The sequence below is a fragment of the Balaenoptera physalus genome, assembly GCF_965194825.1.
Source record: "Balaenoptera physalus genome assembly, chromosome: 5".
Taxonomy (NCBI): domain Eukaryota; kingdom Metazoa; phylum Chordata; class Mammalia; order Artiodactyla; family Balaenopteridae; genus Balaenoptera; species Balaenoptera physalus.
In genome coordinates this window covers 127,783,031-127,855,119 of record NC_138884.1, presented here as the reverse complement: position 1 = coordinate 127,855,119, position 72,089 = coordinate 127,783,031, and the positions used below count along the sequence as shown (strand labels likewise).

At 36.6% G+C, this 72,089-nt stretch overlaps 1 pseudogene across 1 annotated transcript; it reads right to left on the bottom strand.

Annotated features, from left to right (window-relative positions):
- Window positions 1-46,561: 46,561 nt before the first annotated feature.
- On the bottom strand, window positions 46,562-47,562 carry LOC309661322 (SKA complex subunit 1 pseudogene; annotated as a pseudogene). The gene has a single exon. The product of its transcript is annotated as an SKA complex subunit 1 pseudogene (transcript).
- Window positions 47,563-72,089: the final 24,527 nt, after the last annotated feature.

Genomic DNA, 72,089 nt, shown 5'->3' with positions numbered 1-72,089 from the left:
TACATGTCTCTTTAAAGGATGGTTGGGTGTTTATCCTGTGGTTCTACTTTTCCTGTTGCCTTTTGATCATTTGTTTAGTTGGTCATTAACACTTATAGAACAGATAGCATGTCTCTTTACTATTTTATTCATTCCAAATTCTACTCAAGGACCTTTCCCATAAACCTGTTAAGATTAGAATAATAAAATCTGATGGAGGAGGCATTCAACTGTTTTCACATCTCTGTAAGGCTTTCTCTGACATCCTTGACTCTTTTGCTAAAATATTTAAAGTAGGCCTTTGCTTTATAAACTCAGTAATGAGAAGCTTTTTAAAATAGTCTATTGCTTTACTGAAAAACTCACTTTACTAGAAAGTCATTATTTTTGTTGTATAAAAGTCTGCCTCTCTCTTTAGCTTATACCTATTCATGCTTTCCATGAGAAAGCCCCTCAGACATTGGAAGGCATTATAGCATTCTTTTCTTAACTCAAGGTCAAATCCAGACTAGAACTCCTACTAAGTTTAGTTATTGCAAAGAATCTGTTTACACATAGGCACTCTCTTAGCCTCATAGTTGAAGTGCAACTTATATTTTTTAAACATTGAAAAAGTAAAAAGTATCTGTAAAACTTAAAAAAAGGTGGGGGAAGAGAGAGAAATTTAAATTGTATTCCCCCGTATGAATCTCTGTGTAATGCTACCTAAGCATATTTATAATTAAAGGTTCCAATATAAACATCCATATGCAAAATACATTTAAAAGTCTTTGGAAAGTTGAAACATGAAAGTGAATTTAAAATGCCAAGAAGTTAAAAAAAAAACTAGACTGTTGGCTTTGTGTAAAACTTTATTATTTATTTTCTAAAGATAAAATTTTGTTAACAAGATTTAACGACTATTTGTCTAGCTTTACTTTGTTTCTGCAGAATGATAAAATAGCATAGAATAGAGTCAGTTATACTTTTTACAATTCACACATCTGCTGTCTCTTTTCTTTCTACTTTCTGAGGCTTCAGAACTTTTGAATATTTTAATATCTTACAGTCTTTATATTTTTTCATGATATCTTCTACAGGAACTAAAACAATGATGTTTAAAAATGTTTTGTGATTAGTTAGTGATGAAACACTGCCCAGCAACCAAAACACAGGTTATATTTAGCAAATCATGACTGCATTACATTTTGATTTCTAACTTAAGAACAGCTACATTTGTTTTCAAAGGCAAAAGCTAGATTTAATGAAAAAAATTTCAAGAGGTCTAAATCTTTAACAAAAACATTCTTCAGTTTTGAAATGTGTTTTGGAAGAATTTTATCTTTACAATTTACAAAGGGTGTAGTTGAATAAAAAGAAGATTTAACGAAACCCAGGCTTTTCTTTTTCTTCTCTTTCTTACTCTTTTTTTTTTTTTAGTTAAAGAGGGAATCTTAAACTACCTCTTAAAGTCGAGATGTGGTTCAAAGGGCTAAGAACTTTACAAAACTTGAAAAATAATGTTATCTCAATCTACCATTATCTTTCTAATTTCTGTACAATCAGGAAATGATTTAATGTGTTCTTGTCATTAAATATAACAGGTTGTAACTAGAATATACTGAACCACAGTCAATTCATTTTGTTTTCTTACAAAATAGGAAGGAGAGTGAAAAATAGAGCTCTCCACCTTGCCTGGTAAAATAACTATCTTTCCAACTAGCAGCTTCAATTAATTCAGTACACTGGCCCCGTGGAATTGTGGTGACATTTACTAGTCCATTACCTTTCTTGGAAATCAGCTTATTTGGAATACAAAAGAGAAAAAGAAGAAAAAATAGTGAAGTTGTGTTTGTGTTCTTTTTCACTTGGTAAGCAAGATATTTTTCAGTGTAAATTCTTTGTAATAGAAGTACATCTCTCTCACCTTCATTTACTTTTGTACACATATTGTTTATTTTTATACATTTTCTTAAAATCTTGGCAGATATTTGCTTTCTAGACCAGGTTTATCAAATTTAGGAATTCAGCACTTCATCTTCTTTTAAAGTATTCATAGTTTTAAAACCTAGGAGGAAAGATAATTGATGCTGGGTCAGAGTGATTAACAATCTCTAATTTTTAAAGAAAATTTCATGACTATTTGTCTATATTTTGTCTCTGGGCAGAACTATAAAATGGCATAAGATGAAGTCAGTGACCATTTATCTCTTACAACTTGACCGTATATGTCTTGAGATTTTTCCCATTCTAAGGGAGACTGCTTTTTTCATTACACTACACAGTGCAGAGTGTTTAACAGTATTCATAGTGTAGTATAATAAAATGTTTTCGTCAAGCAAGTGATAAAAGCATTGTATACGTATATTTCATTTACAAAGAAACTGGGGTCCTAGAAGGAGAAAAACAGAATAGGAATTCCTCCGTAGAGCTCATGCTTTCAAAACATTAGTTATGGCTTCCAGTGATGTGTTCAGTGGTTCCTCAGTCAGATAAAGTGTTCCGTCGTCAGTGAAGACAAGGACTGATTGAGTAGTTTTATGTAACAACAGTCTTCTTAAGTTACCTTTTCATAAACCGGGGCTATGAATAGTTTAAGTTCCTCAGTGGATCACAGTAACTCCTTAACAATAAACGATGCCTCACATATCACTCACGCACATACATCTGCAAGGAAATACTAAGAGGAATGTGTTTTTCAAACTCTTTGTTTTATAGAGTCAACTTGTATTCAACTTGGAAAACTTTAATTATACCAAATCTTACATATAACTTCTGAAAAATGAAAATGTTCTAGCTTTATATCTAGAGAGAATCATCTTCCTATATAGATTTTTCTTAAAGCTATTCCACGAGCTGTCTCAATATGTTTTTTAAAATATGTCAACTTTATTGCATTGTAGTAAAAGTAGCTTTAAATGTATTTAAACGTGACTACAATGGGAGAGGTTTTCATAGATGTTGCTTGCACCACTAGGTAAAGATATAGGTTAAAATTTCAGAGTTTTAAATGTTAATGTTTAAAACTAAGTCAATTAAATGAATCAAGATAAATGAAATAAACACATTTCTCAAAGATATTAAATCAATATTTTTCTCATAACATTTTGTCTCTACTTGCCAAAAGATTTCCAGGGAATTTATTTTCTTTTCCATATAACTCATCTTACTAATTTTTGAATTCTTTTCCAATGTTTGAATAGAGTATGCTGATTCTGCATGCTGAGCTTAAAAATAATATTTTTGATAAATTGTGCTGGATGATGTAGATATCTACAATCTCTACTCCATTATTTCACTTGCCTCTTTTCAACAAAGGTAGCTCTCTCTCTACAAAGGAAAGTTTGTATCAGCTGTTGAAAAGATAATATGTTCTCCATGATATTTTCTAATATTTTAAACTATTAATGCATCAGTAGTATTCATCTATCATATGCATCTTCAAATATGTCTCTGATTCGATTCAAAATTCTAGAATTTGAATTAGCAGGTTAATGGCATGCAAAAATATGAGTAAGCCTCTTCGGAAAAGTTGAATCAATTTACATCACCAGTAGCAGAGGTGGAGCAGAGGTGGTAATACACTGATATTATTAACACATTAATACCATTGTTAATCAGGGTGGAGCTCACACCCTGATTAACACTGGTTAATATTCATTTAAACATTTTCCGACTGGTGGATTAGAAATGATATTTACTTATTTAGAATTTATATTTTGAGCTCATTTATATTTGCAAATTGCTCTTTTATGGTATTTTTCCATTTTTCTCTTGAACATCTATGTCTTACTGACTTGAAATTTATACACACACACACACACATATTCACACTCACACATTCACATACATATTAAGGACATAAACTCTTTTGCCTGTCACATATGTTGCAAATACTTTTTCCAGATTTCCAGCTGGTTTTTGATTTGATCGTCTGTTATGTCCTAAAAAGTTTAAAATTTTATACATTATTAAACCTATAGGATATTTAGAGATCTTGACAACCACCCCAAAATTGATCTTTATGTTTTCTTTTAATGCCTGGAAAATTACATGCAAATCAAGTCACAGGAATTGGTATATCTCGATAGATTCCTCAGGAGACATTCCTAATATATCTATTTATGAATATGAGATATATACAGAAGTAAAGAGAATATTATACTAGCTTTTTAAAGTAAATTTTTATTGAAAATAATATACATATTGTTATGTGCACAAATAATTAGTGTACTAATTGGTAAATTTTCCTAAAATAAGGGTGTCATCCACATTAAGAAAAAGCACCTTTCACGTTTTTCTGAGTCTTAGAAGCCTCACTGGTGCCTCTTCCAGTCACTACCCCCAAGGAATCACTACTATCCTGGTTTATGACACTGAAAACTGGTTTTCCTGTTTTTGAGCTTTGTATAAATAGAATCAGTATGTAATCTTTTGTGTCAGGTTTCTTTCATTTTGTACTATGAATGCAAGATTCATCCATGTTCTTGCATAGAGTCGTAGTTCTTTTATTTTTTATCGTTGTATAGCACTCCACTGGGTTACTCTGACACATTTATTTATCCATTATGTAGAGTAGAGATAATTGGTAGGGTCCAGTTTGGGCTTTATGAGAATACTTTTAGGAACATTGTGGAACATGTTTTGTGGTGAAGCTGTGCATACATCTGAGTTTGATATATACTTTGGAGTTACATTGCTAAGTCCTAGCATGGGTATGTACGCTTGCCATTGGTGGATACTGCCAAATAGTTTTCCAAAGAGGTTGTATCAGTTTACAGTCCCTCAAACAATATATTAGAGATCCAGTTTTCCACATTTTTCTACTTACTTGGTGTATTCATTTTTAACCATATAACAAATTACTACAAAAGTAATGTTTTAAAACAACATACATTTATTATTAATACTTTGCAGTTTTTGTAGGTCAGAAATCAGGTTGTGGCTTAGCTGGATTCTCTGCTTAGGAGTTCATAGTTAGAAATCAAGGTGTTGGACAGGCTGTTTTCTTACCTGGAGGTCTGACTAGGGATGGATCCTCTTCCAAGACCCTCACATTTTTGACAGAATTCATTTCCTGGTGGCCGCATGACTGAGGGCCCTGGCATTTTGCTGGCTGCTGGCTGGAAGCTGCTCTCAAGTCCTAGAGACCACTTGCAGTTCGCTGCCATGTGGCCCTCTTGATTGGCAGTTCATAGTATGGGTGTCTGCTTCTGTCCTGGCAGGCAGGATAGTGTCTCTAGCTGGCTAAGATAGACTCCTACATAACAAAACGTCAGCGGAGTGGGAGTGCCATCCCATCACCTTTGCCATATTCTGTTGGCTAGAAGCAAATCACTGGTCCTCCCAGACTCAAGGGGAGGAGATTATACAGGGCATTACAGCAGGGAATGGAGATCATGGAACCATCTTAGAATTTGTCTACCACAGCTCCTTAAGTCATAAGTACTACATTAACTTCAGGGGAATCTACAATTAAATTTCACTTCTGTGTACAATAACTTTGAATGGAATGTGTACATCTAGTTTTAGTATTTATTTTCTCTTCTCAGCACCTTGCGGCCCCCATTAAACAGTGTGTTTATGAACTGCTTACTTGGACTTCATGCAAGATAGAACACTTCTTTTTTAAAAAATATTTCTGTATTATGCCTCTGAAGTAGATGTTATTTCATCCAGTCCCCTCAAGTGCACTCATCCCTCTGGCCCAATGAGAACTAATGTGCTTTGAGGGGAAGCATCAGTGACTGAATAACATGGGTGTACAAAGGGCTGGTTCCTTGTCTCAAACAAGAACCAACTCGGTGCAGAATGTGCTCCAGAGTGCCTCATGGTATCAGGCTGAACTGAGACTCCAGCCTAGACCCCATCCTTGCTGAGCTTTCTTTCCTTGGCCTGTTCTGCTTCACACATCCCAATTCTCCAGAAATACTCCTCAACAAGTAAACCTGGCTTTTGGGTACTTAGGGAAACTCCTGATTTTTCTTATCATATTGTTGCAGTTTGAATTACAGAAGTTATATGATTATCTTAAAAAAACTAATGAAATTAAATATCACAGGGCTGCAAATTAGGGACATTGCAATTCTACTTACCAGTTTTTCACAAACAGACGGGTGTTTCTTCAAAAACTGCATTTTTCTTTTTCTTTTCTTATAGGAAAACATTTAGATATGATATTATGTATACTTAATAAAAAAGACATTGTTCTGGTTTATTAGGAACTCATTTGCAGAGTGCTGTTTGATCCTTCAAAAGATTTTTGTTAAATTCAATTGCCGCATTAACTCACGTCAGCTCTTTCCTAGTTTCTGCAAAATGCAGTGGTGATATTCATGGTACCTACAACCAGGGCAGTGTGGCCACCAACCCATCACAACAGCCATGATCCGTGAACAGCCAGTGCTCCTGTTCTGGTGAAAAACAGCTATCTGTCTTAGTGCTAGATATATATATGTATGTGTGTATATCTATATCTATATCTATATCTATATCTATATCTATCTATCTATATCTATCTATCTATCTATCTATCTATCTATCTATCTATCTATCTCAATCTATGTTTTCCACCCCAGTGTAATCTTACTTTAAAATCATTAAGCAACGCTCTATTTAAGATAATGCTAAAGAAAATTTCTTGTTGAAGCAAGTAATTCATTCTTTAAAAAAGGAAATAGTAACATTATTCATTTATATAAATCCCAATTTTATTGTAAGAGGTTTGCTTAAAGCAAGGAAACTTTTTGTTAATATATATATATAACAACTAATGAAAGTAAAATTTAAACCATACCTTATGATCTGGAATCTGCCTTAATTTCTCTTTGCTTGCCAATACATGTATCCCCAGGGTAAGCCTGAATAAATGATTTAGACTTGGACACTTGATTTTCAGGTTGATAGCAGATATTTTATAGATTATGACCATGATGGATTCCCTGTTTCTATAAATAGACCCACCAAGCACTTGGTCACCCAAATCTGCCACCTGGAAACCAATTTTCACTTTACTTTCTTCTCCATCTCCTTCATCCTATACCATATTATTTGCCACTAAGTTCTGCTGATTTAATATTCAAACATTACTCTGTCCTTTTATTTATCCCCCTTGACTTCAGGAAGAATTCTTATCACTACTGAATAGACTATTCGGTCTATTTAGTATTATATATATATATATATATATATATATATATATATATATATATATATATATGTAAAATCTAATTTGCTGGTCTCTATTCCCTACATCTCTCCATGTCACAGCAAAAATTTTTTTGTCTAAATTATAAATGTGGATAGGCTACACACTCGCTTAAGGCACATGAAGATTTCCATTCTATTCAGAATATATTAAAGACCAAAATCCTTATGTGGCATGTAAAACCCTTCACAGTCTGGTCCCTGCCCCTCATCTATATTCATGCTTTGTTTCAGTTTAACGACCTTTTGTTCATAAAATATGTCATACTTTCGGATTCCTCTACGCCTTAGCACATGCAGTTACCTCTGGCTGCAATTTCTTTCTTCTATTCCTTTATCAGGTGAGGCACTGCTTATCCATCATGACGCTGTCTAAAGGTTAACTCCTGAGTGAGTTCTTCTTTGTCATCTGTGGGCAGAGTTAGGGGCTTCTTTCTGCTTTCCTTGCATGTTGCGAATGCATCTCTTATGGCACAGGATTACAAGTTCCTTTAGCAACTGGACTGAGTTTTCTTTATATTACCAGTTCCAGCCTAGCAAATTACTTGTCACACAACACTCAATAAGTCATTTGATTTTTGAATAGTGAATGATTATATATTCATAGTCTACTTTAAATCACTACGCTGTTTCATGGCTCTAATTTTTTAACTCTTCAAGAAATGGATGAACTTCTCAGTAATCTTTAATCTACTGTAGGTCCTTACAATATAATACCTGACAAACACTAAATAATAAATAAGTATTTTTTAAATGAATGAATTACTAAATGTGGTTTCAGAACCCTGCAAGCAAAAGAACCCTGTTAGATTTCTCCTTTTGTGACTATTTCTCTTGTACCATTCCTTGTGGATTTAATAACTTTTAAGAATCTTATACAATTTTTGTAAAATCATGTTTTACTGATTTAATTACTGTATCTTTTGAATAAGCAGCACTGACCTCAAACAAATATACTATTTTAATGTCAAAAGCTGTTACTATTCAGCTCTTGCTCTTTTCTAATTTTTACCTTTTGAAGAGTAACAGATTTAAAGTCAGGATATAAATTTTTTTTCCCAACTTGAAGTTATCATAAGTATTATCACAGTGAATATTACAATATGTAATTTGATTTAGAGATATATTCTCTACATGGGAAAACTCTACAAGACTATCAAAGACTACTAAATAATAATACCCCCCCCAAAAAAGACAAGAAAATATAACAATTTGTGTTCAAAAGGTCTCTGCTGAAAACATCATGACAATATTTGATGTTTCCTTACATATTTTAACATTTACCTATTGTTTGCAATGTTTTCCGATAGATGCCATGGTGAATTCGAAGATAAGTCTCTGACTTTCAAAAGTTACCAATGTGTTAGGAAAATTTGGATAGGATGGTGACTATTTTGAAAGGCTGTATGTTAAAAATGTATTAGAAGATAAATCAAGGATAACGGCCAGTGAGAGCAAAGAAACTAATTTTTGTGGTAGGAAATCATGGTGGCATTGAAATTTCATCATATCTTGAAAACTGAATAGGATTTCAATTTTTGGATATAAACAGGTTTTCATGGCTGAAGGTATATTGTGACTGCCCAGAGTATAGAAATGCTTTCTGTTAATGTATGAGGGTCTTGTGTCCATCACACCCAACCCCCCAACCCACCACAGAGATTATGTACATATTTCTCCTCTCTTCTGACTCACATCTCCTAATAGAAGTTCTGTTTTTTGGGGTTTTTTTTGTTTTTTAATAAGCCTGTGTAGTGCTTTTTAATTTTTATTATTATTATTATTTTTAAATTTATTTTTGGCTGCGTTGGGTCTTCGTTGCTGTGTGTGGGCTTTTTCTAGTTGCTGTGAGTGGGGGCTACTCTTCATTGCGGTGCGCAAGCTTCTCATTGCGGTGGCTTCTCTTGTTGCGGAGCATGGGATCTAGGCCCGCGGACTTTATTAGTTGAGGCATGCGGGCCCTAGAACGTGTGGGCTTCAGTAGTTGTGGTTCACGGGCTCTAGAGCGCAGGCTCAGTAGTTGTGGCGCATGGGCTTAGTTGCTCCGTGGCATGTGGGATCTTCCCGGACCAGGGATCGAGCCCGTGTGCCCTGCGTTGGCAGGCGGATTCTTAACCACTGTGCCACCAGGGAAGTCCTATCTTTTTGTGTTTTTTTTGTTTTTTTCTGAAGAAAATGCTGGACAACACCAGAAAAATATCTTGCTATTACATAGCTTATCTTATTTAGAGATGCTACATAATAAGAAGCTGAGGAACAATGGAGACTAGAGAGAGAAAGATATGCTTCATGGACTAAAGTGGAAAGGGTTGTTGGAGTTTGGCATATAGGAAATTCCAGAGCAGTTGTGAGTACAAGAAAACCGGGTATTAATGAGAGAAGTTGAGATGAGTTTGTATGGATTAGAAATTGGACCTCCTCTAATAATCCTAAAGACATGCAAGTAGAGTGGATTTCCATTAAGACTTATTTTTGGTTGTTGGAATGAGCTTCCATAAATATGACTATGTATATTTATTTTTATTATTTAGCTTTTTGCATGAGGGCCTGGCTTTTATTAGGCTTATACATTCATAGACCTATAGAGGCACTTGGTATATTTTAGATAATGACACATGGTTTAATTTTATTGGAATGATGAGATTATGAAAATGAAGAATGAAAGTTATGGCTGGAAAAATAATGTGTGTTTATGTGTGTTTGTTTGGAGAAGGGATCTGGTCAGCGTGTGGTTGACCCTGATTCCGCAATACCAAGACTACGTTTCATTGAGGAGGCAATAGAGAGCCACTGAAGAACTCTGTTCAGATAGTGAGGTGAACATTGTTAGGCCTAGGAAGCATTCATCTGGCAGTTGTGTGCTAATGAGGTGGAGGGTACACGCTGAAAATAGGAAAGCTAATTACCTTTTAGGGGGCTATTAAAATATTCTTCCAGAAGTATCCAAACTTTTTTTGATTGTTCATTCCTTTTGTTAAAAAATTGGAGCACATACTACCACATGTTTTTTAAAAATAAATTATATATATTAATATCTTATAGACATTATAAAATATTAACAAGAATAGAAATACAAATGCCCAAGTGTTTTGCCATGTTAACCCTTGAGTATACTCAGTGCATTTTGAATACTGCTGGTGTAGAGAGAAGACGACAAGGGTCTTCACTATAATTGCGGGGGTAGAAATGTCCAGGATGGGGACAATGTAAAGGTTTTGATATTTGACCAACTGGATTTTGGGCATAAAGGAGAAACGTGGAAAAGATAGCTCTCACATTTCAGACTTGTTAAACAGGTAGAATAGTAGTTTAAGTAATAGAAACATGTTGTTTGGTTTCATAAAATTATTTTGAGGAAAATGTGAAAAAACTGATTCTGATGACATTAATTCGGGCCGATGGTGAATAATAAAATAGAACAATCTGGCAGAAAATTAAAATTTTAGCATTGGAACCCCGAAGTGAAATTGTGGCTGGAAATGCAAATTTGTAAGTTCTTACAATAAACATAGTAGGTAAAGCTAGGATAGAGTTACGTAAAGAAAAAATAACTGAGGGAAGAAGGCAAATTTGTGAAGACCATTTCCATTTATGGAGCAGGTTTTGGTTTAAGGGTCTAAGTAAGGAGAAAAGTATAATAATGTAAAGAACCAAGGGAGAAGACGCATTCCTAGGGAAGACAGATTTTTTTTTTTTTTTTAATAGGGTTGGTGTGTTCGACAACATCAAGGATTGCAGGAAAATGTATACACGAGAAGAAAGAGAAGTTTACTGGATTAGGAATTAAAAGGTAGCTTTGGTGTGATTACAAAGCTGTAATCTCTTGTAAATCATGGAACAGAAGATATGTCAAAAATCTCAAGGTGGTACAGACTTAATTTTCTGAAAAGGAAAAGAATATTCTATTAAATGTGGAATTGAAAACGGACACACTTCTAGAAAACTATCATTAAATATCACCTTTTTTAAAAAATTAATTAATTAATTTGTTTATTTTTGGCTGCATTGGGTCTTCGTTGCTGTGCGCATGCTTTCTCTAGTTGCGGCGAGCGGGGGCTACTCTTCATTGTGGTGCACGGGCTTCTCATTGCGGTGGCTTCTCTTGCGGAACATGGGCTCTAGGCGCATGGGCTTCAGTAGTTGTGGCACAAGGGCTCAGTAGCTGTGGCTCGCAGAATCTAGAGCGCAAGCTCAGTAGTTGTGGCTCACAGGCTTAGCTGCTCCGCGGCATGTGGGATCTTCCCGGACCAGGGCTTGAACCCGTGTCCCCTGCATTGGCAGGTGGATTCGTAACCACTGCACCACCAGGGAAGTCCCTAAACATCACCTTTAATTATAGACAATGTTTATATATTAAGGCAATTTAAATAAAATTTAAGCTATACGTATGTCATTCTAACATAATTTTTAATTGTTCTCTTATTTGTATATTAAGTTGTTAAAAGAATATAAATCTGTATAAATTTATACATTCATTAGTATTTTATTATCTGATTTTATGTTTTTATGTTCATAATTCCCCATATTTTAATAGTCATTGTAATTACTGTTTTAATGGTTGTCTGAGAATTCATCTAGAAACATACTATATAATTCTTCCTGAGTCTTGAAGTGATTTTCTATGCATGAGAGTAAAGGACCATCTGTCAAGAGGGATTGCTGATGGGAAATGTTAATTTTGCTTATTTTCTTTGGATACATTGAGATTTGGTTTCTACCTCAAGCTTGCAGTATTTGTTTTCTCTGCTGGGACTTGTTTATTTTCTAGTTACATTGGATGAAATAACATTTTTCCCTAAAGTCCTTCATGATTTATTTCTGCACTTGATTGAAACACTGCATTTAGAACTTTATAATCACATACTAACATTTTGTTTAAAAGCAACAAAATGCATTTCAAAAACAAATTTTAACACATTTAAAGATGTTGTTTTTTTGATCCACCCTGTGTTTTTGCATATGTGGAAAATTTCCATATTAGTGCTCCTCATGCTGTTTGATTTTGAGATGGATATCAAATTATGTGCCTAGAAACAGAATTTCATAGACTCTTAAAACTGTGACAGAACTTGTAGGGTTATTTACTTTTTCTGACTTAAAAATCAGTCACATGAGAATCTAGTACCAATAAACATCAACAAAGGAGAGATTCTCTATCAAAATATTGATGTCTCCATTCAAGATACTAATAAATATGTATAAATATGTTTGCATTAAATTTTTTAGTTCATATTGATTCTGATTGCTGTAACATATCAAGTTGACCACACCGATGAAGGAAATCACCAGACTAATGGTGCATGATATAGTTTTTTAAGATCACGTAAGAATAACTTTACTCTTAAGAAACTGATGACAGAAATCTTTGTTATAATTCAGACTCATTTCCTCTTGTTTGATTTTCAAGGGGTAACTTCCCCAGTTTGTTCATGTGTGTTGTGTGTAATAGAGTCATAAACTGTACTAGTAAAAAAAAAAAAAAGAGATAAAATCTATCACTTCTTTTTGATCCATCAGTCCTGCCCCTTTGTTATAGTGGTAGAATGAATAGTCAAAATGCCACTCATCGATTAAGCATTGTGTATGGGTATATGTGTCTTTACGTGTGCATAAACAACTTAAAAATAGATGTTAAAGAAGGCATACATCTGTAGTTTCTGCCTTTAAAGGACTTACAAGTTAACTTAGAGATAACATACAAAGACAAGTACCTAGATACAAACTGGACAATCTGGTTCAAATCACATGAGTGCTTGAGGCACTGAGTAGGACATAGGGGCTTGGAGATCAAGGGAAGGCTTTGTAGAAGCAAGTGTGGTTCTAATTTTGGAAGGGATGCCATATGCATATAAACACATAGGAAACAGGAGCAGAGGGAGAGAGTGAAAAAGAAGAGAGAAGGAGAGAGGAGATCTTGAGGAAGAGATTACATGTCTACCATGTTCCATACCCTGTGTTCCATGATTTATAGAGTTTTCTTATCCAAATATGGGGCAAATAAGAGGTTAACGTGTTTTTATTTAACAAATTGTGCTGATTTTTTTCCTGGTCATTATATGTATTGTGTGTGTGTTTGTGTGTTTGTGTATTTGTGTGTGTTTTCTTCAAGTAGCTTACAGTTAACTTTTCTTCTGTTTTTTTTCTTTCTTTTTTTTCTTTTTTTAACAAACACAAGTAGGATCACAAGTTTACAACTCATGGTTTAAAATTCTGTGGCTCTCCTTTGGATTTCAGAATTTGGCAACTTAACAGAGATTCCTTAAATATTTAAAGGCCAATATTCCTTAAATATTTAAATCCCAATTCTTATTGCATAAGCAAACTTTTCTATAAATAAAATTTGTAAGATAATCATGTATGTAATAGCACGTCAATAATCTTCCCCCTTCACTTATGAAGGATAGAGATACCAGGAAGACATTGTCTAGGTTATTCAGTAAGGCAGTGGGAAAGCCTATAAGAATACCTTTTAATTTTTGAAGACTCTCCAAGTTTCTACCTAAAATATTTTTTTAAAGAGTTTTTAGATTCATGGTTGCTGTATTATTTTGTGTATTTTCAGGAGCAAAGGATCCTTGACTGTTAATTAGTATGATGTTTCATGATTGCCTTATAAAGTATGTTGAAGGCAATGTCAGTTAGCAATGCGATTTCTAACTCCCCCAGACTGTCTCTGATTATTGAAGAACATCAAGTGAGAGAGGCACAGATTGTAGTTGCCAATATGGTGCTGGAACTAGGCAGTCTGTTTTAAATAGACAATAGAATCATGAAAAAAAGAAAAACATTCTTCTTTGGCTGCTTGTTTGTTTTTATGAGTAGATAATATTTAAAAAGAGGTAAAAGAGAACTAGAATCACATGAGAGCTAAGGAGAGCATGAGAAGGTTGGATAGAATTTCAAAAAGTTTACTGAAGAGGTGAATGCTGTTCATTTTGCAGGGAATGATGGAGAATGTCTTTAAACATTCTTGCATTAATTGCCATTGAACATGGGAATCTCTGCTGGAATTTTTGCTATTTAAAGCTGAAGGGGGCTTCCCTGGTGGCGCAGTGGTTGAGAGTCTGCCTGCCAATGCAGGGGACACGGGTTCGAGCCCTGGTCTGGGAGGATCCCACGTGCCGCGGAGCGGCTAGGCCCGTGAGCCACAGCTGCTGAGCCTGCGCGTCTGGAGCCCGTGCTCCGCAACAAGAGAGGCCACGACACTGAAAGGCCCGCGCACCGCAATGAAGAGTGGCCCCCACTTGCCACAACTGGAGAAAGCCCTCGCACAGAAACGAAGACCCAACACAGCTAAAAATAAATAAATAAATAAAAAATTAAAAAAAAAAAAAAAAAAAAAAAAAAAAGCTGAAGGGAGGGGCTTTCCTGGTGGCACAGTGGTTGAGAGTCTGCCTGCCAGTGCGGGGGACACGGGTTCGAGCCCTGGTCTGGGAGGATCCCACATGCCGCGGAGCAACTGGGCCCGTGAGCCACAATTACTGAGCCTGCGCGTCTGGAGCCTGTGCTCCGCAACAAGAGAGGCCGCGATGGTGAGGGGCCCGCGCACTGCGATGAAGAGTGGTCCCCACTTGCCGTAACTGGAGAAAGCCCTCGCACAGAAACGAAGACTCAACACAGTCATAAATAAATAAATAAATAAATAAATAAAAGAACATGAATTTCTAAAAAAAAAAAGCAGAAGGGAGGAGCTTCAAGATGGAGGAAGAGTTAGACGCAGAGATCTCAACTTCCTCCTCACAAATACATCTACATGTGGAACAACCCCTACAGAACACCTACTGAATGCTGGCAGAAGACCTCAGACTTCCCAAAAGGCAAGAAACTCCCCACGACCTGGATAGGGTAAAAGAAAAAACAAAGAATAGGGACGGGACCTACACCAGTGGGAGGGAGCCGTGAAGGAGGAAAGGTTTCCACACACTAGGAAGCCCCTTCACGGGCGGAGACTGTGGGTGGCGGAGGGGGGAAGTTTCGGAGCCACGGAGGAGAGCGCAGCCACAGGGGTGCAGAGGGCAAAGCGGAGAGATTCCCGCACAGAGGATCAGTGCCGACCAGGACTCACCAGCCCGAGAGGCTTGTCTGCTCACCCGCCGGGGTGGGCGGGGGCTGGGAGCTGAGGCTTGGGCTTCGGTCGGATCCCAGGGAGAGGACTGGGGTTGGCTGCGTGAACACAGCCTGAAGGGGCTACTGCACCACAGCTAGACAGGAGGGAGTCCGGGAAAAGGTCTGGAGCTGCCGAACAGGCAAGAGACTTTTTCTGGCCTCTTTGTTTCCTGGTGCGCGAGGAGAGGGGATTAAGAGCGCCGCTTAAAGGAGCTCCAGAGACGGGCATGAGAAGCGGGTATCAGCGCGGACCCCAGAGACAGGCATGAGATGCTAAGGCTGCTGCTGCCACCACCAAGAAGCCTGTGTGCAAGCACAGGTCACTATCCACACGTCCCCTCCTGGGAGCCTGTGCAGACTGCCACTGCCAGGGTCCCGTGATCCAGGGACAACTTCCCCGGGAGAACGCACAGCGCACCTCAGGCTGCTGCAAAATCACGCTGGCCTCTGCTGCCGCAGGCTCGCCCTGCATCCGCAACCCTCACTCCCCCCGGCCTGAGTGAGCCAGAGCCCCCGAATCAGCTGCTCCTTTAATCCCCTCCTGTCTGAGCAAGAACAGATGCCCTCAGGTGACCTACATGCAGAGGCGGGTCCAAATCCAAAGCTGAACCCCGGGAGCTGTGCAAACAAAGAAGAGAAAGGGAAATCTCTCCCAGCAGCCTCAGGAGCAGCGGACTAAATCTCCACAGTCAACTTGATGTACCTGCATCTGTGGAATACCTGAATAGACAACGAATCATCCCAAATTGAGGAGGTGGACTTTGGGAGCAACAATATATATATTTTTCCCCCTTTTTCTCTTTTTCTGAGTGTGTATGTGTATGCTTCTGTGTGTGATTTTTTCTGTATAGCTTTGCTTTTTCCATTTGTCCTAGGGTTCTGTCTGTCCGTTTTTTTTTATTACTTAAAAAAATTATTTTTCTTAAAATTATTTTTTACTTTTTATTTTAATAACTTTCTTTTATTTTACTTTATTTTATTTTATTTTATTTTATCTTCTCCTTTCTTTCTTTCTTTCTTTTCTCCCTTTAATTCTGAGCCAGGTGGATGACAGGCTCTTGGTGCTCCAGCCAGGCATCAGGGCTATGCCTCTGAGGTGGGAGAGCCAAGTTCAGGACACTGGTCCACAAGAGACCTCCCAGCTCCACATAATATCAAACGGTGAAAATCTCCCAGAGATCTCCATCTCAATGCCAAGACCCAGCTCCACTCAATGACCAGCAAGCTACAGTGCAGGACACCCTATGCCAAACAACTAGCAAGACAGGAACACAACCCCATCCATTAGCACAGAGGCTGCCTAAAATCATAATAAGGCCACAGACATCCCAAAACACACCACCAGACGTGGACCTGCCCACCAGAAAGACAAGATCCAGCCTCATCCACCAGAACAAAGGCACTAGTCCCTTCCACCAGGAAGCCTCCACAACCCACTGAACCAACTTCAGCTACTGGGGACAGACACCCAAAACAACGGGAACTACGAACCTGCAGCCTGCAAAAAGGAGACCCCAAACACAGTAAGTTAAGCAAAATGAGAAGACAGAGAAACACACAGCAGACGAAGGAGCAAGGCAAAAACCCACCAGACCTAACAAATGAATAGGAAGTAGGCAGTCTACCTGAAAAAGAATTCATAATAATGATAGTAAAGATGATCCAAAATCTTGGAAATAGAATGGAGAAAATATAAGAAACGTTTAACGAGAACCTAGAAGAACTAAAGAGCAATCAAACACAGATGAACAACACAATAAATGAAATTAAAAATTCTCTAGAAGGGATCAATAGCAGAATAACTGAGGCAGAAGAACGGATAAGTGACCTGGAAGAGAAAATAGTGGAAATAGCTACTGCAGAGCAGAATAAAGAAAAAAGAATGAAAAGAATTGAGGACAGTCTCAGAGACCTCTGGGACAACATTAAACACACCAACATTCGAATTATAGGGGTCCCAGAAGAAGAAGAGAAAAAGAAAGGGACTGAGAAAATATTTGAAGAGATTATAGTTGCAAACTTACCTAATATGGGTAAGGAAATAGTTAATCAAGTCCAGGAAGCACAGAGAGTCCCATACAGGATAAATCCAAGGAGAAACACGCCAACACACATATTAATCAAACTATCAAAAATTAAATACAAAGAAAAAATATTAAAAGCAGCAAGGGAAAAACAACAAGTAACACATAAGGGAATCCCCATAAGGTTAACAGCTGATCTTTCAGCAGAAACTCTGCAAGCCAGAAGGGGGTGGCAGGACATATTTAAAGTGATGAAGGAGAAAAACCTACAATCAAGATTACTCGGGCTTCCCTGGTGGCGCAGTGGTTGAGAATCTGCCTGCCAATGCAGGGGACACGGGTTCGAGCCCTGGTCTGGGAAGATCCCACATGCCGCGGAGCAACTACGCCCGTGAGCCACAATCACTGAGCCTGCGCGTCTGGAGCCTGTGCTCCGCAACAAGAGAGGCCGCGACAGTGAGAGGCCTGCGCACCGCGATGAAGAGTGGCCCCCACTTGCCGCAACTAGAGAAAGCTCTCGCACAGAAACGAAGACCCAACACAGCCAAAAATAAATTAAAAAAAAAAAAATGTCTTTTAAAAAAAAAAAAAAAAATTACTCTACCCAGCAAGGATCTCATTCAGATTTGACAGAGAAATTAAAAGCTTTACAGACAAGCAAAAACTAAGAGAATTCAGCACCACCAAACCAGCTTTACAACAAATGCTAAAGGAACTTCTCTAGGCAGGAAACACAAGAGGAGGAAAAGACCTACAATAATAAACCCAAAACAATTAAGAAAATGGTAATAGGAACATACATATCTATAATTACCTTAAATGTAAATGGATTAAATGCTGCAACCAAAAGACACAGACTGGCTGAATGGATACAAAAACAAGATCCATCTATATGCTGTCTACAAGAGACCCACTTCAGACCTAGGGACACATACAGGATGAAAGTGAAGGGATGGAAAAAGATATTCCATGCAAATGGAAATCAAAAGAAAGCTGGAGTAGCAAATCTCATAACAGAAAAAATGACTTTAAAACAAAGACTATTACAAGAGACAAAGAAGGACAGTACATAATGTTCAAGGCATCAATCCAAGAAGAAGATATAACAATTGTAAATATTTATGCACCCAACATAGGAGCACCTCAATACATAAGGCAAGTACTAACAGCCATAAAAAGGTAAATTGACAGTAACACAATCATAGTAGGGGACTTTTAACACCCCACTTTCACCAATGGACAGACCATCCAAAATGAAAATAAATAAGGAAACACAAGCTTTAAATGATACATTAAACAAGATTGACTTAATTGATATTTATAGGACATTCCATCCAAAAACAACACAATACACATTCTTCTCAAGTGCTCATGGAACATTCTCCAGGATAGATCACATCTTGGGTCACAAATCAAGTCTTGGTAAATTTAAGAAAATTGAAATCATATCAAGTATCTTTTCCAACCACAATGCTATGAGACTAGACATCAATTACAGGAAAAAATCTGTAAGAAATACAAACACGTGGAGGCTGAACAACACACTACTTAATAACGAAGAGATCACTGAAGAAATCAAAGAGGAAATCAAAAAATACCTAGAAACAAATGACAATGAAACACAATGACCCAAAACCTATGGGATGCAACAAAAGCAGTTCTAAGAGGGAAGTTTATAGGTATACAAGCCTATCTTAAGAAACAAGAAACACCTCAAATAAACAACCTAACCTTACACCTAAAGCAATTAGAGAAAGAAGAACAAAAAAACCCCAAAGTTAGCAGAAGGAAAGAAATCACAAAGATCAGATCAGAAATAAATGAAAAAGAAATGAAGGAAACGATAACAAAGATCAATAAAACTAAAAGCTGGTTCTTTGAGAAGATAAACAAAATTGATAAACCATTAGCCAACTCATCAAGAAAAAAAGGGAGAAGACTCAAATCAATAGAATTAGAAATGAAAAAGGAGAAGTGACAACAGACAGTGCAGAAATACAAAGGATCATGAGAGATTACTTCAAGCAACTATATGCCAATAAAATGGACAAACTGGAAGAAATGGACAAATTCTTAGAAACGCACAACCTTCCAAGACTGAACCAGGAAGAAATAGAAAAAATGAACAGACCAATCACAAGCACTGAAATTGAAACTGTGATTAAAAATCTTCCAACAAACAAAAGCCCAGGACCAGATGGCTTCACAGGTGAATTCTATCAAACATTTAGAGAACAGCTAACACCTATCCTTCTCAAACTCTTCCAAAATGTAGCAGAGGGAGGACCGCTCCCAAACTCATTCTACGAGGCCACCATCACTCTGATACCAAAACCAGACAAAGATGTCACAACAAAAGAAAACTACAGGCCAATATCACTGATGACCATTGATGCAAAAATCCTCAACAAAATACTAGCAAACAGAATCCAACAGCACATTAAAAGGATCATACACCATGATCAATGGGTTTTATCCCAGGAATGCAAGGATTCTTCAATATATGCAAATCAATCAATGTCATACACCATATTAACAAATTGAAGGAGAAAAACCGTGTGATCATCTCAGTAGATGCAGAGAAAGCTTTTGACAAAATTCAACAACCATTTATGATAAAAACCCTCAGAAAGTAGGCATAGAGGGAACTTTCCTCAACATAATAAAGGCCATATATGACAAACCCACAGCCAACATTGTCCTCAATGGTGAAAAACTGAAACCATTTCCACTAAGATCAGGAACAAGACAAGGTTGCCCACTCTCACCACTATTATTCAACATAGTTTTGGAAGTGTTAGCCACAGCAATCAGAGAAGAAAAAGAAAAAAAAGGAATCCAAATTGGAAAAGAAGAAGTAAAGCTGTCACTGTTTGCAGATGACATGATACTATACATAGAGAATCCTAAAGATGCTACCAGAAAACTACTAGAGCTAATCAATGAGTTTGGTAAAGTAGCAGGATACAAAATTAATGTATAGAAATCTCTTGCATTCGTATACACTAATGACGAAAAGTCTGAAAGAGAAATTAAGGAAACACTCCTATATACCATTGCAACAAAAAGAATAAAATATCTAGGAATAAACTTACCTAAGGAGACAAAAGACCTGTATGCAGAAAATTATAAGACACTGATGAAAGAAATTAAAGATGATACCAACAGATGGAGAGATATACCATGTTCTTAGATTGGAAAAATCAACATTGTGAAAATGACTCTACTACCCAAAACAATCTACAGATTCAATGCAATCTCTATCAAACTTCCAATGGCATTTTTATAGAACTATAACAAGAAATTTCACAATTTGTATGGAAACACAAAAGACCCCGAATAGCCAAAGCAATCTTGAGAAAGAAAAACGGAGCTGGAGGAGTCAGGCTTCCTGACTTCAGACTATACTACAAAGCTACAGTAATCAAGACAGTTTGGTACTGGCACAAAAACAGAAATATAGATCAATGGAACAGGATAGAAAGCCCAGAGATAAACCCACGCACATATGGTCACCTTATCTTTGATAAAGGAGGCAAGAATATACAGTGGAGAAAAGACAGCCTCTTCAATAAGTGGTGCTGGGAAAACTGGACAGCTACATGTAAAAGAATGAAATTAGAACACTCCCTAACACCATACACAAAAATAAACTCAAAATGGATTAAAAACCTAAATGTAAGGGCAGAAACCATAAAACTCTTAGAGGAAAACATAGGCAGAACACTCTATGACATAAATCACAGCAAGATCTTTTTTGACCCAGCTCCTAGAGAAATGGAAATAAAAACAAAAATAAATAAATGGGACCTAATGAAACTTAAAAGCTCTTGCACAGCAAAGGAAACCACAAACAGGACGAAAAGATAACCCTCAGAATGGGAGAAAATATTTGCAAATGAAGCAACTGACAAAGGATTAATCTCCAAAAGATATAAGTAATTCATGCAGCTCAATATCAAGAAAACAAACAACCCAATCCAAAAATGGGCAGAAGACCTAAATAGACATTTCTCCAAAGAAGATATACAAATTGCCAACAAACACATGAAAGAATGCTCAACATCATTAATCATTAGAGAAATGCAAATCAAAACTACAATGAGATATCATCTCACACCGGTCAGAATGGCCATCATCAAAAAATCTACAAACAATAAATGCTGGAGAGGGTGTGGAGAAAAGGGAACACTCTTGCACTGTTTGTGGGAATGTAAATTGATACAGCCACTATGGAGAACAGTATGGAGGTTCCTTAAAAAACTAAAAATAGAACTACCATACGACCCAGTAATGCCACTACTGGGCATATACCCTGAGAAAACCATAATTCAAAAAGAGTCATGTACGAAAATGTTCATTGCAGCTGTATTTACAATAGCCAGGACATGGAAGCAACCAAAGTGTCCATCAACAGATGAATGGATAAGAAGATATGGCACATATATACAATGGAATATTACTCAGCCATAAGAAGAAACGAAACTGAGTTATTTGTAGTGAGGTGGATGGACCTAGAGACTGTCATAAAGAGTGAAGTAAGTCAGAAAGAGAAAAACAAATACTGTATGCTAACAGATATATATGGAATCTAAAAAAAAAAAAAAAGAAAAGGAAAATGGTCAGAAGAACCTAGTGGCAAGATGGGAATAAAGATGCAGACCTAGTAGAGAATGGACTTGAGGATACGGAGAGGGGGAAGGGTAAGCTGGGACAAAGTGAGAGAGTGGCATGGACATATATACACTACCAAACGTAAAATAGATAGCTAGTGGGAAGCAGCCGCATAGCACAGGGAGATCAGCTTGGTGCTTTGTGACCACCTAGAGTGGTGGGATGGGGAGGGTGGGAGGGAGGGAGATGCAAGAGGGAAGAGATATTGGGACATATGTATATGTATAACTGATTCACTTTGTTATAAAGCAGAAACTGACACACCATTGTAAAGCAATTATAATCTAGTAAAGATGTTAAAAAAAATTAAAGAAAAATTTTTTAAAAAACAAGATAAACCTGAAGTATAGCACCCTTTTTTCTCTTGAGTCGTTATAATATCTCTACCGATATGTGAAGTCTATCTACCTCTATAATCTGCAAAATGCCCTAGTAGTTGACAGTCAAGTTTTCAATAATGAACGACTTATCCTGGGAACCTGTGTACTTAGCTTTCATTTTCTTACTTTATATATAGTTTTCACGCTGTCATTTAGACAAATATCATCTGAATATTGTTATTTGTTTTAAAAGTCTTTGCTTTTCAGTCTAGTGCTAACTTGCTTTCATAGTAGTTTTCAAAAAATGAATCTTTATTGCAGTTTTACACTTTAAATTGTAATTCCAGTGATTTTTCTATTTTGTAATGCTCTCTGCCATTATTCCTAAGAAAATCCCTAGAACCTTGCTTCCTTGATATTACATACAAAAATTTTGAAAAACTCTGAATGTTCATACAGAAACTTTATAATTTTTGGTAACAGAAAAATTTTCAAAGCTCCTGAAAGAATTTCTATTTATTATACTTTCCAGAGAGGGAAGCAGTAACTTATTGATATTTTCATGAAGAAAAATCATGAGGGTTGAACATTGATCTGTTTCCCTTTCTTTCACTTGTACTGGGATGAGAGTATTTGTTTAAAATCTGTCACTACTTGGCTGTTTACTGTTGTGACCTGGGTAACCTCATGTATGTGCTTAAATAGAAATCCTATTTAATTCTACTTTTGAGACTTCTAAAAAGCATAGATAAATTTTTTCTATTTAAGTTATATTTCTTATCCAAAATATTAACATATTAAAATGCAAACCATCTCACCAATTTTTTATAGTTAATACTTATTAGGTACGTTGCAGTCCTGAGATAGGGATAATTACTTTTATAAACACATGGATTAAAGGTATTTAAATAAGACATGTTAAATCTCAACCAGTCACAACAATGGTCACGGTGACTTGTTTCTTGATTATCCCAAGGCTTGTTGGTTGAAGTTTAATCATTACAGCACCTTTCCATATGAATCATATTTGATTTCTGCAGTTAAACATCTGTTTAGTCTCATGATTTTATCACAATCCCCTATAGTAAAAGACAGATTAACAGGAGAAAAACAAAAGAAGTTTAATAACATGTACTTGTATACCATATATATACCTCGTGTATACATGGGAGAAACTGAAGAAAACTGAGTAACTCTCCAAAATGGTCCAAGCCACCACCTTAAAGACCTTCTCCATCTAAAGACAAAAGAAAATGTTGGGGGGAAGAGTGTGGAACCAGTTATTGGTGGTTATCAGATAAAGCAAAGTAAACAACGGCACAGTTGTTATGTAGATTTAAGTCCATGCCTTCTCCATTGGTAAGAGTTTCTAGAGTTTTAGTCATCCTCCTCTTCCTGAGACCGAGAGAGAGACACTCTTACAATGGAGATTTCCCTTATAAATATAAATGTCCCTTACAGAGGGTAGCTTCTATTACAGTTTTCAGAGCTTCTCCTGTGTGCTATTTCTTGAAAATAATCAGCTCAAGATAAACCTTATGCCAAAGTGGTATATTTTGGGGTGGTATATTTTGCTCCCCTTTAGATTCATACTGGAGATTACACCATTGGTTGTCCTGCCTCTCAGGCCTTCAGATTCACACTATACCATTGGCTTTCCTGAGTTTCCAGCTTGCTGACTGCAGTTCCTGGAATAGGTATATTCACTCTCCTATTGGTTCTGTTTCTTAGGAGAACCCAGACTGACATATAATCATTTTCTTTAGACTATCTTCCTAAACAGTTTAGTCAGAGTGCTGTTAGGTAAACCCAAATCCAAACACTTCCATCTTCCTACATCCATTTGCACATCTTTTATCACCAGGTTTCCCTCAGTATAAAACATGTCACATGACATGTCTCATGTCAAGAGAAGGGTTAAAGACATACAGCGTCTTCATGGGCAGTCCTGATCCCTCATCTACACTCCAAATCATCACTGGAACATTGCTATCAACATTTAAAGTGTACACAACTAAACATATTTTCACCCCTTCCCCCCCCCCTTTTCTAAGTTACTTGTTTAAGATGGATATATAAACAACTTTAGAAGACATGAATTGGTAATACACAATCAATTCTCATAATCCATGGATTTTTTATATTTGCAAATTTGCCTACTCACTAAAATATATTTGTAACCCCCAAATCAGTACTCACAGCACTTTCTTGATCATTTGAAGACAGGTGTGGATATGTGGGGAGTGGCAAACAATTTGGGTCACCCAGCAAATGCACATGTTCCTGGCTGAAGTTGAACAAAAAGATACTCTGCCTTGTTTCATTCTCATATTGAAACTGAGCAGCATCTTGCGGGGCCCTCCCGGGTACCAGCCCCTCCATATCTTTGCTTCTTGTTTGTAGAAAGAGCTTGTGTATCCTAGGCCTTCCCCAAGTTTCAAAGAGCAGACTCAAAGAGTTAATGATTAGAGAAGTGGAAAATGCATGAGCAAAGGAAATCAGTCAAGTAAGAAAAGTAATAATAGCTTGAACAATAGCATCACAGGACTCCTAGTTCTTCCTGAAGGGATAAGGATAACAATCTGATGCATATCTTTGAGTTGTTCTGCAGAAACTAAGATCCCCATCCAGTGGGGGATGTTGACTACATGCTGACCACAAGCACATAGACCCCAGACTGGTTGGAACCAGAAGATTAATAATAAGATTCCCAAAACATCACCCTGTTACCTCACCGCCAGCCAGTCAGAAGAATGTCCCTGAGCTGATCACACACCCTGCAATCCTCACCCCTAATGTTGCCTTTTAAAACCCTGCCTATTCTTCTTGCTTGACCTCTGCAAATAAACACTGTACTTTCCTTCACCACAACTTGTTATCAGTAGATTGGCTTTGTTGCATGTCTGGTGAGTGAACCTGAGTTAGGTTCAGTAACAGTATTGTAAACAGATGTTCTTTTGTGGTCTGTTTAGTGCCATGTTTTGTTTTTTCTTTTGCATTTTTGTGCTTTTTGTTGATTTCACTGTTTAAAATGGCCCCCAAGAATAGTTCTGAAGTACTCTCTAGCGTTTCTAAGTACAGGAAGGCTGTGATGTACCTTATGGAGAATGTCAGTGTGTTACATAAGTTTTATTCAGGCCTGAGTCCTACTGCTGTTGGTCATGGGTTCAATCAACTGTATATATATATACATACATATATGTGCATACATATGTATATATATTAAATAAGGTGTTTTTAAACAGAAACCCAGCATTGTTACTAGAGGCTCACAGGAACCTAATCCTATATTTTCCCTAAGAGTAGTGGTTCAGTATTTGTGAATTCCATGTTCATGGCAACTTTATAGAACATAATTACTATGAATAATGAGAATTGACTATACAGGGTCCAGAATAAGAAGAAAAAAATAATTAACTTTTATCCAGCCTCTCATGGCAATTCTTAGGTTTGTTGTATTGGATTTAACTTCTAGGATACAGTTTCTCCATTTGTTTAATAAGAATGATAATTCTTGTCTGAAAAATGTTTTAAAGATTAAATGAGGTAATATGTATGAAATTGCTTTGTAAACTGAAATGCTGTAACAGGAGCAGTAAGTATAATTTATTTAAGGAGTGGAAAATATGCTAGGGATTTTATAATTACTACTGTTTACCAATGTTTAATAAGGGTATTCAAGTTTTTCTTGATTTAATAAGACTACAAATCACATTGTTCAGCTGTTAAAACAGTTTACAGCTGAAATTCAAATTTCATTTTAACTAGAAGCATTGTCTCTTCTCTATATTTTTCAACTTGTTAAAATATATTACATTATTTGGGAGCAAAACTGAATATTAAAGAATACTGTGGGCTTGCACGTATTTGCGTCTTTTGTTTTCTCTGGGCTGCCTCTGCTTAATTTACTAAAACATAAATCTTTCCTGCACTTAGTGCTGTAAAACCAATTTAGCAGAGGAAGAATGAAGCAGAATTCTGTTCTGCCTCATGCATCACCAAGAAAATTGCTAGGCCAGTTAAGTTTTGATTGCAGAATATTTATTTTTGGTGACAGATGTTGCTGATGTAAGAACCTAGGCGATCACAGCTTGAATTAGTCCTGGGTTGAGGTTGAAAAAGAAAACCAAAATGGAAAGTCTTAATGAAGGTAAATATGCAACATCAAGATGGCATTTTTGGTGTTAGATTTCTGACGATATTTGTGAGGTGAGTACGGTGTGACTACATTTGCATGCAGGCAATGACTTATGGGCAGAAAGGTGGACACAACCTTTTATGAAATCACATTCTCAAGGTTACAGTGAGGTTATGGAGCCTAAGAGAAGTAAGTTTGCTACATTTCAAGCACTTGTTTGGATCAAAGCAGGGTCTAGAGTGGAGACTATGGCTAGAAATCATGTGGTTTCTGAGAGGAAGGGACTGCTTTATTATCCCTAGGCTTACATCTATCAAAACACTTATCATAGCATATTATAATAATTGTTTTCTTTATCTTTGTGTCACAGTCATTCACAGGTGACTATTATGTGCAAAGGTGCTCACAGAGTGACCATCTTTGCACATAATAGATTTTCAATAAATATTGGGTGAAAAAAATCTGCATGAGACCTAATTCCCCTTCGCTGCACTGAATGCACATACAACTTCACACAAGAGAAAAGAGTCATTGGTATTCTTGTCTCCTAGGCAAGATCCTGCACAGTACTATGCATACTGGTTTTGTGGTCCCCAAATGAATGGCTGATTGAGCTATGTTAGGGAAGTGTCAGAGGGAGTCCCACTGAGAAGGCCATGGGAGTAATTTTTTCATTACAAACCAACCTTCCCTCTTTAAAAATAGCAAAAGGCAAATTTGTTCAAACCCATAGCATGTACAACACTAAGAGTGAATGGCAGTGAAAACTATGGACTCTGGGTGATAAAGATGTGTTAAAATAGGTCCATCAACTGTGATAAATATATCAGTCTGGTGGGAGATGTAGATAATGGGGGAGGCTATACAAGTGTGGGGAGAGCTTTACAGGAAATCTCTGACCTTCTGCTTAATTTTGCTGTGAACCTAAAACTACTCTAAAAAATAAAGCCTGTTTAAAAAAAATAGAAATTTGTTGACCAAATGATCTTCAATTCTTGGTCTGCAGTTCTTGAACATGTGAAAAGGTCACTAGGAATCCTGTTTCTTACTCATTCCAATGGTGAATCAAGGGATGACTCCTATGAAGGAAATCAGTAAAGGAGAAAAAGCGGTAAGTTAGCTTAATTGTTTTCTCTGTCCCAACAGTACATTAGCTTTTTGTGTACGAAAATGAAGATTCAGTTTAAATGTGAGTTGCTCATGTTTGAATATAAATAAAAATTCAGTTCTTATTTTTTGAGATATATTAGAAGAAAGCATGATTGGAAATATCTAGTAAACCATATTTTAATTTTACAAAGTATATTTTTCATAGGCATTTATACTTGTCCATTTCATGACCATATGGCAGGTAGCTTTGCCAACACCTTTTATTGCTTTTTCCTGGTAGAGGACATTCACCCATTTGTTCCTGGAAATCCAAGTAAATGATTGTGAATCATGAACAAAAAGGACAATGAGTTGTTTCTCTGCCAAAGACAATTTTTTGCCTTATACAGTGTTTTTTAATGGATACTTTCCCCTTGCTGAGATACGGGACAATTTTCTCGTGAATTTTGTTTGGAAGTGAACTTTTAAACATAGGGAATGAAAACACACACACACACACACACACATACACACACACACACACACACACTCCTGAGTGCAGGAGTCAGTAGTCAAAGCGATGAAACCTGGCCTCATGTTAAACGGTGTAGGACAGGGATAGGTGGTACCCACCTTGGTGATTGCAGACTGCAGGTCATTTCAGGCAGGCAAAATCACTGATGTGATGTAACACTTCTTGCCTAATGAATGGCCAAGTCCCAGATGTCTGACAACTCTACGTGTCTTTCATTTTCTTCAGCGTGTGAGAGGAAAGGAATAATGTGTAATTTAGTAAAGTGAAAAGCTGACACAGAGCCATCAGATGTTCCAGCTCAGCCTCTTTTCCATAGAAAGCACCAGGTTGAGTTGGTTCTAACTTCCCCTGAGGTTACTGATTTTATGTTGCCAGACAGACTAGTGACCTCAGCTCAGTAAGGCAGGCTCTTCCTGCGCAGATAGAATGGCAACTCCTAATATTTAGGTATAATTGCGTTTTATACACATTTCTTGTTTCCTACTGTGAGGTGCTACTGATATAAATCCAAAGCCAAGAGTAATTTCCTGGGGCCTCATTAAAAGCTAGGATTTAGATTCACAATTAATCCCAGTTGCATATGCCTGTGGTTCTCTGATAATTTTTGTAATATCAATAAATGGTCACTGTGTACTGAAAAAACCAAATCTGTTTACTAAAGCTGCAGCTGATGGCAACTGTTTAATTGAACTGAGCTAATATGGCAGATATCTCAGAAGCAGTGCATTGGGAAAGTATAGTTTTTGCATAGTTAAATGGATGGACAAACCGATAACCAATACTGTATTACAATAATGTGGATAATTTAGTTTGTTATTTTCAATTATAAAAAAAAAACCTCTTCATTGCACAAAATATTCTGGCTTTGCTAGCTTTGTGTGTGTGTGTGTGTGTGTGTGTGTGCGCGCGCGTGCATGTGTGTGTGTATGCGGCCTGTTAGCCTATGTAGCTTCTCTTATCTCCTCATTCACTTATAAAAGCTGCTAATTCATCAACACAGAGTAGATACAATCTACACACCAAATGAGTTAGGGGCAAAGAAGCAGTTGATTTCAGATGTCAAGTAACTTATTAGCAATGTTTTACATAGCTTTGTTCTTTAAGGGATTGTGTAGGTTCCTTCTTCATTGTATTGATGCTTGAGAAACAAATTAAGGGGAAGTGAATGGTTGTTAAATATTTGGTGTAAATAGCAATAGCATGATGCGGGTGGGTATTTTAAAAGGCACGTCGGATGAATGCCAGGCAGGCGAGGTACAAGCTTAAGTGTCATCTCGGTGCTGTCAAAGGAGCAAAGATGTCCAACATTTTGCTTGTTTTCCCCCTGGATTTCTATTCCATCTTTTCTCCCTCTCTCTAAGAGAATGAATTTAAATAGAAATGCTTGCTCTAGCTGACTGGAAATTCAGGAAAATCGGAAATAAATATTTTAAAACTGGTATCCAGATGCTGAAAACAGAAATAGCCATGACCCCCTGTCAAGGGAAAATTCTTCCCAACCCAGAAAAACTCTCCACAAAGGTAGAAGAGAAAGAAAGGAATTTTTGCTTTTAATTAAAAAAAAAAATTCTTTTTTAATTAAAAAAAATTTTTTTTTTAATGGAATAAGCATTTAACTAGACCTTGATGTGCATCACAGGCAACTGGCTAAGAGATTACAGATGGAAAGAGACTTTACCCTTTTACATAGCCAGGCAGATACATGCTATTGCATACGACGTACTCTCAAGATAAACAATAACTAGTCCTCAAGGAAGAGGACTTGACAGCACCATTTGTCACACGTCATTCATCCTAGATTCACCTGGTAACTGGGGTGACCATCTGTGTTAGCTAATTGACTTTAATCAAAGGAAAAATAGATGTCTCATAGCTTTATGACAAGCTTGGAGCAAGGTGCCCACTGAGTTAGGCTCCTACATCCACAGAAACTGGGAGGCAAGGGTGCTATGTCCCTTGATGTTTACATTTCAAAGATGGTTCCCAGGCCCTTGAGAAACTCATTCCTGGGTCTTAGTGCTCTCAAGAGGCTTATGTAGCTTTTAAAGAGATTTACATATATTTTGAAAAAATAAAAACAGAAAAAGGAATTACAAGTTTTCTAAAGTAAATGCTCTAAGGAAAGGAGGGAGGGGAGAGTCTCTTATTTTCAGAAAGAAAAATTAAGCCTCTCTCTCACTTTTTTTTGTTTTACAGTTTGTATTTGCTCTTACAATCTCCTCCCTGTATAACTATAAAGAAACGACATAATTTTCTAATTATCTCCATTAGCGTTTCTACCTACCTCTGGGCAAATTGCAGTTGTCTAAATATCCACCAAGTTCATAGTCAAGTGGTGTGGGCCATTAGCTTGTATCAAAGTCTTATTACGAGGCACCCATTAAAAGGTATAGAAACATCCAGTGTTTATTATATATGGCTCTAAGTGTTTTAAGTCTTGAGGACAAACCCATTCTATAGGCTATTTCTCCTTTTTGCGTTGGTTCTAAATCAATAATTACACAATTAAAGAAAATAATTACACAACTATAGTCAACTATATCTCTAGGCATTCACATTTGTTTACTTATCTATGCTGGGACTGGACAAAACTTGTCATCCCCAAATTAATAGAGTAACATTAGACCTGTCTTTTGCAGTCACTATCTGTAAATTCCAGATTTCTGTTTTTCTACTAATTAGGTGTCTTCCCTTTTCTATATTATCTTTCCAATCAAACTAGTTAACAAAACATTTTTGCTTGAAATTTGGGGCTTGAGTACCTGGATGCACATTAATTACATTTACTTTGTTAGTATCAAAATTTGCTAATGAAAAATGATCCCACTTTTACTCTGTCAATAATAATTAGATTGTTGGACTTGTAAATCCACATCCTGTTTATATGGAGAGTACAATTTAGAGCTGATTAGAGATGAGGTCATGGGGAACCATTACTGGAGGTAGAAAAAGAAGGAGAAATGCAACAAATAGCATGTGTTTTTTTTCCTATTAAAATGTGATTCTTAAAGTAACTGAAATAACCCTACTTAGTAGATGTGTTACCTTGAGGAAGTTGTTAATCTTATGAATCCAGGTTTATTACCCATAATATGGGAATCATAATGCCTATATCATAAGATTATAATAATGATGAATTGAGATAATGTACGTAGGTGCTAAGAACAGATTCTGACATAAACTGAATGGTGACTAAAGAGATTACTAGTGTAAGGCGAACCTCTCTACCTATGGTTTTGAATCTTCCCATCAAGTCCAGGACCATGGTCCATCAGTTTTCCCTCCTTTTGCTCATACCAACATGTTTCCTGGTAGTATTTTTCCTTCAGTCTTCAAATATATTTACATCTCCTCTGTCACAAAAGAAATATATGTAATACATAAATATATAATAAATATATATAATATATGTATATATAATAGTCTGACCTGTTTTTAAAAATTCACATTAGGGAAGTATAATTTATGCATAATAAAATGCACTCATTTTAAGCACAGCTTAGTTTTTATGATAAACACTGATGCCTATAGGCATATATGGTGTAACCACCACCATATTCAAGATTTACATTACCACAAAAAGTCGCTCATGCCCATCTGCAGTCAATTCTCATCTCAACTTTTGCCAGAGACAATACCAAATATCTGCTTCTGTCTCTAGAGTAGTCCTGCCTTTTTAAAATTTTCACGTAAATGGAATCACGTAGCATATACTGTTTTGTGTCTTTTTCTTAGTATAATATTTTTGAGGTTCATCCATACCGTTGTGTGTGTAGTTAGCGTGCCCCCTTTTATCACTACTCTTCCATTATATTGTTATATCATAATCTGTTTATCCATTGAATTGTTCTTGTATATTTGGATTGTTTCCAAGTTGGGCTATTATGAACAAAACTGCTATAAATATTCTTATACAAGTGTTTCTGTGGATGTGTATTTTTATTTCTTTGGGGGAAATAGGAGTAGAATTGCTGGAGCATAACAAGATACCATACATTTAAATTTATAGGAACAATCAAAATGTTTCTCAAAGTTGTAACACTAAGTGCTCCCATAATGTATGAGAGTTCTGGGTTCCTCAACAACACTTGCTATCATCAGTCCTTTTTACTCATTCTAATTGATGTGTCCTGAAAAACACATTGTGGCTTTAATATGTATTTCTTAGTGTTTCTGAGACTTGGAACTTTCTGCTTTATTTTTGCTTGAGGAATAAACCACTCATCTCTTGCCTGGTTGGGGAGTGGTATTAGTTGTCTGTGGGGGATGAGAGAAGGGAGTTGGGTAACCTAACTTCTATGTAGACTTCAAACTGAGTCCTTTTTTCATCCCCTGCCGTTTCTGTGGCTCAAACCCTGAGCCTTTCAGGAGGCTTTCTGCAGCCCGGACAGCTTGCTTCATCTGGTCTCCTCCTCAATGGGCACTTATGGCTCAGCTTTCTCTGCATTGCATCAGTTACCCCTCAACCATCCGCTTTCTGTTGTCTTTGTCTTTGTCTTTGAGCTAATTCATTTAAAGATTTCTTTAGAGGAAGCAGGGAGAAGCACATTCAGTTCTCCACATTTATAGGCAATCTATTTCCTTTACTTTTCACCTTACTTTCTCATTTCTTTTTTCACTGTTTCATACAAAAGTTATCAACGACAAAGCTAATAATCTCTTTCAGCTTACTTTTAGTTGATTTTAACCTATCTCAACCAAACTTCCTTTTCTTCACCAAAACTTCTTTTGTCCTCGATGTCCATGGTCCAAGTCTGTATGTTTCCTCAAACTTCTTTTTCATTCCATTTTTGTCTCGCTGGCTGGTTCCCCTTTCTCCAACAACCTTTAAATTAAGTAAAAGGCCAGGAATAGGGAGATGTCAGCATATTTTTATTTCCAGCGGCTCTATGATACAAGTCATTTCAGTAAAACTCTGGGAAGATGTGGCATTGCTACTCTTCAATAGCAGCCTAGTTCTCTAAGGCAAGAGAGTTACTGCTTTATATGCGTTGTTGCCTGAGCTCTGCAAGATAAACCGTAGAGGGAAGCTTCATGATAATTCTCTCTAAGGTTCTCTGGTTTCTTTGATTCCAGGAAATTGTCTCATATATAATGTGTTGGCAGTAAGAAAATTGACCATTTCAAGCAAGATCTAAACCTGGGGATAAGAAAAAAGGCAAAATGGGTCTTTCTTTTTTTTCATTTCCTTTCAGGAAAGCACAATTTTAAAACTCTCCCCAGCTAGAAAAAGATCCGGGTCACATAGATCTCACAAAATTCTGCTCAGTTTCGCTTCAAACCTAAAACTGCTCCAAAATTAAAGTTTATTAAAAAACAGATAACCAGAAACTGCCGAAAGAATGATACTATAACTGAAAAAATATGCTTTAGGGAATAATGAAGCAATTAGATTCCCAGTCAATTTTTAAAATACCCAGTGTGTCACAGAAAAAAATTGATGAATGTCTTAAAATGGGTTTTCTTATTCTTTCTTTGTTTGCAAATTGGGAAAATTACAGAGGCATAAGACAAATCTAAACTAATCTCAAAACAGTTTTGAATCTGTATTGCTTAGCAATGTGTTTGTGTGGTTTGATAATTTCAGAGAAATTGTAATGTTTTTTAGTTTTTACCCACCAGTCCTTTTTTTCCATTGTTGGACTATTAAGACATTGAATACAAAGATCCAGTTAATTTGTATTTATAGTAAGCTTTTCTGATTGGCACTAAGTGTAAAACATAATGATACTTTAATATTTCTTACCATAGATGTCAAATGACCAAGTTATACCAAGCTATGCTGTACTTAGGAAGAACAAATTGTTCTACAGAAAATGAAGGGAGCCCAGAATGCTCAAGAGCCTGGAGATGGTATATAAAAGCTTTCACCTTTAGATCTCAATCATAGGTGGTAGTGTTTATTAGAAACTAAATGATGGTCTCTGACTTATGCTCTTTCCAAAAGGAGGGTAAAAACTATTATTATTTTAATAACAATGTACTAGTCTTTAGCATGAAAGCTCTGGTTTTTAGAGTTTGCAGTGAAGGAAAATATATCAATGCAGTTTTCTATATCATACATAGTAGTACTCCAATTTTTATGTAGCTGCATTTCTAAATAAGACATTCTTGTCTACAAAGTATGAGACTTCATAATTAGAGTAATTTTATATGTTTGTCTAGCAGAACCAATTTTCCTGATCAGGGATCATTTCCTATGAGGACTTCCCTTGATGTTGTGGTTTTTCCACTTCTTATCACCTGCAGGGAGATTATAATGTTGTCACATTAAAGAAAATGATCTCATTTCCTCTGTAAAATATTTTATGTAACCATGTATATATTTTTGACTTACGAATAAATAAGTGAAGTGTTTTACATAAATTTTTCTTTCAGTTAGCTCTTCATAAATATTCCTGTTTTCCTAAACATAACATATCCGGTGTAGCTGTAGTACTGTACTGTATTATTAATAGTAATTTTTATTTTATTTTTATTTTTTATAACAAATGAATCTGCGCTTAGTGAATAGTAATGATGATGAATAAACTTTTGTTGGGATAGAAGTCTCCATTTATAAGGAATATGTCCAGGAACACTGCCAGACAGACTGAAGCGCAATCTTGTTAGAATACCTACGATCCAAGGGTAAATCGGGTAGGGAGGTGGGGGGATAGGAGGTGGTGTGGAGGGTGAGGAAAAGGAGGGAATGCAGAAATCCTGTCCAGACTTCCCTTTTCATTACCAGCTTGCATCTCCATTGCATCCCATCTAGTTGTTTATCAGCCTCTATTTTCATTTCTTATCTCCTTCTTAAGATAAATTGCCTCTTCCTTACCCCTAAGTGTCCTCTTTAAAACTCTTTTAATTGGCTCTCCTGTCCCAAGATACCAGAGCTGCAAACACCCATTGCCTTTGCCCTTCACAATAAACTAAGGCTATTAAATATGCTCAGTGTCCCCACTTCGGACCTTCTTTAGTATTTCCCTATTTTCTTGACTTTCTTTGTTTCTTTCATCCTTTTTTCTGTAGCACTTGACAGTGTTTACTTCTCCACTTTCAAACTCTAATATCCCACAGCTGTATTCTTTCCTGCTTCTCTACTTACTTCTTTAAGGACTCTTTTTCGGTCAACTTAGGCTTTTTTTTTTCTGTACATGTCCTCTAAATGTAGGTGTTTAAATAGTTACTTTTCTTGGCCCTCTTTCTTTATTACTCTCCTTTCCAATTAAATCAAAAAACACTTCTGAAAGCCTACATCATATTAAGTACTATGTTATCGGAGACAATTCACATAACCCTGTCTTCCAAGAGTCACAATCCCGTGAGGGAGACAGACAAGGCATTAAAGCATTATAATATAGTGCAATACTGTTCTGTCTGGAAGATAGAACTTTACTTAGGTATGGCTATCCAGGAGGAGACCTTTATCGCATCTGTGTTCCAGTGGACTTCTAAAAAGAATGATATCATGATATTATGATTTTTAAGAAGAAAGGTATTTTTAGTTTTCATCCTGTTTCTGGCACAGAGCTCCTAAAACAAATTTCCTGAGATGAGATCAAGAAAGGTGTTTTGTTATGTTAATGAAGTGTGTTTTGGAAAGCACCTAAGGATGGGAGCTAGTTGCCAGGGGAACCAACCAGGTGATTTAAGGTTGAAACTTTCAGTCCCACCTCCTAACCTCTGGAGAGGGGAGAGGGGGTGGAGATTGAGTTCAGTATCCAGTGGCCAATGATTTAGTCAGTCATGCCTCCATAAAACCCCAAAAGGATGTGTTTCTGAGAGTTTCTGGGTTGGGGAACACGTGGGGATTTGGGAAGAGAGGCCCGCTCAGAGAAGGCATGGGAGTTCCAAGTCCTTTCCCATGTATCTTGCTCTATGCAAGTTTTCCATCTGGTTGTTCCTGAGTTACGTCCTTGTATAATAAACTGGTAATATGGTAAGTAAAATGTTTCTCTGAGTTCTGTGAGCTGCTCTAGCAAATTAATAGAACCCAAGGAGGAGGTTGTGGGAACCTCCAATCTACAGCTTGTTAGTCAGAATCACAGCTCACAACCTGGATTTGTGATTGGCATCTGAAGTGTGTGGGCAGGAGGGTCCCAGTCTTGTAGGACTGAGCCCTTAACCTGTGCATCTGATGCTATCACCGGGTAAATAGTACCAGAAATGAGTGAAATAGTAGGACACCCAGCTGGTGTCAGAAAATTGCTTGGTGTGGTAACCTCCCCCTTCCTCCTTTGGAAATCGTGTGCAGGATCCTAACTGAGTGATCTGAAGTTGTAATTGGTAATAGAATGATTTTACGCCTGAACCTTGTTTTAAAGGCCCAAGGAAGAGTTGGCCAGGTGGAAATAAAGAGCGGGGTGGAGTGACCTGACGTTCCAGGAAGAAGAAATGGTTTCTTCGCTGGCTAAGTGGATTTGTGAAAAAAGTATGGTATCTGTTGAACTATAGTGGGTTCCTATGATTGGTACATAGAACAAGTCTGGGGAAGAGAAGAAAAATGGGAGTAGAGTTAGAAAGAAACCAGTTTATGAAAATTCTTGTGTGGCATCCTAAAATGGGTCAGATTAAAGCTATTACCTTTCAACCTTGATCTGAGGAATATTTCTTTCCTTTTTGTGAAAACACACTCACCAGTTAATAAGGAGAGACCCACTAAGTAAACAGAACTTGCTGAATTTAATGCTTTTCTGCAGGTCTATTTCATGAAATTGCTGAACTTTCCTATAACAATCAAGTCATTACTAATTCAATTCTTTTGATTCCCTCCATTCCATACATACATTTAGGATGAAAAAAAAAAAAGAGCAGTAAGATCCCACATAGCATGTGAACTATTTTGGGTAATCAGACTTATACAAATAAAAGTAAAAGGACTTAGTGTATGTGCCCAAGATTTATAAATGTCTCATTGAGTGTAGCAGCAAAAAAGAAAAAGAGAAACTCTCAATGTTTATCAATAACTGAAGGCTTGAATAAATGTGGTACTTTTTTTTTAATGGTCTGTCATACAACCGTTAAAAATCATACATTAGATGTATTGAATTAGGGGGTTACCATGGTGTTTTGTTAATTGAGAAGAGAATGGGCTGGCAATGTCCTTATCATTTCCATGCCCTCCTTACCCAGGTTTTGGGATGACCCAAATTCAGGAATGACCTGAAATGTCTTTCCATTCTTGTTTTGGTTGGTGATTTCTTCTTTCCCCATGTTGGATCTCATTTATCTCATTAATGACGGCTTTTTCCACACCAATAATTTGTGTTGGTATTTTATCCTTTCTTACTGCTATTAGGGTTGCTGAACTAATTTTGTAAAATGCCTGGTCTCTTCACCTGAAAATTTTCTGCATTTAGTTTTTAAAGTACACATTTTTTCCCATTGATTTCATCAACTTCCAACTACCACATTATTATTTCTCTAAATGATATATGATTTGCATCTGCACAGATCCACATAATGCTAAAACCCTGGAGGTGTGATTATCCTGAAGCACAGATTAACATTTGCATCAGTCGACTGCAAGAGTGTCTCATGCAAAACACTGTTTTAGTGTTGCTGCCCTGGAAGGAGTTTAATAAATACACCTAGATATAGATAGGGAAGAATAATTTCTGACATAAGAACCATCTTTAAGATTCTCCTATTATTCAGATGCCTTTCTTTTGACTGTTTTCACTTCTTCGTCACCATTATGTTACAGAGTGAGAAGTTAGAATTATTTTACCTGTGTTTTTGCTGTTTGCATCTTTAAATGGACATCATTTAATATTTTATGGAAATTGCTCAAACTAAGTAGCAATGAAAAAAGCCTGTTTTCTAAAATTGTGCGTAGTATTAAGGATCTTTTAGATGTGATTTTCAAAATTCTTGTACTTTTCTTTCCTCTAAACTTTCCTACAGAATGTTGTATATGTGACCTTGAGCCTGTGAGTGTGTAGGTAGGAAAATGCCTTTCAGTCTCAGGATTGAGAGTGTGGCTCTGCCAGACTTGGGCTTTCTTCATCCTTTCTTTCCACACATTTTGTTGTCTTCTAGCTCTTGTCACCTAATCAAACACTGAATAAGACCACGGGAAAGAGCTTAAACTCAAATGCACTATTATTTGTTCATGCCTTTTAAAAGTAAGTTAGTGGTATAAGAAAGCTTGAAATAATTTGCTAAAATATTTTAGATTGCAGTTTTAAGTTGCTCCTGTTACCCTTCCTTCTTCTTTATCCTGGATAATTAAAAGTACTCTATTGCTTGAGCTGATTGTATTTTCCATTTGTTTATTTTTTTCCTCAAGAGGCCTAATTTCTTTATAACCTTGCAACTGTTCATATACTGTAATTTGCATGGTATTTAGCTATTTCTGAGAAATCTATATCCAGACTAATCTTTGTTTTTCTTCTAGGTTCTATTCAATAAAGATTATGAAGAGGCTTGCAGTAGCATGATCATTTGAGATTTCATTATGGTTATTAATGGTGTTTGAATGTCAGTTTTTTTTTAATATGGTCATTGATAATTGGGGTTTTTAGCTATTTTATAATGAGAATAGAAGTCTTTGAAAACATTGTCACCTTTGAATCTAATTAATTAGAGTGATATAACCATTGTTAATGGATGACTCATTTTTTAAAAATTTAGTTTAAAATCTAGAGCTTTTCTTTGCTTCCCCAAATAATTGTACTTATGGTCAGAAGCATAATAAGAAGTAAAGATGGATTAATTATGAAGAAAATTGTAAATCTCATTCTCTTCACCATTTATATTAATAATACCATAGAAGAATCAGATGAGAGAAGAGGCCTGTTTTCACGGCGTGGGCCAAGTTGTATGAAGCCAATACTTGGGCAAGTTTCTTTGGGATTTGTATGTATTCTGCCTCAACTCCCAAGGCCAATGCTAAGTGCAGGGAGGTCAAAACAAGAAGCTCTGAGGCTAAGTTATCTTACTTGAGCACCAGAGGTACCTCTTCCCATCCAGGTTTTTTTTTGGGAAGCCATGCTTGACTGAAATGGTAAGACAGTGTGAACATGGATCCATCTAAGGATCAAAGCGGAATCGGTTAAATATGTACATTTATGGGGTCTGTTTATATGGATTCAGCACTTCATTTGTGTTACGTTCTCATTATGGTAGAGGAAACAGACACATAAGGAGACGGTTATTACACCATGTGGTAAATGCCATGATGGAGGTGTTAGTTTAGGGTGATAGGGCAGCACAAAACAAGCACACAAATCAGCCTAGGAAAACCAAGGAAGGCCTCATGGAGAAGATGAAGTCTGATTTGTCTTTAAAGTTGGTTAGAAATTAACCAGATACAAAGTTAGAGGAAGGCAGAGGGAACATGCCAGGAAGGAATGGAGGCTAAAATAATAGAAAAAAAAAGAAACCCAACATTTATTGAATCAGGCACTATTTTAAGTGATGCTTTAAACTGTTTCATCTTCCCAACGAACATATGAGGCAGCTGTTACTATTTTAATTCAATGTGTGAAAAAACTATGGCACTGAATGTTGAAGTAAATTCTCCAAGGCCGCATAGCCAGTAAGTGACAGAGCTAAGATTAAGACCTATACCGTTTGGCTCCAGTATCCATATTTTAACCACTCGGCCATACAGCCTCTTGCTACAGTATTCTGTAACGGATGGGTGTAGTGAACTATAAGTGGATTGAAATTGCTGGATAAAAGTCTTAGTTTGAAATCAGAAGACACAGCTGGAGAGACTGATGGGTGGTTGGTATTGATTTTGTATGTCTTGTAAAGAAGATTAGACTAGGGTTTCTCAACTGTCTATAATGAGTTATCAGTTTTATTTATTATTATTTTAAAATTTCCAAAATGATGCAGACTGATATGTTTATAAAATATAAGGCCACATGCTTGGGTATTAAGCAATGTTAAATTGCTATAAAAGCCTCTTAACTGCTTACTCTCAATTTCTGTGCTTTCCTAATCATGAATTATTAAACAATTGGTGGAATAACATTTTGATGATCATTGGTTTACACGTTTTACTTTGTACTGTGGTGTCATTAAGGTTTCTAACCAGTCAGAAGGTCAGGTGATCATTTTAGGTACTGGTGCCTCTGGGAAGAATGGATTAGAGGCTGACAAGACTGATTACAGTGAGCCCAATTATGAATCAATGAGTGTAGTCCAGGCAAGAGATGATTAGAACCTACACTGAGGCTGTGGATGAAGCAATGTCAAGTGAGATAGATGGTTTTGAGAAACACTTTGGAAATGCAACTAGTCTAGGCCCATGACCATGATCCCCCATCCGCAGGTTCACTATAACAACTCCATGTGATTGTTGGCTCTGCTTTCCTCATAAATTTAAATTTTTAGACACCAATCTCAGGAGCTATTGTCTATGTACTTCTTAAATCAAAAATAATTATTTTCCTTCAAATTACACTGAGCATTTTGTTGAAGTGAAGGTCCTTTTAGACCCTGGGTTCCTGAGGTAGCAAAATGGGCTGGGATGAGGAAGGCCGGGTGACCTGGAGGGCTGAAAGAAAGTGAGGTGTCATTCTCTCTTTAAACAGGTATCTTGTGTGGAAACATGGAGCAGTGCTAAGGGTTGGTGTCTTGAGGGATGAGCCTTTAGAGGGAAGGACAGGTGACCCAAGAGCTGAGGCTGAGATTCTTTGAGCTGTTCAGGAAATGTGCAGTGTGACCACCTGAGCAGAGGGGCAGCAAGCAAGTTAATGGAGAGCCCTGCAGCCGGTAATGGGAAGAGGCTCAGGGTAGTGTGTGGTCTGTAGCAGGGACGTAGGGGATGGGTACTGACACCCAGGTAAAAAGTCAAGGTTTCAGTCTTGCGTGTTGAGATTCTAAGCAAGGACTTAATTGTGGTAGAAAAGGCTAGGAATTCAATTTTTGTGGACTTGAGTTTGAGGGCAAGGGAATGGTCATTTTCTGAATGTGCCAAGCACTTCAATAAATGCTTTGCACATGTAATCTCATTTCATTCTCACAGTAAATCTGCCAAGTAGGTAGTACCCTTATTTTGAGAAAATTGAGGCTAAAACATGTTAAGAAATATGCCTAAATATGTACAGTTATGAGGTGGTGAAGCTTGTTTTTTGCTCTCCCATGCTTGCTTTTTTCCCAGGAGACCTGTTCCTTCCAGCTATGATTGTCCTGAGTGTCCAGGTGATGCGCCATTGACCTTTGGGTTTCCTTGTGTAATGAGAGCACAGAGCTTAGTATACTTGGCTGGGGAAAGCACGTTTGGACTTGATAAATCTCCTGAATTTTTTTTCACTGCAGAGCCCTTTCTAAAGGGGAAAGTCCAAAGGAAATTCTTCAAAATTCAGAAGCTTCATTCTTTTAACAGCTTTTTATTGATCCTCTTCTATGAGTCAGGTATTATTTTAAACACTTAAGATATATTAGTAAATGAAACCAAAAAAATTCGCAATTCTAGTGGAGAAAAGATAGACAATAAAAAAATTAATGTAATGTTTAATATAGTATGAGGTAATAAATCAATAGGAAAAATCAGGGTACAGGGCATCAGAATTATAATTTTAAATAGGGTTTCCATGGTAAATATCACTGAGCAGTTGACATTTAATAAAAAAAAAAAGTTGGGTCATGCTTGTACTCAAAGACTATCTGCTAGTCCCATAAAGCTGTATGTAAAGTACCATTACACTTTTCAAGAAGCCTGAATGTTTGGGGATTTTTCTTTCAGTCAGTGCTACCTCTGCCTACTTTAGCCCTGATTAGTGTCAACACTAGTGACCAGACACATAGTCCCAGCCCTCCTTTGGGGTTGAATTAATGAGACAAGCTCTGGTAATCTTTTGGAAACTTCCTCACTCTTCAGAGTGAGCTCTGAAAATAACTAGTGCTTAACTGGGCAAAATGAAATGTTAGGTGATGATGTGAATATTCTGCTGCAGTCTTCCTAATTAAATCCATCCTGCTTGGCCTGGCCACATGATTTGACTTCTGCTCAGTGCCCTGAGGGATGGATTACCTGATTGACATTCTGGCACCCATGTGATGCAGAGGGCCACACGAGCTGAGAAGCATCTGTCACCATTTATAGCTTCGTTCCCTTGGTATTTCTCTTGATTCCTTTAAGAGTAAACTAATATTTTGTGAATATAATATTGTATACAAACTTGGGAAGATTCGTTTCTCCCTGTACCATAACACTGTCAGCTGTATTTAATGAATTCTGGTGACCTTGCGAGTATATTTTTTTTTCCCCTTTGGCACCCATCAGGAATAGAAAGAGTCCAAGAAAATGTTGTATCCATAAGGGGCAGTTTGAATGTAACTAAACAGACAGATGTTTCAGGAACATGCTTTTCTTAATCAAATATGGTCTGTGATGCACAGAATATCAGAAGGCTTGAAAAAAGCCAAAACTACAGAAGCCTCATGGAGCTGAAATACAAGTGTACCATGGCTTGTTAACAGGGCTTAACAGCTTGTATACTCTTTCACCCTGTTACATGCCTAATAAAGTAATAAAAATGTATGAGGGATAAAAAAAGGTTCTGATTTGTGAGACACAAAAATCTCTGCTGTGACTTAGAATAGCTTTTGGAGTTACAACTACATTTTTATATGTAATTTAAAGTGCAACTAACAGTTTGTAGAGAGCTAGTGTTCATGTGTGCAAGTTTTATTTAAATGTATTTACCTTTCACTGTTATTATTATATATGCGCACACTTTTTATCAAGGATAAGGTTTTGTTTCTAAATTAATTTTTCAGTAAAATGACTAACTGTTCTATTAATATGTCTCTAAACTCACTCACACACACACACACACACACACACACACCAAGAAAACAACCAAAAATATTTAGAGTTTTAAATTGATGAAGTCTTTTGTTAACATGCCTTGTTATTTAGCCCTGCTTGTGAGAACAAGCAATGTGTTTATTAATAAGGTGAGAACACTTTCCAAATGTTGACACTATTATCAAACTCTTAAAAATAACTTACATGCAGTTCATAAAAATTTGTATCATAAACTTTTGGGTAGTCATTGCATGTCCACGAATATTGCCCCTGCATTAGGTTTGTCATATTAAATTAATAATATGGACAGGAAAGTTACTGCTTAATTGTTTTTCTAAAGTGGGCAGAATGAATCACAGGGGCTGACTAACTTCCTGCTGTGGCATGATCCATTATAACTATTCTGGTCAAAATCCATTTCTTTAATCATTGAAGAGTTACACATAAAATAGTAGTTGAATATGAATGAAGCAAAATACTTTTTCTCCTCTATTTTCCTTTTATTTTTAGTATTCACAAACATGTAGGCAAAACCTTAAGTAGGTAATTCATGTGTTTTTTTTTAAATTGCAATTTTATTGCAAATAATAATGTTATTATTGAATTCATATCATATATGTAATCATCTTTTCTTCTAAATAACAGGGTTTTCAGAATTATTACAATTAGTTCAAGTTGGTATATTCAGATCTTGAAAGAATCAGAGACTTGTGTTAAAAATATTTTGTTTTAACTTTAACTACTATCCGTCTGCTTTTATTTTTTTAAAGAAACTACTGTAAATTTCATGGTGGACTATGATTATTTCAGTATAAATTAAAAATTTTAGAAATGAGTATTTTTATGAACTTGTTATTTTTCATGATTATGAACATAATGCGTGGTCACTGGAAAATAAAAACAAAACTATAAAGTAGGAAGACCCATAATCAAATAAAATTATATCTATCATCTAGGAATAACCACGGTTGAAGTTTTTTATATATACATTCAGACTTTTCTAATATACCTCTATATTTTAGATATATATTAATATCAGTATAACTCTTTTATTTATTCATATATATTCAATGACATGTAATTTATATATATGTGTATTTACATGTAAACATAAGTGCCTATATATTACAGAAAAGATTTATAGCACAGATAGTTTTATAACCAATCTTTGCTTATGGAAATTAGGAATAAGAAATATGATTTGAGTCTTCATGAGTAGGTAGAGAAGGCAGCCATGCCATTAGCTTAACCTTTTATTTTATTCTTTACAAAAAATCCTTTCCATATAAATACAGTAAAACAAAATAAACGATTATATTTATTTATTTATTGTTTGAAAATTAATGTCTTTATTAGTCTTTGAGGAATATGATTTTACCAACTGTATTGATTATGTGCTAATAATCAAAACAGAGACAGTATCCATTCTGCAAGAATTAAACTTACTGACACAGTTGTTCGATACGAGTTTCAGGAAAAGAAATCTTGGGCTTCCCTGGTGGCGCAGTGGTTGAGAATCTGCCTGCCAATGCAGGGGACACGGGTTCGAGCCCTGGTCTGGGAAGATCCCACATGCCACGGAGCAACTGGGCCCGTGCATCACAACAACTGAGCCTGCGCGTCTGGAGCCTGTGCTCCGCAACAAGAGAGGCCGCGATGGTGAGAGGCCCGCGCACCGCGATGAAGAGTGGCCCCCGCTCGCCGCAACTAGAGAAAGCCCTCGCACAGAAACGAAAGACTCAACACAGCCAAAAATAAATAAATAAAAAAAAAAAAAAAAAGAAATCTTAAACAGAGAAAATGTTTTTGATAGAGACCATACGGAAAAATGATTCATAGAGAAAAAACAAGCAAGACTTTAAAAAAGTAAAGGATAATGCCACTATTTTTAATTAAGCTGAGACATGAAAAATTAAATATACCTGCATTTAAATTAGGGAGAAAGAAAGGATAACAGTAAGTGAGCAGTGTCCATAATGTATTCTGTGATCATCACAGTGACAGTGTTAACCGGGCAGCTGGGCCTGGTGAGACAGTTTTTTCTCTGCTGCGAGGATCAGCCTGCCAAGCAGACGGCATGGACATAGATTGTGACGGTTAACTTTATGTGTCGACTTGACTGGCTGTGGGCGCCCGGATTAAACATTGTTTCTGGGTGTGTCCTTGAGGATGTTTCGAGATGAGATGAGCGTTGTAATCAGCGGACTCAGTGAAACAGACTGACCTCCCCTGTGTGTGTGGACATCCTCCCATCCGTCCAAGACCCGAACAGAACGAAAGGTGGAGGAAGGCAGGAGGAATTTGCTCTTTTTCTTCTTGCCTCACTGCTGAGCTGAAACATCTCATCTGATCTGGCCTGGCTCCCCTGTTTCCAGGCCCTCACGCTCAGACTGAATCACACCACCGGCTTTCCTGGGCCTCCAGCTTGCAGATGGCAGATCTGGGGGCCTCTCAGCCTCCAGAATCACATCAGCCAATTTCTTATAATAAATCTCTGCAGATAGATGATAGATTGATACATGAGATAGATAGATGATAGACAGATGATAGATAGATAGATAGATAGATAGATAGATAGATAGATAGATAGATGATAGGCAGATAGATATAGAGATAGATATAGTTAGATGGATAGCCTACTGTTCTGTTTCTCCGGAGAATGCTCACTGAGACACAGATAGACTAATAGTCTCCCCAAGTGCGGAAGAGAAACTCCATTAAATTCTTACAATCCAACCACTTGTTTTCCATGACCACTATCAATCTGCTTACACATCTTATTTTATCATCTTTTTCATCTCAATATACTTTTATTACAACTTCATTACAGGTCGATGTTTACAGATTGATTTACACTGAATGTATTTCAGGTAAGCTGTTCCTTAACCACATATGGGAAAGCAGAATAACCACGTGGATGGGCTGCCTCCAGATCCAACTTTTTCCTATAGACTGAAATATCATTAGTGGAATTTAGACACTAATGACCTTTACTTCTAAAGAGCCTGGATGTCCTTGATCTCATCTTCTTGAACTTTGACTTTTATTATCACATCTGCACCTGTCTTCCTGGTGTTGGCAACACTGTCACTAAACACCAAAACTAAATATGAACACTTTTTAGTTCCATTGTATGCCTAGAACAGAGGCTTACATGGTAGGTGATTAAATATTTACTGTAAGAAAGTGGATTTTAAAATATACATTATTTAAGTTTTATTTTTACAAGAAACAAACAAAAAAGAAAGTGAAAAAGCTGAAGAAACTATATATAAAGAAATTACATATAAGGAAACTATAGGAATAGCCTCTATCTCTACCGTTGGCTGGTTCAGAATCTCAAAAGGACCTTATGTTATAACATATCGGGTAAGTTCTCCCGCTCGGACCTCTGATAGCCTCCGGCAGTGTTGTAAAATATTCAGTGTTACATTAAACCTCTTTTCAACTTTCAAAGCCGTCAACTCCTTTATGTCAGCTTCCACTACAAAATAATGCTCTTTGGTTTCCTTCATTTCTTCATCAATAAATCTGTGATAGAGACTTCTGGCCACAGAACTCATAGACTATTTTGGTTGATGTAGGATCTTATATTTACTAACTACTGCCTTGTTGATTTCTTTTCTTTTTTAACAAAATTTATTTGTTTATTTATTTTTGTCTCCGTTGGGTCTTCATCATTGGGTCTTCGTTGCTGCCTGTGGGCTTTCTCTAGTTGCGGTGAGCAGGGGCTACTCTTTGTTGCAGTGCGCAGAGCACGGGCTCTAGGCACGTAGGCTTCAGTAGTTGTGGCACGCAGGCTCTAGAGCACAGACTCAGTAGTTGTGGCACACGGGCTTAGTTGCTCCATGGCATGTGGGATCTTCCTGAACCAGGGATCAAACCCGTGGCCCCTGCATCGGCAGGCGGGTTCTAACCACTGTGCCACCAGGGAAGTCCCTGCCTTGTTGATTTCTTTAATAGCATCATTAATTTGACAATAGGTTAGGTGGGATTTCACGTACACAAGAATGCCATTAAACTCATCAGAAGTTATAAATGACATTTCTTTAATATTTCTTTGCTCTTTGGGGGGCTTCTTTGTGGGTGCAGTTTCCTCATCTTTGGTTGTTCAGGGTCAAGATCTGATCCATTAACAAAGTTCTGGGTTACTTGAGGCGAATGGGAAGGAATGTTTTCTTTGAGATGTTCCACATCTTTACAATCTTCTCCAGGCGGTTCAGAGAGTTCCTTGAGTGAATTGTTGGTTTGTTCTTGATACTGAATTTCCAATTCCAATTTATTTAGAAGTTCATTTACTACAATGATCTCATCTCCTATTTTAATACAGTCCACAATTTCTCAATGACAGAGTTTTTTTTTTTTAATATTTCCAATCTTTTCATTAATATGAGAGTATAATTGTACCAGAAATGAGGAGGCCATCCTTTAAGCCTCTAGTGAGGGTCCGGGAGCAAAGGGCCCACTCAGTGGTGTCGCGAGGCGCCAAGACCCCTCCAGTCTGCACCGCAAGCCCAGGATCGGGAGACACGACTCAGGGAGCAAAATTCAAACTGCTCCTGGGACTCGGTGCAGAGCAAGCACACATCAGCGCCCCAGGCAGGCTGCTCAGGGGTCGCGCGCATTTCCGCCTCTTTTTCAAAATAAACAGTTATATTTAAATTAATAAATCTGTGCTCCCTGTTTCACCCATTCTGCAATTCATATACGATCTCCATCTTAAAGCCTTCTTTATTTCTCCCTTTCCCTGAAAGATAACAGGGAACATGGGCCATGTTAACAGGCCATGTCTTGTCTTTATATCACCCTCAGTGTTTATGATGGGTGAGCAAAAGGTAGGTAGGTCCTTAATAATTAATTGATAATGGATCTTATACCTTTCTGGGATGGGGCATCAGTATTTATCTAGACATGTTGTCTTCAGGAGCAATGACATTTCTTTTACTTGTGAATCCCAACGTGCATTTAATGAATAAAATATTTATTTAAGTACTTCTATGGCTTTGGAGAATGTTCTAGAATATCCTATAAGAGTATATAGAAGGAAATGTGCTTTTTTGGCAAATTCTGATTTTTGGGGGATGGGGAGGTGAGACCTATATATCCCCTTAGTCCTTTAATATCTTTATTTTAACTCAGTTATTTAGATTTTTTAAATTATATAAGTTACAGGTGTATAATATAGTGATTCACAATTTTTAAAGGTTATACTCCATTTATAGTTATTATAAAATATTTTTTATATCCTCCCTTGTTGTACAACATATCCTTGTAGCGTATTTTATACATAATAATTCGTACCTCTTAATCCCCTACTTCTATATTGCTACTACAATTATTCTTATATATTATCCCTACTTAGTTATTTTTTATCTTATAAAATTCTAGGTGTCTAAAAATAATGAATAGTGCAGAGTCTTATATCATGCAAATCAGAAGCAATGCTTACTTTTAATTATTATTTTATAGAATAGTGTGTAGATACTGAAAATTTAAGTAATGAAAATGTGAAAGCTAAAACATTCTATTAATTAATCCAGATACATTACTTCTATCTATAGCAAACATGGAAATCTTTTCTTTAAAATTTATTTTTATTTTACTTTAATCTTTTAATAGACTTTATTTTTTAGGGTAGTTTTAGGTTCACAGAGAAATTGAGTGGAAGACACAGAGATTTCCTATATATCCTTTGTCCCCACATGCACACAGCCTCCCCACTATCAAAATCACATACCAGAGTGGTAGACTTGTTACAGTCAATGAACTACATTGACACATCATTATGTTTAGCTTTGAAAAACTGCCGAAGTGTTTACCAAAGTGGCTGTACAATTATGCATTCCCATTAGCAATGAATGGGAGTTCCTGTTGCTCCACACACTTGCCAGCACTTGGTGTTGTTAATCTTCTAAATTTTGGCCATTCTAATAGTTGTGTAGTGGTATCTCATTGTTTTAATTTACAAATTCTTAATGACATATAATGTTAAACATCTTTTCATATGCTATTTTGTCACCTGTGTATTGCCTTTGGTAAAGTGTCTGGTCAAATTTTTGGGCTATTGTTTAATTTAGTTGTTTTTCTTATTGTTGAATTTTAAGAGTTCTTTGTATATTTTGGATAATAGTCCTTTGTCAGATATATCTTCTGCAAATATTTTCTCCTGGTCTCTATCTTGTCTTCTCCTGTTGTTTACTTTTTCTTTTGTGAGTATTGACAGACTGTTTCTTTCAAGGAATTGGTCCATTTAATCTATGTTATCAAATATTTGAGCCAGAGCTGTTCATACTTTTTATTATTCTTTTAATGTCCATGGGACCTCTAGTGATGTCTCCTTTTTCATTTCCAATATTAGTAATTTGTATCTTCTCTCTTTTCTTCTTAGTTATCCTGGCTAGAGTCTCATCAAATTTATTAATCTTTTCAAAGAACTAGCTTTTGTTTTTGTTGATTTTTCTCTGTTGATGTCCTGTTTTCAATTTTATTGGTTTCTGTTCTAATTTTTATTCTTTATTTAAAAATCTTTTTTAGTTTCCTAAGGTGGAAGCTTAGATTACTGATTTTAGATCTGTCTTCTTTCTTAGTATATGTATTCAATGCTATGCATTTCTCTCTAAGCTCTGCTTTCCTTGCATCTCACAGTAAGTTGTGTTTCCGTTTTCATTTTGTTCAAAATATTTTTAAAATTTCTCTTGAGATTTCTTCTTTGACTCATGTATTATTTAGAAGTGTGTTGTCCAACCCCCAACTATTTTGGGATTTTCCAGCTATTATTCTGTTATTGATTTCCAGCATAATTCCATTGTGATTTGAGAGCAGACATTGTATAATTTCTATTCTTTTAAGCTTGTTAAGGTGGGTTTTATGGTCCAGAATGTGGTCTCAAGTGAGTTTGAGAAGAATGTCTGTTCTGCTGTGGTTGGATGAAATAGGCAATAAATGTCAGTTATATCCAGTTGATTGATGGTGATATCAACTTAGTTCAACTAAGTCCTCACCGGTTTTCTGCCTGCTCGATCTGTCCCTTTCTGACAGAGGGGTGTTGAGGTCTCCAACTCTTGGGGCAGATCATCTGTTTCTCCTTGCAATTTATCAGTTTTCGCCTCACATATTTTGACACTCTCTGGTTTGGTGCAAACACATTAACAATTGTTATGTCTTCTTGGGGAACTGACCACTTTATCTTTACATAATGCCCCTGTTTATCCCTGACAAGTTTTCTTGCTCTGAAGTCTGCTCTGTCTGAAATAACATAGCTGCTACTGCTTTCTTTTGACTAGTACAAGCATGGTATATCTTTCTCATTGATTTACTATTAATATTTATGTGTCTTCACTTTTAAAGTGGGTTTCTTATAGACAACATATAATTGGGTCTTGGTTTTTGTTCCACTCTGACAATCTCTGTCTTTTAATCAATATGATGAGACTATTTAAAATGAGTATTGCTATAATTGGAGTAATAGCTACCATATTTGTTACTGTTTTTTATTCATTGCCCTTATTCTTTGACCCTATTTTTGTCTTTCACTCTTTTTCTGCCATTTGTGGTTTTAATTGAGACTTTTACATGATCTCATTTTCTCTTCTTCCTTAGCATATTAGTTATACTTGAAAAAAAAACTTTTTTAGTGGTTGCCCAGAATTTGCAATAATTTACAACTAATCCAAGTGTACTTTCTGATAGTATTATACTACCACCTCACAGATAGTGTGAGTGCCTTATAATAACAAAATAATCCTAATTCTTCCCTCCTGTCCCTTATTTTATTGCTGTCACTCATTTTACTTACACATAAGCAGACAGGTGTATATATATATATATATATATATATATATATATATATATATATACACACATACACACACACACACACATATATACGTATGTATATATATATTTGAATACATTGTTGCTATTATTATTTTGAACAAATGTTAGATCAATTAAGAATAAGAAAAGTACAAGTTTTAATTTTATTATATCTTTACTGATTCCTTCTCCAGTGCTCTTTTTGTCTTTATGTAGATTCAGGTTTCTGATCTATATCATTTTCCTTCTCTGTGAAGAACTTCTTTTCACATTTCTTTCAAGGCAGGTCTACAGGCAACAAATACCCTTAATTTTCATTTGTCTGAGAAAGTCTATTTCTCCTTCTCTTTCGAAGGATAATTTTGTAGGGTAAGGAATTCTAGGTAAATGTTTTGTTTTGCTTTGTTCTTTTCTTTATGCTTTAAGTATTTCACTCAACTCTCCTTTCTTGGCGTTGTTTTGCAGAAGAAGTCAGGTGTAGTTATTATCTCTACTCTTGTATAGATAAGATGTCTTATCCTCTGGCTTCTTTCAAGATGTTTTCTTTATCTTTGCTCTTTTGCAGTTGGAATATATGCCTAGGTGTAGATTCTTTTTAATCTTTTAGTTTGGTGTCTAACATTAATTTTGGAATATTCTGTCATGATTGCTCAAGTATTTCTTCTTTTCGCTCTTTTTTTCTCCTCTGGGAATTTCTATTAGGTGTATGTTACACTTTGGTAGTTGTCTCTTAGCAGAATGAGACCTGTGATGGACTTCTGATCTCTAGAACTGTATAGGAATAGATTTGTGTTATTTTAAGTCACTAAGTTTGTGATAATTTGCCACAGCAGCAATAGTATTTTGACAATTTCTCTTACCATATTTACATTTTTCTTTCTCTTTGATCCAGATTTTCCTTTTCTAACCTACTTTGCCTACATCTTTTATTTTAACTGACTTAAATGCTTCCCCAGAAAAATATAATGCTGGTAATAAATGAACAAACAAAACAGTGCAGCATACTGTCCAAGATCAGATCATATAAAATGTAAAAGTTGTACTAAGGCAAACAATTTAAAAATTCTGCTTAATAAATCAAGAGTCTTATTTTAGATCACTGAGAGATTTTCAAGTAAGAAAAATGCCATCATGCTGTGTTGTTAATCAAAGATATCTCTATGAAAACTTTGGTCAAGCTCTTCTCTGAAAAAGGTGAAGAAAGTGACTTGGTGAAGAGATAAAGAGGGTCTTCTAAATGTCATTCTCTGGAGAAGTTGCTCCACCTGGGCAAAACAATAATGAGGACTGATTACTCAGATGTAGATGAAATAAGAGGTAAGGAGACCATATGATTTATCATCCACACTCAGATACCTTTGAAAGTAAAAGGGGGCACTATTAATAATTAAGCCAGGTTAACAAGCATAACAGTGGTGAACTGGGAAAACTGGGACCTATGATTCATCTAATTGAGGAGACTAGCTTTACTGAAGGAAAATAATATGTCTTAAAAAGAGTGTGCATATAATGAATATTAGGATTAGACATTGTAGTGTTTAAAAGTACAAGCTTTAAAGCCAGAGAATCTGGGTTCACTACTTACCATCACTGGTTCCCCATCTGTAGAATAGGGAGTAAAAGTGATTATTTCATTGTGATGTTATGATGATTGAATGACATAATGCACATGGAGTTTTTACATAGTGTCTGACCCAGAGCAAGTGCTCAAGAAATACCATTTTCCCTCTTTCTCCTTACTAATAGTGACATTATTTGTCAAATGTGGTAAAGTAATAAAATGAAAGTTTAAGTAGGAATGGTAAAGTTGGTTGTCAGTGGGTTTTGGGCAATAATAGTATGTGTTTGATCTGTTACAGGAGTCTAAATTTAAAAGTAAGTTGCTAAGTGGTTGAGATATAAAACAAGACAATATATCTCCCCTTAAGAAATATAATTTCCTCATCTTACAGTCACTGAGGGCCTAACACACGATAGGTACTGTGCTAATCATGGAGTACAACTTAGATGGATAAGATGTGGTATGTCTTTCTTAGTTGAAATTCTCAGTATAATATTTCTATATTTCAGATTTTTCTATTGGAGGGATCAGCAATGTGAATGTTACAAAAGGGTAAGACCATTCTCTGCTGTAAGCTCTGATAGGACAGTTCCTGTGTCTATTTGCCACACTGCTGTGTGTGCAGAGTAGAGTGTGGTGTCTGGCTCACAGTAGTTGCTCCGTAAGTAAGTGGTTGAATAAATTAAAAAGATATCAATTTCACTACTGAAATCTTATAATCACACTGAAAGGAAAACTATTTCTCTACTAGTCACAACATTTCTGACATCAAATGTACGGTTTTCCACTCCAAGCAATTCAGACATTAACTACCTAGAGTTAGTGCAGATCCCACAGGTTGAGGGCTCAGTCCTACAAGACTACACCTCACTTCAGGTGCCAATCATAAGTGGTGGGTCCCCAGGTTATCTACACTGCTGTCCAACTTGGCTGCAAATCAGGGATTCCCATAGTCCCCTTCTCAGGTTTGACAATTTGCTAAAATTGCTCACAGAACTCAGGGAAACACTTCTGTTTACAGGTTTATTACAAAGGATATAATAAAATATACAGATGAGCAGCCAGATGAAGAGGTACGTAGGGCAAGGTCTGGAAGGGTCCTAAGCACAGCTTCTGTTCCTTTGGGGCAGAGTGTTCTACCCTCCAGACACGTGGGTGTGTTCATCAACTTGCAGGTTCTCTGAACCTCATAATTTAGGAATTTTTGTGGAGGCTTTATCATGTAGGCATAATCGATTATTAACTCAGTCTCCAGCCTCTCTTCCCTCCGTGGAGGATGGGAGTTGGGGCTGAAAGTTTTAAGCTTCTAATCATAGCTTGGTCTTTCTGGTGACCATCCCCCATCTCCAAACTACATAGGGACCCCCAGTCACCACACATCTCCTTAGCGTGCAAAAAGACACTTATCACTCTGGAGATTCCAAGGGCCTTAGAAGTTATTTTATCAGGAACTGAGTTTAAAAGACCAAATGTTAGAACAAAAGATGCTTTTAGTACCCCTGTCACTCAGGAGATGACCAGGATTTTAGGGGACTCTGTGTTAGGAACTGGGGGAAGGACCACTGTATATATTTCTTATTATTTCACACGTACCTTTTTTTTTTTTTTTTATACGGGGATTCCACCCACACTCAACACTAGGCCTGCCCTCTAGCTCTGCCCAGAGGCAGTTCCTGGCGCTGGGGAGGTGGTACTGCTTCATTGCATCTGTCCAAGGCAAGGCAGAGGTATGTTGCTATGGTTCTACCCCACACGCCCCTGCTCAGGCTGTGCCACTTCTCAGCCTACAGAGGCACTCTGGTACAGGGATACAAGACACTGCTCAGGGGGCGGGGGGGGTGGTGGTGTGATGAATTGGACGATTGGGATTGACACATATACACTGATGTGTATAAAATGGATGACTAATAACCTGCTGTAGAAAAAAATAAATAAAATTCAAAAATTCAAAAAAGAAATAAAAGGAAACAAACTGCTCCACTGGTATTCAGTGCTAGTACAGGAGGGATCCTACAGTATGATTATTGCCCCGCCCTCAAATCCACCCCCTCCCTCAAACTTTGCCCCCACTGACGCACGACGTAGGCCTTAAGCCCCACCCCTGACGCCAAGCCTCCCCTCACGGAAGTTTGATCCCTGTCCCCAGCAGGACCTACACCCTCCAAGTCCCACCCCCACCCAAGCGCCACCCCCACCTAAGCCCAGCCCCTGACACCAAGCCCCACGCTTACGGAAGTTCGATCCCTGCCCCCACCGAGCCCCACCCCTTCCGATGTCCCATCCCCTCACTCAAGTCTGACCCCTAACAAAGCCCTGCCTCCACCCAAGCCAAATCCCTGCCCCCACTAAAGCCATGTTCCACCGCTTCCCAAGCATCATCCCTGTCCCAAGCCCTGACCTCACTCAAGTCCAACTACTGTCCCCAAGCCTCCCACCCTCATTCCCCTGTTGTCCCCACCCACACCTAAGCCCACCTCCCTAAGTCCCCATGACCCCTTCACACACCCGCTACCTCAAACATCCCTCATTCCAGAGCAGGAATATACCTGGTCAGTGGAAGTTGGTGGAGGCCAGGGGAGGAAGGGCTGAAGCCACTTTCCCTCCGGGATAAGGCCCAGAGCCACTAGTCCTGACCGCAATGGCTGTGAACAGGGTTACGTGTGGAATAGGTTCCCCTGCAATTCCTAGGCTGGTCGCGGTGCCTGGAAATGGCACGGAATTAATGCGGTGCCATGCCTGATGTAGTGGGATCCCACTTCCAGGGGAAACCTGTAGCCACCAACCCCTGGGACGCCCAGGGAGATGGCAAGGGTCATTGTGTGGAATCCCATGCGGTTTGGATTGCTCTCTGTGCCCCGGGCGCCGACCAGTACCTGCTGGAGATGCCTGCAGGCCGGAGCACCTGTGCACCACAAGCACCACGCGTCCGTTGCCACTGCTCGCGCGGTGCATTCTCACACATACCTTTTTATTTCAGTATAGCATAATCAACACTCTATTGTTAAGATCCCATACAAGGGACATTGAGAGATGGCAACATTTTCTACAAGTTGATTTAATAGGAAATACTATAAATACTATTACTAGAATTCTTTTATTTTAATGGAGAAATCACTCCAATAGAACAATTTATATATTCTATCCACAAATATTAGTGAAAACATAATCTTGACTCTTGGTGAATATTATTTATAATCCTTATAAAATAGCATATGGTTAAGTACTTGAGAATATGTAAAGGAAGATTTCAGTGTTCACTTAAAAAGATGCAAGATTTCAGTCTCAGACCTGATTTTATATTTATTTATTTATTATTTTATATATATATATATTTTAAAAATTTATTTTATTTATTTATTTTTGTCTGCATTGGGTCTTTGTTGCTGCACGTGGGCTTTCTCTAGTTGTGGCGAGCGGGGGCTACTCTTCATTGCGGTGCGCGGGCTTCTCATTGTGGTGGCTTCTCTTGTTGCGGAGCACAGGCTCTAGGCACTCGGGCTTTGGTAGTTGTGGCACGTGGGCTCAGTAGTTGTGGCTTGTGGGCTCTAGAGCGCAGGCTCAGTAGTTGTGGTGCACGGGCTTAGTTGCTCCGTGACATGTGGGATCTTACTGGACCAGGGCTCGATCCTGTGTCCCCTGCATTGGCAGGCGGATGCTTAACCACTGTGTCACCAGGGAAGCCCCTGATTTTATACTTAAATCACATCACAGAGATGCTTAGAGATACAATAAATAACGAAGGGCTAATTCATTTTATAATGTTTTAATCTTTACCATCAAGATTAAATATAGGCCAATAACAACTTATTTCTTATTTTTAAAAAGTAGTAAAAAAATATATATAGTTGAAATTCTTCACTACTTTTTATTAGAATAATACTTTTTTCCCTTGTCTGATATTACTTCAGGATAATAAAATTTGTGTGGTTTTGGTTTATACAATAAAATTCTTAATGCTCATCAAGGACATAGAGTACAGGAGATGGAGTCAGAGAGATGAGGATGAGATCATTAGAGATTTATGGGAAGTTGTGAGAACTTTGGCTCTTATTCTGAAATCAATGGGAAGTCATTGGAGAGTTTAAGCAGAGTGACAGAATCTTAAGTTTTAGAAAGATCATTCTGCATGCTGTGTTGTGAACAGATTATAGGAATGTAAGGTGTAAAACAGAGTGAATGGTTATCACTTGACATGGGATAGAAAGACTGGAGGTGATAAGAAGTGATCTTAATTTTAGATGTATTTTTAAGGTAAAACTGTCATTTTTTTTTCTTTTTGGAAAGATAGCTGTGAGGTGTGAGAGAGGAGTCAGGGACCATTTCAAGGTGTTTGGACTAAGCAGTTGGATAGATGAAGTTACCATTTACTAACAAAAGAAGTTTTTTTTTCAGGATTGTGTGGATATCAGGAGTTTAAGTTTCAGATGTCTATAAGACATCCAAGCAGAATGGAGATAGATGTATGAATTTGGAGTTTAGAAGATAGATCAGAATTAGAAGTATGTTTGTGAGTCATCAAGATACAGATATATTTAAAGCCATGGTACCAAATGATATCATCAAGGGAGTGTAAATGCAAGCACAGAAGTGAGGTAGTTACCAGAGAGGGATTTAGGATTAAGAGAAGAATTTTGGTTTGGGTTTGCTTTATAATTAGTATGATCCAGTAGAGAGGGAAAAAAACTTATCATGCAGTAGTGACAATTGCTGGAAACATAGAAGAGACTGTGATCCAGTTCTCAAAGAGAAGTCTTGGCATTATACAGGATCAAGGTAGTTTGGTTGTTATACATCAAAACTAACAGTTGATATTTTGTGTCCTTTTAAATTTTAGCCATTCTGGTGGTGTATAATGGTATCTAATTTTGCTTTCAATTTGCATTTCTCTGCTGTTTATGAGGTTGAACACTTTTTCATATGTTAGTTGTCCATTTGGATTTTCTTTTTTCTAGTGAATCCATTCATAAAACTTGAAGGCAAATAAATAAGAAGGAAAATCAGAGCATTAGAGGCTGTAGGACAACATCAGAGGATCTAACATGTGGGTAATTGAAGTCCCAGAGGAGAGGTGAGAGAGAACCAGGTAATTTGATCACATAAAAACTGAAAACTTCCCCAAAATTTTGAAAGATATTAACCCACATATCCAAAAAACTTAGTAAACCTGAAGCAAGGTAAATACAAATTTAACCACACTTAGAGACATCATGTCAGACATGTGAAGATGAAGGATAAAAAGAAAACAGAAGAAAAAATATGAGAGGCAGCCAGATAAAAAAGATGTTACCTTCAATTGAAAAGCAATAGATGCTTACTTCTCATCAGAAACAGTGACATTGTAATATACAGTGCATACCAGAGGGTCTCTTTCTTGAGGTTACAGAGGAAACCTTTTCATAATCAAAAGGATAACAGAGCCTTGACCAACATTTCTACAGCAACTAGTCCAGGAGCCAAAACACAACCTCTGCAATAATCAGCCCAGAGCAACTGGGACTTCGCCAATGACTGCCAGCTTCCCTGTTTCCAAATCAGGATCAGCCAGAGGGCCAAATACATTCCCTAACAATCACATAAGAGGCCCCATTTTGAGTCATCCTACCTCCATCTTTCCCATGCCAACAGCCTTTACTCAAAATGTAACTAAAGCCTTCCTTTTTGTTCACTATAAAGCCTTCCATCTTCCCTGTCTGCCTTTGAGTTTGTGTCAAATGCAACTTGTATTAGTTTCCTATGGCTGCTATAACAAATTACCACAAATTTAGTGGCTTAACACAACACACATTTATTATTTTACAGTTCTGGAAGTCAGAAGTCCAAAATGGGTCTTATGGAGCTAAAATAAAGGTGTCAGCAGAGCAGTGGCCCTTCTAGAGATTCTAGGGAAGAATCTATTCCTTGTCTTTACCAGCTTTTACAGGCTGTCCACATTTCTTGACTTGTGGCTACATCACTTTGACCTCTGCTTCTGCTGTCCCATCTTTCCTGACTCTGACTCTCTTGCCTCTCTCTTATAAAGACCCTTGTGATTACTTTCAGTCCACCTGTATTATCCAAGGTAATTTCCTCATCTCAAGATCCTTAAGTTAATCATATCTGCAAAGTCTGTTTTTCTATGTAGGGCAACATATTCATAGGTCCCAGGTATTAGGCATGGACATCTGTGATGGTTAATTTTATGTGTCAGTTTGACTGGGCCACAGGGTCCCCAGACATGTGGTCAAACATTATTTTGTGTGTGTCTGTGAGAGAGTTTTTGGATGAGATTAACATTTGAATCAGCGGATTTGGTAAAGCAGATTGCCCTTCCTAATGTGGATGTTCCTCATCCAATCAGTTGAAAACTGAAGAGAACAAGAATGAGTCAGAGGGAACTTCTCTGGCCTTACTACTCAGCTGGGACGTCAGTCTTCTCCTTCGTTTGGACTAGAACTTATGCCACTGGCTCTCCTGGGCCTCTAGCTTGCCAACCACAGATCTTGGGACTTCTCAGCTAATTTTGTATAATAATCTCTTGTTTACTGAGATTCCTCATTATAATCTCTTTATATATATAAGGACACACACACAGACACTACATATATAGTATAGCGTGTACTATATACATATAGTATCAGTTGTAGATATGTATGTATATATATCTATACACACACAGAGTCAATTCTAGTTATTCATGGTAGTTAAGTTCTATAAAATTTTCATGAACATTGAATTAGCCAGCATGAAACTATTGTCCTTAGGGGAAATAGAGGGTTAGGCTCCTGTGAGCCTCTGGTCACAAAATTTTTATCAACCAAACAACATACAACCTTGTTTTATGTGTGCTTCTGCTTATAGATACCTTATTTAATATACATTTCTTACAAATAATTAATTCCATGTTTTTTGAATGATTTAAAGCCAGAGGCTTTGGAAGCCATTTGTGTTATACGGGTTAATTTGCCAAAATCCTTTTAAGTCTCATCAGCTTTGAAAATCTACTCTTCTGTAGATCACTTAGCAAATGTTTTAAAATTTCTTCTGCAGTCTCCTGATCTGAACCTGTTTTGCTTGCAAATTTAACATTTTCCTTACCATGTCACCACTTGAAATATGAGACAGCCAGCACTAGCAGAGAAGGATTTACCATTTTCCTGGGTAACATGACTGATTTTCTTTGGCTTTGAGCCTCACAACAGTACTGTCCACTATGTGTTTTTTGTTTGTTTGTTTGTTTGTTTGTTTTTAATTCAGTCATCACCTCATGAATCCACAAATTCAGCTGCTTTTCCATAGCTTCATCACACACTATAGATGTTATTTTAGCACTTTCTGGAGCATTTTACATACAAATGGGAAAATTTTTCTTCCTTTTTCTGAATGCTCTATATTGTTGATTCATTAACATTGAACTCATGGTTACAGCACTATAATTCATGCCTGAATGAAGCTTATCCAACACATATATTTTCTCTGTAAGGCACATCACAGCCTTCTTGCACTTAGGAACACTAGATAGTACTTCAGCACTATGCTTTATGGTCATTTTAAACAGAAAACTCTTCAACAAAAGGTACAAACCCCCCAAAAATGCGGTTCTAAATAAGCCGTGAAAAAGACATTTGTTTATATATGAGATCTGAAACAAGATGGCAGTGTCACCTTGTTTGATCTCAGCTGGGACCAAGCAGGTCAGTCAAGCCAAAATTTTGCAGCTCTACACATGTCTGTGAAAGTGCTGCAAGTATTTATTTTGGGGTTATAGATAAATTTTAGTGGGTAGACAAATTCACAAATACAGAATACACAATAATTAGAATTGGCTGTTGAAGGGGTGTATATGTGTATTTCTGAATTATTCTTGAAATTTATATGTAAATGTACTCACAATGTCATTGAGGTCAAATCATGTGATTATTTCTGCATTTCTGAGAAAAGACCTCTACCTCTCCACCTCTCCATCTCAGTAGTAAGCAAAGTAGACAAAAATCTCCAATCTTACGGAGTTTGCATTTGGTGGCACGTTAAGTATTGGCATATTAGATGAAACTTATAAGGCCTGGTTATGAATATATTAATTTTAACAGTTCCTGTAATATTTTGCATTTCATTTTTCTTACCTTCCTAAATTTCAATATATACTTCCTTACTCTGCCTCGGTAAAGCCTGCCTCTCACAACTGACTACATATAGTTTGAAGATCTAATCAATCTTAGACCTGCTGATGGAGAATAGGTCCCCAAAGATTGATATGCTGCTGAGAAGTGGCATGCTGTTTCCTTCCCTTGGAACACTTCAGCTTGTCCTTAATCCTTTGCAGAGCTGACTGCTGACAAGGTGGTTTATTAGAGCTGATCCTAAGCACAGCTTGCTATCTTCAAAAAAAAAAATTAAAAGATAAACTTGTACTGAGAAAAAGTCCTATCATCAATTAGGCTGGCAGTCAGCTTATTCGTATCAGCCAGTGCTCTCAGGTGTGATTTGCTGTTTTTACTATTACTCATCACGTATGTGTTAATTTTTTCTCAGGCCAAACACAAAGATTAGAATTGTGCATGGAAGTTTGTAAGTTTTAAATTTTCTTCTCCTTTATGGGCGTAATTTGTACCTAGTATGTAGGGATGGGAAAAACAAACCAAAATTAAAAAAACTCCGAAGGTCAACCAGGTATATCTAGTCAAGTGATTAGGACTGGGGGAATGATAACATTTTATACTGTATAAAGTAAATTTAATGGTAGAGAGTATGTGTACACTACTAGGTATTCAATGAAATATTCGTATGCTTAGTGAAACCAACACAATCAAAATATTTTCTACTTCCATCTCTTCTTTGAATGAAACCCAAATCTGATGTTTATCAAAAACCAAAGCTTTGTTGTACAGTGACAAGATTTCAGATTTCCATTTTATAGTTTCATTCAGTTACCAAAAAGTGTTGTTGAAAATTTATGACTATCTAAAGATAGTCAGCAAATGGATAATACTGGAAACACGAGTATTTTCTGCTAAAACACCTCAGAAAAATACTATACATCATCATTTTATTCAGCTTAATTTATCCATAATTATGCTGTGTTTAAAAATAGGAGTATTTTCTAGTAAATATTTTATTCTTAAAAAAATCCCTATGTAGATTGTTTTCAGCATATAATCTTTTCAAATTAATACTGATGAATCTTGACAAAATACTAACTATATCAGTTATCTGTTTTTTTATAAATAGAGGCTGCACTGCTTTGATTTCGAGCAGTAGTGAATCAGAATAATGGTGGTATATTTTTCTGACTGTACTTTGCAGTCTCATAAATTATTTTATTTTATTTTTTTTAACATCTTTATTGGAGTATAATTGCATTACAGTGGTGTGTTAGTTTCTGCTTTATAACAAAGTGAATCAGTTATACATATATATATGTTCCCATATCTCTTCCCTCTTGCATCTGCCTCCCTCCCACCCTCCCTATCCCACCCCTCTAGGTGGTCACAAAGCACCGAGCTGATCTCCCTGTGCTATGCGGCTGCTTCCCACTAGCTATCTATTTTACGTTTGGTAGTGTATAAATGTCAATGCCACTCTCTCACTTTGTCACAGCTTACCCTTCCCCCTCCCCATATCCTCAAGTCCATTCTCTAGTAGGTCTGTGTCTTTATTCCCGTCTTGCCACTAGGTTCTTCATAACTTTTTTTTTTTCCCTTAGATTCCATATATATGTGTTAGCATACTGTATTTGTTTTTCCCTTTCTGACTTACTTCACTCTGTATCATAAATTATTAATATTTTTATTGCCCCCCCCCAAAAAACTAAACACAACTTTACTAGCCAGGAAATCTGCATAAGTCATAGTGTCCTGATATTAGACTCTTTATTTGTCAGTAATGATACTTTTTGTATCTATCACAACTTAGGATTTCAAAATTCTTTCACATATATGATTCACCACATTGTAGCTTTCAGAAGAAATAAACTATGAAAAGTTCATTCAAAGTAAAAGTACAATCAATTAATCAGGTGGATAGCCTAGCACAATCTAATAGAGACATTAGGTTGCAGTTACAAAGGACCTGGAACTCCTGGGCAACTTCTTTCATTTCAGTATGCCCTTTTCAACAGAAAAAGAGTTTTGTGGGGTATTTTTTCCCTCAACGTCTAATTCCCATGGACACAATAAATCCCAGCTAAAACATTCATGTGAAGTGTTTAGATTTTCTTCTGTAAAACATACAACATGCGTATTTTTGTTATGGTCATAGCCAAATACTTTGATACACCTCCAGCTTTACCTTTATTGTTAATAAGTGTGTCTAATTTACAGCAACGTCTCAAATCTTGTTGATCTGAGTTTTCCTTACCTACTTAATTGGCAGCAGTTCTAGACTTTTCTCAGGATCTCCTCTTAAAATATTTTTAAGAATTCCCATGCACGTTTACATGTTGCCCAGATACCTGTTAGACACCTTGCAGTACTGGCCTCCTGTCTTGGTTTGCTCCTTCATGGCGTCTCCCCTTGCCAAGGATGCTGAGCATAGCCTAGGGTCACACTGTACATTTGTCAGTGCTCACACTGCTATCAAGGCCGGTGCTCAGTCAGGTCTCCTCTTTCTCTTCATCCCCAGGAGCCTTCACAGGGAGACTTGCCATCTTCTCTTATTTCAGCCTTCCATGGAGCACCCCCTCCGCATAGTTAATGTTGGTTAATTTGTTTCCCACTGACTTTCTAAACTCTGTACAAACTAGAGGTGTGCCTAGATTTTGTGTTAAGTGTCCCTGAATAGTTCGTGACTTGTAGACATTTCTCAAACCTTGTCAGTGGGTTGCGTGGTAGGTCTGTCTAGGACACAGGGAAGATATTTAGTGGATTGTGTTGCCTAACTCCACTAGCCCTCCTAAGTTTTTTGTTCTCTGAGCCTGCACAAATGGTCTTATATTGCAGGTGAATTTCTCTCAAATAGTCTAAAAATATCGTACTCTAAAATGAAACCACATGTTGTCTTCAGGTCCTGAACTCAGTGTTACTCTCTTCTCAATCTAGTCAATTCTGCATAGGTAACTTCAATTACTGTTAGTGTTAGTAAAGAATGTGCTAAACATTTCTAGAGAAGTACAGTTTGGCTTAGGTCAATGACCTTAATGTTAGTGTACTGTGTTTGTCCTCAGACTCACTGTAACTCAATTGATAATATTTTTAGATGAAAATAGCCGAAATTTTAGGACCTTGATTTTTCTTCAACCATCTATCTACATCCATTCCTGAAAATAGAAATGCATATAATGCAAGCGAAAGGAAAAATGATATCAATTATGTTAAAAGTTAAAAGAAGTGATTAAAAAATTTTATCATGAGTTTTTTTGTTTTAAATAACACTGAGTTAGAAAGTATTATGTAGGAGTTAACCTACAGAAAGACACCTTTATGAGACCACTCACAGAAAAGTGTTACTGAAAGCTTAAGTGCTAACTACTACCTTAAAAATCATAGTGATCTGCTCGATCTTAGAAATGTAAGAACACTATCTTCATCTGCATTAGTCATTCAATTTCTTGACCTCTACCCACATTACAGAGGATGTTTCTAAGAATGGAGGTGATGATTCAGAAGAGTAAAACAAAAGGTATTCAATATATTCATTTCACATTTTGGAGGGCATAGGTAATGACAGCTGACCCCTGTCTGTTTCAGTATTTTATTTGTAATAATTGGCAGGATGCTATGACTGTCCATTCAGTACTACTCTGAGCAAATGAGAACTACCTGATGAGCATGTAACCGATATTATCAAGCAATTGTGTGTTTTTAAAATAAATGATACAGCTTTGTGTGTCAGGTGTAGATGGGAATGATATTTAGCTGTTGATAGAAATGATATTTCTCTTGCTGGACAGCAAGAGAAAGTGGACCAAGTGATGGGAATGAACATCTTTCACAGGCTGATCATTATCTTCTCCCTCGGGATGAAAATATACTTGGACAATATGATTACTATTATGGTAATTTTCAACTTGAGTGATTTTCAGCCTCAAATTGCAATTATAGACACTTTTTTTAAAATTTAGAAGGTATCTTGTAAAACTTTGCTTTAGGTTGAATCTTGATTGAGAGGGCTTTATTTACTAAATTTATTGTTAATTCTTAGCATAAAATCTTTCTAGTTAGTCAAGATATAGAGGTATAGTCTAAATAAAAACTCAGAAATTTTTTCATTTCAAACATATAGAAATACTGTGCTACTTAAAATTATACTTTCTGTAGTACTGAAACATAGAATGTAATTCTAATGCTTAGCATTTAAATTTTTTTGATGGCTTTATTAAGTTATAATTGCCATACAATAAACTGCATAGAAAGTGTACAATTTTAAATATTTTGAAATATGTTTATACCTGTGTGTGTACCACAATAAAGAAAATGAACATACTGTCACCCCCAAAAGTTTTCTCCTGCCCCATATAATCCCTCCCTCTTATTCTAGCCCTTCCCAGACATCCACTGATCTGCTTTCTGTCACTATAGATTTAATTAACATTTTCTAGAAATTTATATAGATATAATTATTCAACATATATCCTTTTTTGTCTGTCTGCTTTCATTCAGCATGATTATTTTCAGATTCATCCATGCTGTTGGAAGTATCTCTTTATCACTGAGTAGTATATGTAATAATTTTTTATCCATTCACCCTGTTCATAGGCATTCGGGTTGTGGATTGCTTCCAGATTTTGACTGTTACTACATGAAACTTTAAACAGAACTATATCAGCAGTAATATTAAAACAAAATGGAATAAATATTTCAATTGAAAGATGAAAGTTATCAAACCATACTAAAGAAATAGTTATAAGAGGCACATCTTAAATATAAGAATACATAAAGTTTGACATATGTTTTCATTTCTCTTGAGGAGAGACCTAGGAGAGGAGTGGCTAGGTCATGTGGTAGTTGTATACTTGAATTTTTAAGACACTGCCAAATTATTTTCCAATGTGACTGCACCATTTTATTTCCCAATCTACAGTGTATGAGAGTCCCAGTTGATCCACATTCTTGCCAACACTTGGTATGGTCAGTCTTTTAAATTTTAGCTATTTTAATAGATGCATAGTGGTATATCATTGTGGTTTTAATTTGCATTTACCTAATGAATAATGATGTCAAATATCTTTTCATGTGCTTATTTTCTATCTGTATATCATTTTTTGGGAAGTATCTTTTCAAATATTTTTCTCAGTTTTTATTGGGTTGTTTGTTTTCTTATTATGTGGTCATAGAGGGTTCCTTATATATATTGTCAATACAAGTCCTTTATTAGGTATTTGATTTGCAAACATTTTCTCTGGTCTGTGACTTGTCCTTTCATTCTTTTAACAGTATCTTTCAAAGAAAAACAGTCCTGCATTTTTATGAAGTGTATTAGTTTTTAAAATAAGTTATACTTTTGCTTTTCTCCTAGAAGTTTATAGTTTTAGGCTGTACATATAGGTCCCTGACCCACTTTGAGTTCATTTTTGTACAGGGTGTGTAGTATGGGTTAAATTTCATTTTATGTTTTTGCATATGGTTATGGTTTTTTTTTTTCCAGTACTTTTTGTTGAAAACACTATTCTTTCTCCATTGAATGGCCTCTGCCAAAAATCAATTGTTAATATATGTTTGAATATATTTCTGGAATCTCATTTCTGTTCAATTAGTCTGTTTATCTTAGCACTATCATATTCATTACTGTAGCTTTAAAATGAATCTTGAAGTAAGGTAGTGTGAATCTTCCAAATTTTTTGTTCTTTTTCTAAGTTGTTTTGGCTGTTCTTGGTCCTTTGCATTTCCATATGAATTTCAGAATCAGCTTGTCATTTCTATAAAAAAAGCCTGCAGAGATTATGATTGGGACTGCTTTGAATCTATAGTTCAGTTTTGAGGAGACTAACAGCTTAACAAAATTGAGTCTTTTGATCCATGGACACAGTATATTTTTCAATTTATTCTTGGCTTCTTTAATTTCTGTCAGCAAAGTTTTGTAGTTTTCAGTGCACATATCTTACACAGCTTTTGTCAGAATTATCTCAGTCTTTTATCAGTTTTGATTCTTTGTAAATGAAAATTTAAAAATTTAAATTTCTGATTATTTATTGCTATTATATAGATATACAATAGATTTTTATATTGATCTTATATTCCATAACTTTCTAAATTAACTTATTAGTTCTTGTAGCATTTTTGTAGATTCCGTAGCTGGCTTTTTTTTTTTTCCGTAGCTGTTTTATATAGACAATCATGTTATCAGAGAGTAAAAGTTTTATTTTGCTTTCTAATCTGTCTGACTTTTATTTCATTTTCTTGCTTTAGTGCACTAATTAGGGCCCTAGAACAGCTGAATCAAAGTGGTGATACTGGAGGTGTTGCCTTGTTCCAAATCTTAGGGGGAAGCATTCAGTCTTTCACCATTAAGTATATTAGCTGTATTTTTTTTATATATATATAATATTGTTTATCAAGTTGGGGAATTTTTTTTCTTAGTTTGTTTAGAGTTCTTATAAGAAGTAGATATTGGATTTTGTCAAACGCTTTTTCTGCATCTGTTGACAAGATCATATCGTTTTCCTTCTTTAGTGTGTTAACTTAATAAATTACATTTGATTGCTTTTAAAGTTTTAAACCAAGCTTGTATTTCTGGAATAAAAACTTTTATCCTTTAAGGTCTTAATCTAAGCTTTGTTAGGCAGCCCAGAACAATATTTAGTCTAATTTTCCCCCTACTGAGAAAAAACCCTTCTAAGTACTCTTCCCTAAGTCCTTCAGTTAAGTTCTACTCTGGCTGGTGAGAATAGGAAATATTTTTCGCTTTGTGCAATCTCCAAGTAATGTTCTTTGTTCCCTCTTATCCTTTCCAGTGGTTCTTTTCCCAGCATAAGGCGATTTCTTCAAGTGTATGCGCTGAGCAATACTCAGCCAAGACTTGAGAACGGCCCTCTGCAAACCTCTGGTGTTCCCTCTCTGTGCTGTTCTCTGCTCTCTGACACTCTGTCTTGTGAACTGTAGCTTCTTTGACTCCCCTAAACTTCTGTCTTTTCCATTTTTGGTTTCCCCCTCCTTGTACTCAACGTGGAAATTTTCTTCAGGCAGTAAATTTAGGCAATCTTGGTGCTCGCCTCTATTGTTTTCTTTCTCTCAGGGATCATTGTTCTTATTGCCTGAGTCCATTTCCTTGAAAGTTGTTTTTTCCTGTATTTTTGCTTGTTTTTTATTTGTTTTAGGTAGAAGGGTGTAGGGGATCAGGATTTGCCACCCTAAAATATGTCTCTTTGGCATAGTAATTATTCTAAGATACAGCTGACTTGGGAAAAACTCTGAAAAACAAGTAGGAGTTGTGAAACATTTATATTTGTAAGAGAAATCTCCATTTGTAAGGGTGTTTCCGCTGCTGTACCTCAAAAGAGAGGATGAACAAATCTCTAGAAACTCTAATCACTGGAGAAAGCCATGACTTAAACCTGTATCACAATCTTACCCTTGTTTACTGTGCTTTTCCTGCTTACTTCCCATAATTGACTCTTCCCACCCTCAACATCCTCTTCTGTCTTTAGCTGAGGTTGGTATTTAAGGTGAGGGCTTTGGCCGTTTTGGTGAGCTACCCAGTATTCCTGGGTCTCTCCCATGTATAGATGTTATTAAATTTTGTGTGATTTTTCTCCTGTTACTCTGTCTCCTGTCAATTTTAATTCTAGATCATCCAGAAGAACCTAGAAGGGTAGAGGAAAATTTCTTCCCCCCAAGCAAGGGTAAATCTAGTTCCATCTTGGCCAGAAGAAAAAGGCTCTATTAATATTTTTAAACTTCAGTTGGCCCTCCATATCCACAGGTTCCACATCTGTGGATTTAACTGGCTGTGGATAGAAAATATTAAAAAATAAATTCCAAAAAATTTCAAAAAACAAAATTTGAATTTTCCACGTTAGCAACTATTTACATGGCATTTACATTGCACTTACAACTATATACATAGCATTACATTGTACTTACTGCTATTTACACAACATTACATTGTGTTAGGTGTTATAAGTAATCTAGAGATGATTTAAAGTATATGAGAGGATTTACACAGGTTATATGCAAATACTATGCCATTTTATATAAGGGACTGTTGCTGAACACAAGTTCGTGTGCCCAATGCACAGTGAGACCAAACAAACTGAAACATCGGAGTGTGGAGCAGAGAAAGGTTTACTGCAGGGCTGAGAAAGGAGAACATGTGGCTTCTGCTCAAAAAAAACCCGAACACCCCAATGGTTTTTGGGGAAGAAGTTTTATAGGCAAAATTTGGGGTGAGGGCTGCAGAATGTGTGACTTTCTTCCATTTTGGTTGGTGGTGAGGGAAAAGGTGGTGTTCTAGGAATCTGAATCATTAGCCTTCTGGTTCTAACGAGTCTGGGGTCTCAGCATGAAGTAACCATCCTCCACCTGGGTGGGGACCTCAGTTCCTGTAGAAGAACCCAAAGATACATGTATATTCCTTCAGGAGGAACCAGGACTATGCTTTAACTCTGTACTATCGTTTCTTGATTGCTCTTCCTTTTTTTTCTGCATTCCCTCACTTCCCTGATTAGCAACTTTTTGAATCTGCCCTTTGGTACTCAGGGAAGGCCTAGGAGGCTGAAGCCTTTCTCATGCAAATAAGAAACAGGGAACACACATGTTCTTGGATTGGAAGAGTTAATAGTGTTAAAATGGCCATACTACCCAAAGCAATCTACAGATTTAATGCAATCCCTATCAAATTACCTGTGACATTTTTCACAGAACTAGAACAAATCATTCTAAAATTTATATGGAACCATAAAAGACCCAGAATTTCCAAAGGAATCCTGAAGAAAAAGAACAAAGCAGGAGGCATAACCTTCCCAGACTTCAGACAATACTACAAAGGTACAGTAATCAAAACAGCATGGTATTTGTACAAAAACAGACATACGGATCAATGGAACAGAATAGAGAGCCCAGAAATAAACCCACGCACCTATGGTCAATTTATCTTTGACAAAGGAGGCAAGAATATACAATGGGGAAAAGACAGTCTCTTCAGCAAGTGGTGTTGGGCAAGTTGGACAGCGTGTAGATCAATGAAGTTAGAGTACTCCCTCACACCATACACAAAAATAAATGAAAAATGGCTTAAAGACTTAAAAATATAAGACTCCTAGAAGAGAACATAGGCAAAACATTCTCTGACATAAATCGTACCAATGTTTTCCTAGGTCAGTTTCCCAAGGCAATAGAAATAAAAACAAAAATAAACAAATGGGACCTAATCAAACTTACAAGCTTTTGTACAACAAAGGAAACCATAAACAAAATGAAAAACCTATAGACTGGGAGAAAATATTTGCAAATGAAGCCATCAACAAGGGTTTAATTTCCAAAACATACAAACACTTATACAACTCAATAACAACAACAACAACAAACAACCCAATCAAGAAATGGGCAGAAGACCTAAATAGACACTTTTTCAAAGAAGACATACAGATGGCCAACAGGCACATGAAAAGGTGTTTAACATCGCTAATTATTAGAGAAATGCAAACCAAAACTACAATGAGGTACCACTTCGCAATGGTCAGAATGGCCACCATTAAAAAGTTTACAAATAACAAATGTGGTGCAAAGGGAACCCTCCTACACTGTTGGTGGGAATGTAAATTGGTGCAGCCACTATGGAAAACAGTATGGAGATTCCTCAAAAAACTAGAGTTGCCACATGATCCTGCAACCCCACTCCTGGGCATATATCTAGACAAAACTATAATCCAAAAAGATACATGCACCCCTATGTTCATAGCAGCACTATTTACAATAGCCAAGACGTGGAAATAACTTTAATGTCCATCGACAGAGGAATGGATGAAGAAGATGCAGTACATATATACAGTGGAATACTACTCAGCCATAAAAAGAATGAAATAATGCCTTTTCAGCAACATGGATGGACCTAGAGATTATCATACTAAGTGAAGTAAGTCAGAAAGAGAAAGACAAATACCATATGATGTCACTTATATGTGTAATCTAAAATGTGACACAAATGAACTTATCTATGAAATAGACACACAGGCATAGAGAAAAGACCTGTGATTGCCAAGGGGGAGGAGATGGTGGGGGAGGGATGGATTGGGAGTTAGGGATTGGCAGATGCAAACTATTATATGTAGAATGAATAAACAGCAAGGTCCTACTGTATAGCACAGGGAACTATATCCAATCTCCTGGGATAAACCATAATGGAAAAGAATATAAAAAAGAATGTGTATATATATATATATATATATATATATATATATATATATATATATATATATATATGTATAACTGACTCACTTTGCTGTACAGTAGAAATTAACACAACATTGTAAATCATCTATACTTCAGTAAAATTAATTTTAAAAAAAAGAAACTGGGAACACTGAAAGGCTTTTGTACCCAGGAGGGCCCCACAGGATCCTGCTAGGTTTCAGGACTTGAGCATCTACAGATTTGCTATCAAGGGGTGGGGGCAGGGGGTCCTGGAACCGGTCCCCTGAAGATACTGAGGGACAACTGTATACCTTTCTCCATCATGGAAATCTATTCTTTTACTCTATGAATTAAAGTTGTCGACTGAAATAAAAAATGCACAACGTGAGAGCTGTGAGTTTCAGTTTTACTTCGGGACCTTACTGAGGACTGTAGCCTGGGAGACAGCCTCTCAGATAACTCTGAGGAACTGTCCAAAGTGGTAGGAGAGGTAGACAGATAGATAGATAGATAGATCTATCTCTATGTATATGAAATTATGTGTATATGAAAACTTCGTATATATCTATATAGATATATATGAACTTTATTGGCTGGGAAATACATATCTCACAAGTTAATGATTTTAGTGCTTATCTATGTATGGGAACATGCAAGAATCTGGGATCATTGAGATTCTTCCTTAGATACGCATTTTAACTATCTAAGGGCCCATATATCCAAAACACAAAATGCTTCATCCTGTTTTTTATCCTGAATTCCTTTTAGGGTGTGCTGTAGGCCAGTGACTGCAATGGCTAATGACTTGATCTTTGTAGAACAGGATGGTGGGCAACATCCTTTGTTTTACAAAATCTAGGTACTTTTTGGTAAGGTTAGTTAATTTCTATTTTTTAAATATTGAATTTCATCAAATGAAATGGAATTTGCCTCATTTTTAAATTTTAAAAAGCTGGATTTTTTTTTTTTTTTTTTTTTGCAGTTCACAGAAACTTTCATAATAATGATTTGGTAATATGATTTGAAACCAGCAAAATCTGACTTTGAAATTTGTGACTCCATGCATTTCATATGCTTGTTGTCTTCATGGCATCAGTTGTTCCATTTCCCTTGAAGAGTTTTATTATGCCCGTTTACTTATTCACTAAATACATGACAAGCTTGAGGAATAAAGTGATGAATCAGACACAAGCCTTTGTCCTGTAGCAGAGGAAGGCCATGCTATTATCAAGTGAATGTAATAAAATGCTAATTTTCAAGCAGTTAAACACAATTTCTCTGCTAGTCATTGGCAGTGTTTGGTGTTCACATATAAAATGCAATGACATTCAATGAAAACTAAGCCCTGGTAAGGTCATAGTCTATGAGGATAAATGCTGTTCATTTATTTTCACTGAGCACCACTACTGTAAGTGAAATAATTACCTATATCTAACTTTATTTTGTATATTTTCTCCTTTCAATTTATATATAATTCTGTAATCAACATTCATTTTTTTGGGGGGGAGATAAATATAAACATATTCTTTAAAATAAATAAAATAACATGGAGAGTTTTTAAATGTGAAACTTTAATAAGATGGGATTTTTAGAAGAGCATGCTGAAAATAACGAAATACATATTCTGAAATATTAAAGATATTCATTT